The sequence below is a fragment of the Pseudophryne corroboree genome, chromosome 8 (genome assembly GCF_028390025.1).
Source record: "Pseudophryne corroboree isolate aPseCor3 chromosome 8, aPseCor3.hap2, whole genome shotgun sequence".
Taxonomy (NCBI): Eukaryota; Metazoa; Chordata; class Amphibia; order Anura; family Myobatrachidae; genus Pseudophryne; species Pseudophryne corroboree.
Genome location: NC_086451.1, coordinates 89,483,192 through 89,555,280, shown reverse-complemented (window position 1 = coordinate 89,555,280; position 72,089 = coordinate 89,483,192).

Genomic DNA, 72,089 nt, shown 5'->3' with positions numbered 1-72,089 from the left:
ACGAAATGCTACACACAGAATATAGGCATGCCACATATAATTTTAATCAGCAGAAGCTGCTTGTGCCCCTAGGCATACCAGATGCCCTAGGCAATTGCCTAGTTTGCCTATACCTAGGGCCGGCTCTGCTGCGGGGGAACATAAGGTAAGAAATTCGATTTACCGGCCGTAGCAGTAGAGACAAGGTCCGAGAGGCCTACTCCAAACAACTTCTCCCCCTTTTAAGGCATCGACTCCATATGCCGCTTTGAGTCGGCATCCCCTGTCCACTGTCGGGTCCACAAGAGTCGCCCAGCAGAAATAGACATAGCATTTATTCTGGAGCTTAGTAAACAAATGTCTCTTTGAGCATCCCGCATATATAAAGCAGCATCTTTGATATGCTCTAGGGTCATTAGAATGGTATCCTTATCTAGGGTGTCAATCTCCGTAGATAAGGAATCTGTCCATGCTGCGACAGCACTACACACCCAGGCTGATGCCATAGCCGGTCTAACGATAGTACCGGAATGTGTGTAAATGTACTTCATGGTAACCTCCTGCTTACGATCAGCAGGATCCTTGAGGGTAGCTGTATCCTGGGAAGGCAGTGCTACCTTCTTGGATAAGCATGTCAGCGCCTTGTCTACTTTAGGCGAAGATTCCCATCGTATCCTGTCCTTTTGTGGAAAGGGATACGCCATAAGAATCCTTTTGGGAACTTGTAGTCTCCTATCTGGAGATTCCCAAGCCTTTTCGCACAATTCGCTGAGCTCAAATCAGGACGAAAAAGCGACCTCAGGCCTTTTCCCTTTATACATGTGTACACTCGTGTCAGGGACAGGGGGTTCTTCAGTGATATGCAAAACCTCTTTAATGGCAATAATCATGTAACGAATACCTTTTGCCACCTTTGTCTGTAATTTTGCATCCTCATAGTCGACACTAGAATCTGAGTCCGTGTCGGTATCTGTGTCAGTAATCTGGGAGTGCGTTTTTGAGACCCAGAAGGTCCCGATGTCACTGGGGCAGGCATGGTCTGACTACCTGACTGCTCCCTAGCCTCAGCCTTGTCTAACCTCTTATGCAATAAATTTACATTTGCATTCAAGACATTCCACAAATCCACCCAGTCCAGTGTCAGCATTGCCGAAGGCGACCTGACAACCATGCGCTCCCCCTCATCCTTAGGTGAGCCTTCATCGTCAAACATGTCGACACACGCGTACTGACACACTCCACACACATAATCTCTTATCTGAAGACAGGTTCCCCCCTAGGCCCTTTGGAGAGACAGTGAGAGAGTATGCCAGCACACACCCCAGCGCTATATGACCCAGGAAAAAACACAGTATGTTTACCCAGTAGCGCTGCTGTAATGTATAATCGCCAAATATGTGCCCCCCCCCCCCCCCCTCTACTTTAAAACCCTGTTTCACCGTGTGTCAAGCAGGGGAGAGTCCGGGGAGCTTCCTCTCAGCAGTGCTGTGGAGAGAAAATGGCGCTGGTGAGTGCTGAGGGAGAATCCCCGACCCCTCGGTGGCGGGCTTCTGTCCTGCTCAAACTTAATAAAATATGGTGGGGGCTCTTTTATATACATGTACAGTGCCCACCTGTACATGTATATAGTCATTTGCCATAGGAGAGAGATTCTATTGCTACCCAGGGCGCCCCCCCTGCTCCCTGCACCCTTACAGTGACCGGAGTATGGGAGGTGTATGGGAGCAATGACGCACAGCTGCGGTGCTGTGCGTTACCTCAGTGAAGCACCCGAAGGCTTCTGCCGCCTCAGTAGTCTTCTTTCTTCGTTTCTTCCAGCACTGTGAGGAGAACGGCGGCGCTGCTCTGGTATGAACGCCCAGGACGAACCTGTGTTCCACTCCCTCTGGAGCTAATGGTGTCCAGTAGCCGAGAAGCAGAGCCTATCATTTAAGTAGGTCTGCTCCTCTCTCCTCAGTCCCTCGATGCAGGGAGTCTGTTGCCAGCAGAGCTCCCTGAAAATAAGAAAAAAACCTAACAAAATGCTTTCTTAGCAGGAAACTCATGAGAGCTCCCTGCAGTGCACCCATCTTCCTCTGGGCACAGTCTAAAACTGAGGTCTGGGGGAGGGGCATAGAGGGAGGAGCCAGTGCACACCCAGAGTTCAGTTCTTTTTTGGGGTGCCCATGTCTCCTGCGGAACCCGTCTATTCCCCATGGTCCTTACGGAGTCCCAGCATCCTCTAGGACGTTAGAGAAAATAAGAATTTACTTACCGATAATTCTATTTCTCGGAGTCCGTAGTGGATGCTGGGGTTCCGAAAGGACCATGGGGAATAGCGGCTCCGCAGGAGACAGGGCACAAAAAGTAAAGCTTTAGGATCAGGTGGTGTGTACTGGCTCCTCCCCCTATGACCCTCCTCCAAGCCTCAGTTAGGATACTGTGCCCGGACGAGCGTACACAATAAGGAAGGATTTTGAATCCCGGGTAAGACTCATACCAGCCACACCCATCACACCGTACAACTTGTGATCTGAACCCAGTTAACAGTATGATAACAGAGGAGCCTCTGAAAAGATGGCTCACTACAACAATAACCCGATGTAGTTAACAATAACTATGTACAAGTATTGCAGACAATCCGCACTTGGGATGGGCGCCCAGCATCCACTACGGACTCCGAGAAATAGAATTATCGGTAAGTAAATTCTTATTTTCTCTATCGTCCTAGTGGATGCTGGGGTTCCGAAAGGACCATGGGGATTATACCAAAGCTCCCAAACGGGCGGGAGAGTGCGGATGACTCTGCAGCACCGAATGAGAGAACTCCAGGTCCTCCTTAGCCAGGGTATCAAATTTGTAGAATTTTACGAACGTGTTCTCCCCTGACCACGTAGCCGCTCGGCAAAGTTGTAGTGCCGAGACTCCTCGGGCAGCCGCCCAAGATGAACCCACCTTCCTTGTGGAGTGGGCATTCACAGATTTTGGTTGTGGCAGGCCTGCCACAGAATTTGCAAGCTGAATTGTACTACAAATCCAACGAGCAATAGTCTGCTTAGACGCAGGAGCGCCCAACTTGTTGGGAGCATATAGTATAAACAGTGAGTCAGATTTTCTGACTCCAGCTGACCTTGAAATGTATATTTTTAGAGCTCTGACAACGTCCAACAACTTGGAGTCCTCCAAGTCGCTTGTAGCCGCAGGCACCACAATAGGCTGGTTCAGGTGAAACGCTGATACCACCTTAGGGAGAAAATGCGGACGAGTCCGCAGTTCTGCCCTGTCCGAATGGAAAATCAGATATGGGCTTTTGTAAGATAAAGCTGCCAGCTCTGACACTCTCCTGGCCGAAGCCAGGGCTAGTAGCATGGTCACTTTCCATGAGAGATATTTCAAATCCACATTTTTTAGTGGCTCAAACCAATGAGATTTGAGAAAATCCAATACTACATTTAGATCCCACGGTGCCACTGGAGGTACTCCCTTGACAAAGGTCTGGACTTCAGGAACTGAAGCCAATTCTTTCTGAAAGAAAATCGACAGGGCCGAAATTTGAACCTTAATAGATCCCAATTTGAGACCCATAGACAATCCTGTTTGCAGGAAATGTAGGAATCGACCCAGTTGAAATTCCTCCGTCAGGGCCCTCCGAGCCTCGCACCACGCAACATATTTTCTCCAAATACGGTGATAATGTTGTGCGGTCACTTCCTTCCTTGCTTTAATCAAGGTAGGAATGGCTTCTTCCGGAATGCCCTTTTCCTTTAGGATCCGGCGTTCAACCGCCATGCCGTCAAACGCAGCCGCGGTAAGTCTTGAAACAGACAGGGTCCTTGCTGAAGCAGGTCCCTTCTCAGAGGTAGAGGCCACGGATCCTCCGTGAGCATCTCTTGAAGTTCCGGGTACCAAGTCCTTCTTGGCCAATCCGGAGCCACGAGTATCGTTCTTACGCCTCTTTGCCGTATAATTCTCAATACTTTTGGTATGAGAGGCAGAGGAGGAAACACATACACTGACTGGTACACCCAAGGAGTTACCAGCGCGTCCACAGCTATTGCCTGCGGATCTCTTGACCTGGCGCAATACCTGTCCAGTTTTTTGTTGAGGCGAGACGCCATCATGTCCACCATTGGTCTTTCCCAACGGGTTACAAGCATGTGGAAAACTTCTGGATGAAGTGCCCACTCTCCCGGGTGAAGGTCGTGTCTGCTGAGGAAGTCTGCTTCCCAGTTGTCCACTCCCGGGATGAACACTGCTGACAGTGCTATCACATGATTTTCCGCCCAGCGAAGAATCCTTGTAGCTTCTGCCATCGCCCTCCTGCTTCTTGTGCCGCCCTGTCTGTTTACGTGGGCGACTGCCGTGATGTTGTCCGACTGGATCAGCACCGGTTGTCCTTGAAGCAGAGGTTCTGCCTGGCTTAGAGCATTGTAGATTGCTCTTAGTTCCAGAATGTTTATGTGAAGAGACGTCTCCAGAGTCGACCACACGCCCTGGAAGTTTCTTCCCTGTGTGACTGCTCCCCAGCCTCTCAGGCTGGCATCCGTGGTCACCAGGATCCAATCCTGTATGCCGAATCTGCGGCCCTCCAATAGATGAGCACTCTGCAACCACCATAGAAGGGATACCCTTGTCCGCGGAGACAGGGTTATCCTCTTGTGCATCTGAAGATGCGACCCGGACCATTTGTCCAGCAGATCCCACTGGAAAATTCTTGCGTGGAATCTGCCGAATGGAATTGCTTCGTAAGAAGCCACCATTTTTCCCAGGACTCTTGTGCATTGATGTACAGACACCTTTCCTGGTTTTAGGAGGTTCCTGACAAGTTCGGATAACTCCTTGGCTTTCTCCTCCGGGAGAAATACCTTTTTCTGAACCGTGTCCAGAATCATCCCTAGGAACAGCAGACGTGTTGTCGGGATTAACTGGGATTTTGGAATATTCAGAATCCACCCGTGCTACTTTAGCACTACTTGAGACAGTGCTACTCCCATCTCTAGCTGTTCTCTGGACCTTGCCCTTATTAGGAGATCGTCCAAGTATGGGATAATTAATACGCCTTTTCTTCGAAGAAGAATCATCATCTCGGCCATTACCTTGGTAAAGACCCGAGGTGCCGTGGACAATCCAAACGGCAGCGTCTGAAACTGATAGTGACAGTTCTGTACGACGAACCTGAGGTACCCCTGGTGTGAGGGGTAAATTGGAACGTGGAGATACGCATCCTTGATGTCCAAGGATACCATAAAGTCCCCCTCTTCCAGGTTCGCTATCACTGCTCTGAGTGACTCCATCTTGAACTTGAACTTTTTTATGTACAGGTTCAAGGACTTCAGATTTAGAATAGGTCTTACCGAGCCATCCGGCTTCGGTACCACAAATAGAGTGGAATAATACCCCTTTCCTTGTTGTAAAGGGGGTACCTTGACTATCACCTGCTGAGAGTACAGCTTGTGAATGGCTTCCAAGACCGTCACCCTGTCGGAGGGGGACGTTGGTAAAGCAGACTTCAGGAAACGGCGAGGTGGAGACGTCTCGAATTCCAACCTGTAACCCTGAGATATTATCTGCAGGATCCAGGGTTCCACTTGCGAGTGAGCCCACTGCGCGCTGAAATTCTTGAGACGACCCCCACCGCCCCCGAGTCCGCTTGAGAGACCCCAGCGTCATGCTGAGGCTTTTGCAGAAGCGGGGGAGGGCTTCTGTTCCTGGGAAGGAGCTGCCTGCTGCAGTCTCTTCCCCCTTCCTCTGCCTCGTGGCAGATATGAATAGCCCTTTGCTCTCTTGTTTTTAAAGGAACGAAAGGGCTGCGGCTGAAAAGCCGGTGTCTTTTTCTGTTGGGGAGTGACCTGAGGTAAAAAGGTGGATTTCCCGGCTGTAGCCGTGGCCACCAAATCCGATAGACCGACCCCAAATAACTCCTCCCCTTTATACGGCAAAACTTCCATATGCCGTTTTGAGTCCGCATCACCTGACCACTGTCGCGTCCATAAATTTCTTCTGGCCGAAATGGACATAGCACTTACCCGTGATGCCAGTGTGCAAATATCCCTCTGTGCATCACGCATATAAAGAAAAGCATCCTTTATCTGCTCTAAAGACAGTAAAACATTGTCCCTATCCAGGGTATCAATATTTTCAATCAGGGACTCTGACCAAGCTACCCCAGCACTGCACATCCAGGCTGTCGCTATAGCTGGTCGTAGTATAACACCTGTATGTGTGTATATACTTTTTTGAATATTTTCCAGCCTCCTATCTGCTGGATCTTTAAGTGCGGCCGTCTCAGGAGAGGGTAACGCCACTTGTTTTGATAAGCGTGTGAGCGCCTTGTCCACCCTAGGAGGTGTTTCCCAGCGCGCCCTAACCTCAGGCGGGAAAGGGTATAAAGCCAATAACTTTTTTGAAATTAGCAGTTTTTTATCGGGGGTAACCCACGCTTCATCACACACCTCATTTAATTCATCTGATTCGGGAAAAACTGTAGGTAGTTTTTTCGCACCCCACATAATACCCTGTTTTGCGGTACTTGTAGTATCAGAAATATGTAACGCCTCCTTCATTGCCAAAATCATATAACGTGTGGCCCTACTGGAAAATACGGTTGATTCGTCACCGTCGCCACTGGAGTCAGTGCCTGTGTCTGGGTCCGTGTCGACCGACTGAGGTAACGGGCGTTTTACAGCCCCTGACGGTGTTTGAGGCGCCTGGACAGGTGCTGATTGATTGTCCGGCCGTCTCATGTCATCAACCGACTGCTTCAGCGTGTTGACACTATCACGTAATTCCATAAATAAAGCCATCCATTCTGGTGTCGACTCCCTAGGGGGTGACATCCCCATATTTGGCAATTGCTCCGCCTCCACACCAATATCGTCCTCATCCATGTCGACACACACGTACCGACACACAGCAGACACACAGGGAATGCTCTTATAGAAGACAGGACCCCACTAGCCCTTTGGGGAGACAGAGGGAGAGTTTGCCAGCACACACCAAAAGCGCTATATATGACAAGGATAGCCTTATAATAAGTGCTCCCTTATAGCTGCTTTATATATATATATTTTTGCCACAATTTTGCCCCCCCTCTCTTGTTTTACCCTGTTTCTGTAGTGCAGTGCAGGGGAGAGCCTGGGAGCCTTCCTGACCAGCGGAGCTGTGTGAGGAAAATGGCGCTGTGTGCTGAGGAGATAGGCCCCGCCCCTTTTTCGGCGGGCTCGTCTCCCGCTCTTCAACGGATTCTGGCAGGGGTTAAATATCTCCATATAGCCCCCGGAGGCTATATGTGAGGTATTTTTTGCCAAATAAAAGGTTTTCATTGCTGCCCAGGGCGCGCCCCCCCCCCAGCGCCCTGCACCCTCCGTGACCGCAGTGTGAAGTGTGCTGAGAGCAATGGCGCACAGCTGCAGTGCTGTGCGCTACCTTAAGAAGACTGAGGAGTCTTCTGCCACCGATTTCTGGACCTCTTCTTCTTCGGCATCTGCAAGGGGGCCGGCGGCGCGGCTCCGGTGACCCATCCAGGCTGTACCTGTGATCGTCCCTCTGGAGCTAATGTCCAGTAGCCTAAGAAGCCAATCCATCCTGCACGCAGGTGAGTTCACTTCTTCTCCCCTAAGTCCCTCGATGCAGTGATCCTGTTGCCAGCAGGACTCACTGTAAAATAAAAAACCTAAACTAAACTTTTCTAAGCAGCTCTTTAGGAGAGCCACCTAGATTGCACCCTTCTCGGACGGGCACAAAAACCTAACTGAGGCTTGGAGGAGGGTCATAGGGGGAGGAGCCAGTACACACCACCTGATCCTAAAGCTTTACTTTTTGTGCCCTGTCTCCTGCGGAGCCGCTATTCCGCATGGTACTTTCGGAACCCCAGCATCCACTAGGACGATAGAGAAACTTGTGTTTTTGCTGCGTGTGAACAGAAATGACCCACGTCGAAGTCCCAGGTCCCCAACCAGTGGTTTTCCCGGGTGCCACCCAGCTCACCCTTGAACACATCCACCGTGTTCCTTTTATTCTCACTCTTTGGGCTATACTACCTTCATTTAAAATCTAAACTACTTAGCTAGATCATTGGTAGGTGACATTTGCAGGTTATTGCAGAATTTACACAATTACATTTTACAGAGATCACAAGACAGAGGAAATGAGCATGTCTTTAGAAGTAAACTGTGCATTAAATAGATGAGATTACATTTATTCATGCGCTTTATCGGAAGCCCCAGCAGTGATAGCAGAACACTAGGAGTAACCACAAATGCACCTCTGTCTCCTACAGACCCGGACCGCTCTGAGGAGGGGCGACGTGCTGCAAGCTAAGGAGTTCTCCCGTAAAGCGCGCTCCCTTATATTCTACAGTTTCGTCATCGGAGTCTTGGTGTACTACAGTTTATATGTTTACATAGTGGTGACCATCATCATCATGTGATGGAGACAGAAAACATTGAAATAAAATATACTTTTAAAAAAAAAGTCTTCACACTTTTTTTTCCAATTTATGTAAATATACAATAGCTTTCTGTCCTATCTGCAGAGATGGGCACACTATCCTAGTGAGACAGGCTGGCATTAATAAACACAGCTATTACTTAAATTGTGCCGCACAGAAAGAACGGACACAAATATCCTGCATCTATACAATCTGTTGTAGTAGCGCCACCTTCTGGTTCAGAAGGTATACAGCAATTCCTTATATTACAACACTGTACACCCGGCTCGGGTGGCACTGGATATACCGGCTGTCGGGATCACGACGCGCACCATACTGGTGCCGGAATTCCGACCACCAAGATACCGACAACTATTCTCCCTCTTGGGGTGTCCACGACCCCCCTGGAGGGAAAATAAATAGCGTGGCGTGCATAGCGCACAACTATGCCAGCAAGGGGCTCTTTTGCACTCGCCCCGCTCCCAGCATTCCTGCGTCCGGGATCCCACGCCAGTATGCTGGCCGTCAGGATCCCAAGCACCAGCGAAGCATACTACACCACTTGACTCATGTTATGTTCAGCCCAATTACAGTTGCTTGCTATTCTTATTATAAAGTGGATATAATAATAAACAGAAGACATGTGAAGCAATAAAGGGTTTCTCTATTCATGATATGTGTTACAATTTAGGGTGTGTAGCATACCCCTGCCCCTCAATGCCTAGTACAGGGGGTGTCCACTCCAATACATAGCTACCCCCAACAGGTCATGTTTTCCACACATATGTATACAAGTATTAAAAATCTCCAGTATATTACCCAGCAAGCCATGAAAAGGTAGTTCAGTTGGAGATTTTTAATACTCGTATACATATATGTAGAAACAGATTGGCATTGTATCACAGAGAGACTGATCTATTTACCCTCCAACTGATGTGAGGAATTTAAATTGCATATATATATATATATATATATATATATATATATGTGTATATATATATATAAAAACATCAGAACATATTGTTATAGTCCAATAGTATCACAATAACTGATATTTAATTGTTTTTATTCAATTTTGATTTAATAAATGTTTATATTCCAAACGCAGTCTGTCTCTCTCTCTCCCTCTCTCTCTCTCTCTCTCTCTATCTTTATATATAGATAATTCCATGTAAGAAATGGCACTCAGAGTCGGCATTAGTAAACAAGCAAACGAATCTGTATTGAAGTTGAGTACTTTCGGGGACAGCACCCCGTCCTCAGAACTATACAGCAGATAAGACAGATAATGAAATAACAAACGTACCCGCAATTTAAACCCCCTATCACCAATCACCTCCAATACAGTCTCCCGCGGTCAAGCCGGCGTCCACAGCTGTGCACTGACGAGCGTGACGTACACCCGGCGGAAGTAGTCACGTCGCCATGGTAACCACCTGCCTGCGCTCCAACAAGAGCGGAAGCCTGCGTTCCAAGACGCGTCACACTACCCAGGGCTGTCACTGCATGGCCGGTCACGTGACTGTGATACTGAGCCGATCGCAGGGGATCCGAACACAGGGCTGGGACCTGCACCCAAATCCATGTGTACAATATAGACCACAGTGCACATTAATATACATAAAAAAGTCCATACACAAAAATACAAAAACGTACAAAAAATGTTTTTTAATGTACCTTTTTGCACTTTTTTGTATTTTTGTGTATGGACTTTTTTATGTATATTAATGTGCACTGTGGTCTATATTGTACACATGGATTTGGGTGCAGGTCCCAGCCCTGTGTTCGGATCCCCTGCGATCGGCTCAGTATCACAGTCACGTGACCGGCCATGCAGTGACAGCCCTGGGTAGTGTGACGCGTCTTGGAACGCAGGCTTCCGCTCTTGTTGGAGCGCAGGCAGGTGGTTACCATGGCGACGTGACTACTTCCGCCGGGTGTACGTCACGCTCGTCAGTGCACAGCTGTGGACGCCGGCTTGACCGCGGGAGACTGTATTGGAGGTGATTGGTGATAGGGGGTTTAAATTGCGGGTAAGTTTGTTATTTCATTATCTGTCTTATCTGCTGTATAGTTCTGAGGACGGGGTGCTGTCCCCGAAAGTACTCAACTTCAATACAGATTCGTTTGCTTGTTTACTAATGCCGACTCTGAGTGCCATTTCTTACATGGAATTACGAATTGGATTTTGCTGCACCAGGGCATGCTGACTTACAAGTGAGTGCCGGCAATATATGGATTTATTTTATATATAGATATATATATTTCTATCCAGAAACCCCAAGCGCCGTTCTTCCGTTAATTTATTTGCTTGTCCATATAGGCGCTTCACACACTCCTTAACAGCTGCTAAATAGTTGCGCCATTCTCAGCCTATTTTCTCCACATTTTTCACAAATGTGTGAAGTCAAATGATCTTACATAAAAGGAGGCCCTGGTCTGGAAACACTTTAAGGTTCCCATAAGGCTGCCTGGTCCAAGGACAAAATACCCTTGTATGAGGAAAGTTGTAAACTGCATAAACTTTTAGCTAGAGAATGAGGTAGCGGATCCAGGACTGGGTGACCTGGTCATTTAGGCATGTAAGGCAGGGATCCATTTCTTGGAAAGTCTTAGGGGGGGAGGGGCCAGTTAAATTCTGGGCTACATGTGTGATTTGCTGTTGTGTTTAAACACCAGCAATGGCATCATTTGCGCGGCCCAATGCCAAGTCACTCCAGGGCTCCTATCCCCAAACCGCTGTCGCTGCTGTTAGTTGCGGAAGCCCAAACTGTGCCACACCTTGAGGACACTGCCCTAACGCAATGAATAAGGCAGCAGCATATAAAACAAACCCATATTTGGCAAAACCATAATTAAATCCCTGCCAGGGAAAGCTGGCTGATGGAGTAGGGTGCAGTGAGCCGGCCAGGTAATAAGACCTGCTGGAGAAGCAATACATGTCCCTAATGGGCTGTGTGCAATGAACAAACCATCATGTTTTCCTGATCAAGCTGGTGAGACAATGTAAGCGTGTGACATCACTATCCACAGACTAACCTGATGGTAGAAATCCACTGTCCCAGCTCCGTCACTGGGACCAGAGAGTGAAACAACTTCTCACCCAGAGGTCCTCATTGTGACCCACTTCTGTCTAAGGCAGAGGTAGGAAAATGTTTGGTTGCAGAGCGCACAGGTCACATGTATCGCCACAGATGAACCGTTTTCTTCCTGAAGCCAGGCAGGACTGCACAGAACTGCTTAAAACATTTATTTGACCTGTTGTGAGACACTGCTCCCATGGTATGTCACTTGCACAGATTCTGGATCTGGCATGTAATTTCTCCTCTATATACATTACACAATCAGTCTCTGTATACTTATCATGCAACAGCATAAAAGAAAAAAATAATATATATAATAATACATATAACATTACTTCTGCCTCCCTCCGAAACAGAATGTGGATATTTACAGGAGCTGTGCGCTGCCCTCTGCTGGGGGTGGAGGAGAAACAAAACCAAAGTAAAAAACAAACCTGTGGGTTATGGGGGGAAACAACAGCCCTAAACGATAACTTTAAGGATCTGGGCTTCAGCGAGAGATGGAGAGTGCAGTGTGAGAGCCACAGTATGCAGAGTACAGTGGAAGGAACCAGGAACGAAGGACCTTCAGGGGTACCCAAGAAGCAGGACGGGAGGTGTGAGTCTGCGGGATAAGACGAGCTGGGTGAGTGGTAGGAACCACGTTTGGCGGAAGGCCCCCAGTAACGTGTACATGAGATCCCGTTTAGATAGAGCCCCTAGCGAATGGGGGAGAACACACTGAAATGAATCTCAGTTTGCGGAAGCCGCACTACTGATTCCCAGAGACTGCGCTGGTATGTACTATACTGTAATGCTGCCATATCACTGTAAATGCTGTTATTGCCCGTGAAGCAAATGAAAGGATATGTAACTTGATGTAACCCATATGAATATTGCGCTGGAGAGGAGAACAAGGAGTTAAATGTTACTGTCGTGATAACCCTGTCTGAACTGTGAATAAACTGCTTTCTTATGTGATGAGACGGCCTGGTGTGCAATGCTTTTTAATATGACTGACGGATCTGCCGCTGCCCGGCTATCACATATGCCGCACATTATTAGCTCCCTTCTACACATAATGACACACACAGTGCCCCTTACATATATGTTACACATTATTAATGTCCTTATACACATAATGACGCATGTAGTTCCTGGCATGAGTCAACTGGCAGCTCTGCTAATGTCGGGTGCCTATTTTTTATAAAAATACATCTTATTTGCATTGCTATGTGGCTTGGATGCACAAGCAGCTTCTGCTGATTAAAATGATATGTGGCATGCCTATATTCTGTGTGCGACTGTGGCTGTATCTGCATACGAAATGCTACACACAGAATATAGGCATGCCACATATAATTTTAATCAGCAGAAGCTGCTTGTGCCCCTAGGCATACCAGATGCCCTAGGCAATTGCCTAGTTTGCCTATACCTAGGGCCGGCTCTGCTGCGGGGGAACATAAGGTAAGAAATTCGATTTACCGGCCGTAGCAGTAGAGACAAGGTCCGAGAGGCCTACTCCAAACAACTTCTCCCCCTTTTAAGGCATCGACTCCATATGCCACTTTGAGTCGGCATCCCCTGTCCACTGTCGGGTCCACAAGAGTCGCCCAGCAGAAATAGACATAGCATTTATTCTGGAGCTTAGTAAACAAATGTCTCTTTGAGCATCCCGCATATATAAAGCAGCATCTTTGATATGCTATAGGGTCATTAGAATGGTATCCTTATCTAGGGTGTCAATCTCCGTAGATAAGGAATCTGTCCATGCTGCGACAGCACTACACACCCAGGCCGATACCATAGCCGGTCTAACGATAGTACCGGAATGTGTGTAAATGTACTTCATGGTAACCTCCTGCTTACGATCAGCAGGATCCTTGAGGGTAGCTGTATCCTGGGAAGGCAGTGTTACCTTCTTGGATAAGCATGTCAGCGCCTTGTCTACTTTAGGCGAAGATTCCCATCGTATCCTGTCCTTTTGTGGAAAGGGATACGCCATAAGAATCCTTTTGGGAACTTGTAGTCTCCTATCTGGAGATTCCCAAGCCTTTTCGCACAATTCGCTGAGCTCAAATGGGGACGAAAAAGCGACCTCAGGCCTTTTCCCTTTATACATGTGTACACTGGTGTCAGGGACAGGGGGTTCTTCAGTGATATGCAAAACCTCTTTAATGGCAATAATCATGTAACGAATACCTTTTGCCACCTTTGTCTGTAATTTTGCATCCTCATAGTCGACACTAGAATCTGAGTCCGTGTCGGTATCTGTGTCAGTAATCTGGGAGTGCGTTTTTGAGACCCAGAAGGTCCCGATGTCACTGGGGCAGGCATGGTCTGACTACCTGACTGCTCCCTAGCCTCAGCCTTGTCTAACCTCTTATGCAATAAATTTACATTTGCATTCAAGACATTCCACAAATCCACCCAGTCCAGTGTCAGCATTGCCGACGGCGACCTGACAACCATGCGCTCCCCCTCATCCTTAGGTGAGCCTTCATCGTCAAACATGTCGACACACGCGTACTGACACACTCCACACACATAATCTCTTATCTGAAGACAGGTTCCCCCCTAGGCCCTTTGGAGAGACAGTGAGAGAGTATGCCAGCACACACCCCAGCGCTATATGACCCAGGAAAAAACACAGTATGTTTACCCAGTAGCGCTGCTGTAATGTATAATCGCCAAATATGTGCCCCCCCCCCCCTCTACTTTAAAACCCTGTTTCACCGTGTGTCAAGCAGGGGAGAGTCCGGGGAGCTTCCTCTCAGCAGTGCTGTGGAGAGAAAATGGCGCTGGTGAGTGCTGAGGGAGAATCCCCGACCCCTCGGTGGCGGGCTTCTGTCCTGCTCAAACTTAATAAAATATGGTGGGGGCTCTTTTATATACATGTACAGTGCCCACCTGTACATGTATATAGTCATTTGCCATAGGAGAGAGATTCTATTGCTACCCAGGGCGCCCCCCCTGCTCCCTGCACCCTTACAGTGACCGGAGTATGGGAGGTGTATGGGAGCAATGACGCACAGCTGCGGTGCTGTGCGTTACCTCAGTGAAGCACCCGAAGGCTTCTGCCGCCTCAGTAGTCTTCTTTCTTCGTTTCTTCCAGCACTGTGAGGAGAACGGCGGCGCTGCTCTGGTATGAACGCCCAGGACGAACCTGTGTTCCACTCCCTCTGGAGCTAATGGTGTCCAGTAGCCGAGAAGCAGAGCCTATCATTTAAGTAGGTCTGCTCCTCTCTCCTCAGTCCCTAGATGCAGGGAGTCTGTTGCCAGCAGAGCTCCCTGAAAATAAGAAAAAAACCTAACAAAATGCTTTCTTAGCAGGAAACTCATGAGAGCTCCCTGCAGTGCACCCATCTTCCTCTGGGCACAGTCTAAAACTGAGGTCTGGGGGAGGGGCATAGAGGGAGGAGCCAGTGCACACCCAGAGTTCAGTTCTTTTTTGGGGTGCCCATGTCTCCTGCGGAACCCGTCTATTCCCCATGGTCCTTACGGAGTCCCAGCATCCTCTAGGACGTTAGAGAAAATAAGAATTTACTTACCGATAATTCTATTTCTCGGAGTCCGTAGTGGATGCTGGGGTTCCGAAAGGACCATGGGGAATAGCGGCTCCGCAGGAGACAGGGCACAAAAAGTAAAGCTTTAGGATCAGGTGGTGTGTACTGGCTCCTCCCCCTATGACCCTCCTCCAAGCCTCAGTTAGGATACTGTGCCCGGACGAGCGTACACAATAAGGAAGGATTTTGAATCCCGGGTAAGACTCATACCAGCCACACCCATCACACCGTACAACTTGTGATCTGAACCCAGTTAACAGTATGATAACAGAGGAGCCTCTGAAAAGATGGCTCACTACAACAATAACCCGATGTAGTTAACAATAACTATGTACAAGTATTGCAGACAATCCGCACTTGGGATGGGCGCCCAGCATCCACTACGGACTCCGAGAAATAGAATTATCGGTAAGTAAATTCTTATTTTCTCTATCGTCCTAGTGGATGCTGGGGTTCCGAAAGGACCATGGGGATTATACCAAAGCTCCCAAACGGGCGGGAGAGTGCGGATGACTCTGCAGCACCGAATGAGAGAACTCCAGGTCCTCCTTAGCCAGGGTATCAAATTTGTAGAATTTTACGAACGTGTTCTCCCCTGACCACGTAGCCGCTCGGCAAAGTTGTAGTGCCGAGACTCCTCGGGCAGCCGCCCAAGATGAACCCACCTTCCTTGTGGAGTGGGCATTCACAGATTTTGGTTGTGGCAGGCCTGCCACAGAATTTGCAAGCTGAATTGTACTACAAATCCAACGAGCAATAGTCTGCTTAGACGCAGGAGCGCCCAACTTGTTGGGAGCATATAGTATAAACAGTGAGTCAGATTTTCTGACGCCAGCTGTCCTTGAAATGTATATTTTTAGAGCTCTGACAACGTCCAACAACTTGGAGTCCTCCAAGTCGCTTGTAGCCGCAGGCACCACAATAGGCTGGTTCAGGTGAAACGCTGATACCACCTTAGGGAGAAAATGCGGACGAGTCCGCAGTTCTGCCCTGTCCGAATGGAAAATCAGATATGGGCTTTTGTAAGATAAAGCTGCCAGCTCTGACACTCTCCTGGCCGAAGCCAGGGCTAGTAGCATGGTCACTTTCCATGTGAGATATTTCAAATCCACATTTTTTAGTGGCTCAAACCAATGAGATTTGAGAAAATCCAATACTACATTTAGATCCCACGGTGCCACTGGAGGCACCACCGGGGGCTGTATATGCAGTACTCCCTTGACAAAGGTCTGGACTTCAGGAACTGAAGCCAATTCTTTCTGAAAGAAAATCGACAGGGCCGAAATTTGAACCTTAATAGATCCCAATTTGAGACCCATAGACAATCCTGTTTGCAGGAAATGTAGGAATCGACCCAGTTGAAATTCCTCCGTCAGGGCCCTCCGAGCCTCGCACCACGCAACATATTTTCTCCAAATACGGTGATAATGTTGTGCGGTCACTTCCTTCCTTGCTTTAATCAAGGTAGGAATGGCTTCTTCCGGAATGCCCTTTTCCTTTAGGATCCGGCGTTCAACCGCCATGCCGTCAAACGCAGCCGCGGTAAGTCTTGAAACAGACAGGGTCCTTGCTGAAGCAGGTCCCTTCTCAGAGGTAGAGGCCACGGATCCTCCGTGAGCATCTCTTGAAGTTCCGGGTACCAAGTCCTTCTTGGCCAATCCGGAGCCACGAGTATCGTTCTTACGCCTCTTTGCCGTATAATTCTCAATACTTTTGGTATGAGAGGCAGAGGAGGAAACACATACACTGACTGGTACACCCAAGGAGTTACCAGCGCGTCCACAGCTATTGCCTGCGGATCTCTTGACCTGGCGCAATACCTGTCCAGTTTTTTGTTGAGGCGAGACGCCATCATGTCCACCATTGGTCTTTCCCAACGGGTTACAAGCATGTGGAAAACTTCTGGATGAAGTGCCCACTCTCCCGGGTGAAGGTCGTGTCTGCTGAGGAAGTCTGCTTCCCAGTTGTCCACTCCCGGGATGAACACTGCTGACAGTGCTATCACATGATTTTCCGCCCAGCGAAGAATCCTTGTAGCTTCTGCCATCGCCCTCCTGCTTCTTGTGCCGCCCTGTCTGTTTACGTGGGCGACTGCCGTGATGTTGTCCGACTGGATCAGCACCGGTTGTCCTTGAAGCAGAGGTTCTGCCTGGCTTAGAGCATTGTAGATTGCTCTTAGTTCCAGAATGTTTATGTGAAGAGACGTCTCCAGAGTCGACCACACGCCCTGGAAGTTTCTTCCCTGTGTGACTGCTCCCCAGCCTCTCAGGCTGGCATCCGTGGTCACCAGGATCCAATCCTGTATGCCGAATCTGCGGCCCTCCAATAGATGAGCACTCTGCAACCACCATAGAAGGGATACCCTTGTCCGCGGAGACAGGGTTATCCTCTTGTGCATCTGAAGATGCGACCCGGACCATTTGTCCAGCAGATCCCACTGGAAAATTCTTGCGTGGAATCTGCCGAATGGAATTGCTTCGTAAGAAGCCACCATTTTTCCCAGGACTCTTGTGCATTGATGTACAGACACCTTTCCTGGTTTTAGGAGGTTCCTGACAAGTTCGGATAACTCCTTGGCTTTCTCCTCCGGGAGAAATACCTTTTTCTGAACCGTGTCCAGAATCATCCCTAGGAACAGCAGACGTGTTGTCGGGATTAACTGGGATTTTGGAATATTCAGAATCCACCCGTGCTACTTTAGCACTACTTGAGACAGTGCTACTCCCATCTCTAGCTGTTCTCTGGACCTTGCCCTTATTAGGAGATCGTCCAAGTATGGGATAATTAATACGCCTTTTCTTCGAAGAAGAATCATCATCTCGGCCATTACCTTGGTAAAGACCCGAGGTGCCGTGGACAATCCAAACGGCAGCGTCTGAAACTGATAGTGACAGTTCTGTACGACGAACCTGAGGTACTCCTGGTGTGAGGGGTAAATTGGAACGTGGAGATACGCATCCTTGATGTCCAAGGATACCATAAAGTCCCCCTCTTCCAGGTTCGCTATCACTGCTCTGAGTGACTCCATCTTGAACTTGAACTTTTTTATGTACAGGTTCAAGGACTTCAGATTTAGAATAGGTCTTACCGAGCCATCCGGCTTCGGTACCACAAATAGAGTGGAATAATACCCCTTTCCTTGTTGTAAAGGGGGTACCTTGACTATCACCTGCTGAGAGTACAGCTTGTGAATGGCTTCCAAGACCGTCACCCTGTCGGAGGGGGACGTTGGTAAAGCAGACTTCAGGAAACGGCGAGGTGGAGACGTCTCGAATTCCAACCTGTAACCCTGAGATATTATCTGCAGGATCCAGGGTTCCACTTGCGAGTGAGCCCACTGCGCGCTGAAATTCTTGAGACGACCCCCCACCGCCCCCGAGTCCGCTTGAGAGACCCCAGCGTCATGCTGAGGCTTTTGCAGAAGCGGGGGAGGGCTTCTGTTCCTGGGAAGGAGCTGCCTGCTGCAGTCTCTTCCCCCTTCCACTGCCTCGTGGCAGATATGAATAGCCCTTTGCTCTCTTGTTTTTAAAGGAACGAAAGGGCTGCGGCTGAAAAGCCGGTGTCTTTTTCTGTTGGGGAGTGACCTGAGGTAAAAAGGTGGATTTCCCGGCTGTAGCCGTGGCCACCAAATCCGATAGACCGACCCCAAATAACTCCTCCCCTTTATACGGCAAAACTTCCATATGCCGTTTTGAGTCCGCATCACCTGACCACTGTCGCGTCCATAAATTTCTTCTGGCCGAAATGGACATAGCACTTACCCGTGATGCCAGTGTGCAAATATCCCTCTGTGCATCACGCATATAAAGAAAAGCATCCTTTATCTGCTCTAAAGACAGTAAAACATTGTCCCTATCCAGGGTATCAATATTTTCAATCAGGGACTCTGACCAAGCTACCCCAGCACTGCACATCCAGGCTGTCGCTATAGCTGGTCGTAGTATAACACCTGTATGTGTGTATATACTTTTTTGAATATTTTCCAGCCTCCTATCTGCTGGATCTTTAAGTGCGGCCGTCTCAGGAGAGGGTAACGCCACTTGTTTTGATAAGCGTGTGAGCGCCTTGTCCACCCTAGGAGGTGTTTCCCAGCGCGCCCTAACCTCAGGCGGGAAAGGGTATAAAGCCAATAACTTTTTTGAAATTAGCAGTTTTTTATCGGGGGTAACCCACGCTTCATCACACACCTCATTTAATTCATCTGAATCGGGAAAAACTGTAGGTAGTTTTTTCGCACCCCACATAATACCCTGTTTTGCGGTACTTGTAGTATCAGAAATATGTAACGCCTCCTTCATTGCCAAAATCATATAACGTGTGGCCCTACTGGAAAATACGGTTGATTCGTCACCGTCGCCACTGGAGTCAGTGCCTGTGTCTGGGTCCGTGTCGACCGACTGAGGTAACGGGCGTTTTACAGCCCCTGACGGTGTTTGAGGCGCCTGGACAGGTGCTGATTGATTGTCCGGCCGTCTCATGTCATCAACCGACTGCTTCAGCGTGTTGACACTATCACGTAATTCCATAAATAAAGCCATCCATTCTGGTGTCGACTCCCTAGGGGGTGACATCCCCATATTTGGCAATTGCTCCGCCTCCACACCAATATCGTCCTCATCCATGTCGACACACACGTACCGACACACAGCAGACACACAGGGAATGCTCTTATAGAAGACAGGACCCCACTAGCCCTTTGGGGAGACAGAGGGAGAGTTTGCCAGCACACACCAAAAGCGCTATATATGACAAGGATAGCCTTATAATAAGTGCTCCCTTATAGCTGCTTTATATATATATATTTTTGCCACAATTTTGCCCCCCCTCTCTTGTTTTACCCTGTTTCTGTAGTGCAGTGCAGGGGAGAGCCTGGGAGCCTTCCTGACCAGCGGAGCTGTGTGAGGAAAATGGCGCTGTGTGCTGAGGAGATAGGCCCCGCCCCTTTTTCGGCGGGCTCGTCTCCCGCTCTTCAACGGATTCTGGCAGGGGTTAAATATCTCCATATAGCCCCCGGAGGCTATATGTGAGGTATTTTTTGCCAAATAAAAGGTTTTCATTGCTGCCCAGGGCGCCCCCCCCCGCCCCCCCCCCCCCCCCAGCGCCCTGCACCCTCCGTGACCGCAGTGTGAAGTGTGCTGAGAGCAATGGCGCACAGCTGCAGTGCTGTGCGCTACCTTAAGAAGACTGAGGAGTCTTCTGCCACCGATTTCTGGACCTCTTCTTCTTCGGCATCTGCAAGGGGGCCGGCGGCGCGGCTCCGGTGACCCATCCAGGCTGTACCTGTGATCGTCCCTCTGGAGCTAATGTCCAGTAGCCTAAGAAGCCAATCCATCCTGCACGCAGGTGAGTTCACTTCTTCTCCCCTAAGTCCCTCGATGCAGTGATCCTGTTGCCAGCAGGACTCACTGTAAAATAAAAAACCTAAACTAAACTTTTCTAAGCAGCTCTTTAGGAGAGCCACCTAGATTGCACCCTTCTCGGACGGGCACAAAAACCTAACTGAGGCTTGGAGGAGGGTCATAGGGGGAGGAGCCAGTACACACCACCTGATCCTAAAGCTTTACTTTTTGTGCCCTGTCTCCTGCGGAGCCGCTATTCCCCATGGTCCTTTCGGAACCCCAGCATCCACTAGGACGATAGAGAAACTTGTGTTTTTGCTGCGTGTGAACAGAAATGACCCACGTCGAAGTCCCAGGTCCCCAACCAGTGGTTTTCCCGGGTGCCACCCAGCTCACCCTTGAACACATCCACCGTGTTCCTTTTATTCTCACTCTTTGGGCTATACTACCTTCATTTAAAATCTAAACTACTTAGCTAGATCAGTGGTAGGTGACATTTGCAGGTTATTGCAGAATTTACACAATTACATTTTACAGAGATCACAAGACAGAGGAAATGAGCATGTCTTTAGAAGTAGACTGTGCATTAAATAGATGAGATTACATTTATTCATGCGCTTTATCGGAAGCCCCAGCAGTGATAGCAGAACACTAGGAGTAACCACAAATGCACCTCTGTCTCCTACAGACCCGGACCGCTCTGAGGAGGGGCGACGTGCTGCAAGCTAAGGAGTTCTCCCGTAAAGCGCGCTCCCTTATATTCTACAGTTTCGTCATCGGAGTCTTGGTGTACTACAGTTTATATGTTTACATAGTGGTGACCATCATCATCATGTGATGGAGACAGAAAACATTGAAATAAAATATACTTTTAAAAAAAAAGTCTTCACACTTTTTTTTCCAATTTATGTAAATATACAATAGCTTTCTGTCCTATCTGCAGAGATGGGCACACTATCCTAGTGAGACAGGCTGGCATTAATAAACACAGCTATTACTTAAATTGTGCCGCACAGAAAGAACGGACACAAATATCCTGCATCTATACAATCTGTTGTAGTAGCGCCACCTTCTGGTTCAGAAGGTATACAGCAATTCCTTATATTACAACACTGTACACCCGGCTCGGGTGGCACTGGATATACCGGCTGTCGGGATCACGACGCGCACCATACTGGTGCCGGAATTCCGACCACCAAGATACCGACAACTATTCTCCCTCTTGGGGTGTCCACGACCCCCCTGGAGGGAAAATAAATAGCGTGGCGTGCATAGCGCACAACTATGCCAGCAAGGGGCTCTTTTGCACTCGCCCCGCTCCCAGCATTCCTGCGTCCGGGATCCCACGCCAGTATGCTGGCCGTCAGGATCCCAAGCACCAGCGAAGCATACTACACCACTTGACTCATGTTATGTTCAGCCCAATTACAGTTGCTTGCTATTCTTATTATAAAGTGGATATAATAATAAACAGAAGACATGTGAAGCAATAAAGGGTTTCTCTATTCATGATATGTGTTACAATTTAGGGTGTGTAGCATACCCCTGCCCCTCAATGCCTAGTACAGGGGGTGTCCACTCCAATACATAGCTACCCCCAACAGGTCATGTTTTCCACACATATGTATACAAGTATTAAAAATCTCCAGTATATTACCCAGCAAGCCATGAAAAGGTAGTTCAGTTGGAGATTTTTAATACTCGTATACATATATGTAGAAACAGATTGGCATTGTATCACAGAGAGACTGATCTATTTACCCTCCAACTGATGTGAGGAATTTAAATTGCATATATATATATATATATGGAATAGGAAAAAGATCTTGTGGGAGCCAATCAGCCTTCAAGATAACATTATTAAAAAATAATTTTTTATTTATACACAAACAAAAGGTCTTTATAACCTAAAAGTTTGTCCTAGGTACAAATATCTAAAAGTTCAATAAAACAATTAAACAATCTTATACATAGTTGTGAGGAATTTACAGTCAGGTGATCAGTCAGAACTTGTAGGAGACGTGCATCCAATCAGGTGCTTGTATTATAGCTTTGTTAGCTCAATAGTGTAAACCCAACGCGTTTCGTCCGTTAGGACTTCATCAGGGGTTGATAATCAGCTTTCATGATAAAATGATTTACCACTGATTAAGACAGATTTAAATTCTTAATGTTACATCCAATCGCAAGATCTTTTCAAATGATTTGGTATCTAATCAAGGAGAGTGGAATCCTACAATCCAACTCTGCTCCAAAAAATCACCACAATAGGAGTCTTTAGAATTTCCAATCCTGAACCGCACTGATCCTTTTTCACTGGAACTGGCATAACCTCACAGGATCACAACTACAATGGTAGTTGTGATCCTGTGAGGTTATGCCAGTTCCAGTGAAAAAGGATCAGTGCGGTTCAGGATTGGAAATTCTAAAGACTCCTATTGTGGTGATTTTTTGGAGCAGAGTTGGATTGTAGGATTCCACTCTCCTTGATTAGATACCAAATCATTTGAAAAGATCTTGCGATTGGATGTAACATTAAGAATTTAAATCTGTCTTAATCAGTGGTAAATCATTTTATCATGAAAGCTGATTATCAACCCCTGATGAAGTCCTAACGGACGAAACGCGTTGGGTTTACACTATTGAGCTAACAAAGCTATAATACAAGCACCTGATTGGATGCACGTCTCCTACAAGTTCTGACTGATCACCTGACTGTAAATTCCTCACAACTATGTATAAGATTGTTTAATTGTTTTATTGAACTTTTAGATATTTGTACCTAGGACAAACTTTTAGGTTATAAAGACCTTTTGTTTGTGTATAAATAAAAAATTATTTTTTAATAATGTTATCTTGAAGGCTGATTGGCTCCCACAAGATCTTTTTCCTATTCCATACCTATTCTAGATACCTTAACTGACAGAGGGTATTTCTTGTTGGTTAGAGACAAGTGGTACAGCGCAAAAAGAAGGGTTACCTTTTTGTTTTATATATATATATATATATATATATATATATGTGTATATATATATATAAAAACATCAGAACATATTGTTATAGTCCAATAGTATCACAATAACTGATATTTAATTGTTTTTATTCAATTTTGATTTAATAAATGTTTATATTCCAAACGCAGTCTGTCTCTCTCTCTCCCTCTCTCTCTCTCTCTCTCTCTCTATCTTTATATATAGATAATTCCATGTAAGAAATGGCACTCAGAGTCGGCATTAGTAAACAAGCAAACGAATCTGTATTGAAGTTGAGTACTTTCGGGGACAGCACCCCGTCCTCAGAACTATACAGCAGATAAGACAGATAATGAAATAACAAACTTACCCGCAATTTAAACCCCCTATCACCAATCACCTCCAATACAGTCTCCCGCGGTCAAGCCGGCGTCCACAGCTGTGCACTGACGAGCGTGACGTACACCCGGCGGAAGTAGTCACGTCGCCATGGTAACCACCTGCCTGCGCTCCAACAAGAGCGGAAGCCTGCGTTCCAAGACGCGTCACACTACCCAGGGCTGTCACTGCATGGCCGGTCACGTGACTGTGATACTGAGCCGATCGCAGGGGATCCGAACACAGGGCTGGGACCTGCACCCAAATCCATGTGTACAATATAGACCACAGTGCACATTAATATACATAAAAAAGTCCATACACAAAAATACAAAAAAGTGCAAAAAGGTACATTAAAAAACATATGTTAAAAAAACATATATACTAGCAACAATGTTGTGGAGACTATCTCCAACCGAGCAGTATGCTCCCTCGATATACAGAGAGAACAAGTGCACAGAAGGAGACAGGATAAGACTAAAAAGTACATATCCACTATAGAGCAAAAAGAGAGGGTGATCTATACGCCCACCATAGGATAACTGTTAGGGTCTCCTGCCCTGTGCTGCCACGTCGTCATGGCAACCGGGAGACAAGTGCTAGCGGAGTAACCTGAGCGCAGCTGATACTCCGGTTCGGGTCTTTTGCTGTGCAGTGGTTATAGGCTCTGTGCATGGCAGGGGATCCGGTGCTGGTTTTTGTGCTCACAGTCTGTGAGGTCTGAGTGGGGCGTGGACAGCACCTGCTTTATAAGGCCTCTTTTCAGGGTAAGCAGATGCTGCTGAATCTTTGTTGGTTAGTCAGTTTCTGAAAGTTAGCCAGTACTGTGTAGCTTTGTATTTGTTTGTTGCTTACTGCAAATAGGCCTGGGGATTTGGTATTACACTCTGCCAATCCAGACCTAGCAGTAAGACTGGAGTCAGTCGTTTAGCTTGCTGGGGTTCTGTTACTACTCTGTGAACTTAGCAAGTTTGCGGCTGTATTCTAAGACTTGCCTGTCTAATCCTGTCTCACTGTGCTAGGTGTCAGGGGTCAGTTTAGTGGCAGTAAACCGAACCTGTGCACTGCAAGTGAGAATTAGGATTGTGGAGAATCTCCTTGTGTCTATCATTCCATCTCTGACCAAGGAGTTTACTGCCACACCCGTTGGTAACCCTTTAGGGTTTTGCTGTTGCCCTTAGCAACAGCATTTCGGGTTTTCTATGTATTAAAACACAACATCTTGCTTTTCACATCTGAGCAGTTCTAATACAAGGGAGATACCCAGTTCCTTAGCCTCTGGGCTTCTCTGTTCACGTTGTGTGTATTTTGTTACCCTACCACCTTCTGTGTACGTTATGTCATATTCCCTAGTCTGTCTGTGAGTCCATTTGTTTTGCATAACAGTTCAAACACCAGTACATTCCTGCAGGCACTGGAGTGCATAACAGCCCTGACACCAGTACTTTCCTGCAGGCACTGGTGTGCATAACATATTCAGCAGCCCAATACTCCTGTTGAAATTTTGTGGGAATATGGAGCATACCCCTCAAAATACGTTGCAACAGGTGGTTGATCAGGTGCAGGTCCTGACTCAAAAATGTAATGATTTGTCCATTAAAATGCACACCTCCCAGGCTGCTGGCGGAGCTCCCGCAGCAGCAGCACCTGCAGGGGTTAAGGAGCCGAAAGTAAATCTCCCGGATCGTTTTTCTGGAGATCGCTCGCAGTTCTTTTGTTTCAAGGAGAGCTGCAAGCTATACTTCCGGCTTAGGCCTCAGTCTTCTGGGTCGGAGATTCAGCGGGTGGGCATAGTGATTTCCTTGCTACAAGGAGACCCACAGGTCTGGGCATATGGGTTGCAGCCTGACTGTCCGTCGCTTAAAAGTGTTGATGCTTTTTTTACGGCACTGGGCATGTTGTATGATGACCCTGACAAGACGGCCTCAGCCGAGGCTCAGATTTCGATCCTTAAGCAAGGGCGAAGGCCAGTTGAGGTTTACTGTACGGAGTTTCGGAGGTTGGCCCATGATACCCAGTGGAATGACCCAGCCCTGAGACACCAGTACCGAAGAGGTCTTTCTAACCAGATAAAGGACCAACTGGTACAACATCCCTTGCCTGATAGCTTGGATCAGCTCATGCAGTTATCCATCCGGGTGGATAGACGGCTGAGAGAGCGTAGGCTTGAAAGGGAGACTGAGATTTCCTTCCTTCCCAAGGGAACCTCAGACTCTGAGGAATTTTCCGAGGAGCCTATGCAGATTGGGGCTACCCGCCTCTCCTCGCGTGAGAAGATGCGGAGGAGACAGCAGGGGTTGTGTTTGTACTGTGGGAATAAAGGTCATGTGGTAGTATCATGCCCAGAAAAGCCGGAAAACTTCAGGGCCTGAGGGTGATGGGAAATATCCTGTCAGGCCAGAAGTCAGAATTTCCCAAGAAGACTTTTATCATTCCGGTGACTTTGAAGATCCTCGGTCAAACTGTCAAGACTGAGGCCTTTGTGGACAGTGGGGCCGACGGGGTTTTTATGGACCGCCAATTCGCCCTGAAACACTCTGTTCCCTTAGTACCCTTGGCATCGGAAATTGAGATTTGTGGGTTAAACGGGGAACCATTATCCCAAGGTAAAATTACCTCTTGCACTAGCCAGATTTCTTTGTTTATTGGAGCCACACACTCTGAAAAATTGTCCTTTTATGTGACTGTCTGTACTTTTGCCCCATTGGTGTTGGGGTTACCCTGGTTAAGGGCCCACAATCCTCAATTTGACTGGGTCTCTGGGGAGATTCTTAGTTGGAGTACTGATTGTTTCAGGAGTTGCTTGAGCCTTCCAGTCAGGTTCTCGCAGCTAAGTTTGCCAGGATTGCCAGGGTGTTATGCAGATTTTGCGGACGTGTTCTCCAAAAAAGTTGCAGAGGTACTACCTCCCCATCGCTCCTATGACTGTGCCATTGATTTGTTGCCAAATGCTAAGCTTCCCAAGAGCAGGTTGTACTCCCTGTCACGTCCTGAGACTCAGGCTATGGCAGAGTACATTCAGGAGAACTTGGCTAAGGGATTTATCAGACCTTCACAGTCTCCAGTTGGGTCGGGGTTCTTCTTCGTGGGTAAAAAGGACGGTTCGTTGCGACCCTGCATCGACTTCAGGGAATTGAACCGTATCACGATTAAAAACTCATACCCACTGCCTCTCATTTCGGTCTTGTTTGACCAGCTTCGTACTGCCACCATTTTTTCTAAGATTGACCTACGCGGTGCGTACAATCTAATCCGAATAAGAGAGGGGGATGAATGGAAGACTGCCTTTAATACCCACTCGGGGCATTATGAATATTTGGTGATGCCTTTTGGGCTCTGTAATGCCCCGGCAGTCTTCCAGGATTTCATGAATGATGTGCTCAGGGAATATTTGGATAGATTCTTAGTTGTATACTTAGATGACATCCTAATCTTCTCCCATTCCCTGGAGGAACATCGGAAGCATGTACGCTTAGTCCTCCAGAAACTCAGAGACCACCGGCTTGGGGCGAGGCTGGAGAAGTGCGAATTTGAAGTTCAGCAAATCGCATTTCTAGGATATATTATCTCCCCAGAAGGTTTCCAAATGGAGGGTTCCAAGGTACAGGCAGTCCTGGATTGGGTGCAGCCCACTAGTTTGAAGGCGCTTCAGCGTTTCCTGGGCTTTGCGAATTTTTATAGACGATTTATCGCTGGATTTTCGTCTATAGTGGCGCCCTTGGTGGCACTCACTAAGAAAGGGGCGGATGTTGCTCACTGGTCTTGTGAGGCTAAAGCGGCTTTTGCCCGTCTCAAAAGGGCATTTGTTTCGGCCAAGGTGCTGCGACACCCAGATCCAGAGCGTCCTTTTGTGGTGGAGGTGGATGCCTCTGAGATGGGTATTGGGGCAGTGCTTTCTCAGATGGGAGTGTCAGATAATCGCCTTCATCCCTGTGCTTACTTTTCCCGTAAATTTTCGCCTGCCGAGATGAATTATGACGTGGGTAACCGGGAATTGTTGGCTATTAAGGATGCACTCGAGGAGTGGAGACACTGGCTTGAGGGGGCTAAGTTTGTGGTCTCAATTCTCACTGACCATAAGAATCTGGCATATTTAGAGTCAGCGAAGCGTCTCAATGCCAGGCAGGCACGATGGGCTTTGTTTTTTGCTCGCTTTAATTTTTTGATAACATATCGCCCTGGGTCAAAAAACATCAAGGCTGATGCGCTCTCGCGGAGTTTTGCTCCAATCCAGGAGACCACCGAGGAGCCGTTGCCCATTGTTTCCCCATCATGTATTAAAGTGGGCATTACCCAGGACCTCTTATCATTAGTCCTTAGAGCACAGGAGCAGGCTCCTCCAGACCTTCCGGTAGGTCTTTTGTTTGTGCCTCCTAGGTTAAGACAGCGAGTGTTCCTGGAATTCCATGCCAAGAAGTCTGCAGGTCACCCGGGTATTGCCAGAACTCGGGAGTTGCTATCTAGGGCGGTGTGGTGGCCCTCGGTGGCTAAGGATGTGGATCAGTGGGTTCGGGCATGTGACATCTGTGCCCGAAATAAGACTCCTAGAGGGGTTCCTGTTGGCCCACTACATCCACTCTCTATCCCATCTAAGCCATGGACCCACATTTCAATGGATTTTGTGGTGGACTTGCCCAAATCCTCGGGGATGACAGCCATCTGGGTTGTCGTTGACAGGTTTTCGAAGATGGCGCACTTCGTTCCACTGGTTGGGCTGCCATCGGCCAGACGCCTGTCTGAATTATTTATGCTGCATGTTGTGCGTCTCCACGGGTTGCCACTTGATGTGGTCTCTGACCGCGGATCCCAGTTTGTGGCCAAATTCTGGAGGGCATTTTGTTCCGATCTCCAGATTTCTGTCAGCTTGTCGTCGGGCTACCATCCGCAGTCTAATGGGCAGACTGAAAGGGTGAACCAGTCCTTGGAGCAGTTCCTCAGGTGTTATGTCTCCAAGTGTCAGACTGACTGGGTTGCTCATCTGTCCATGGCGGAGTTTGCCTATAACAACGCGGCTCACTCTGCTACAGGGATCTCTCCCTTCCTTTGTGTGTATGGGCATCATCCTAAGGCCAATTCTTTTGACCCCCTGGACTCCACGCCTGGTGGTTCCTCTGTGGTTTCGGTCCTTAGAAGTATTTGGCGGAAAGTGAAGAAAGCCCTTGTGTCTGTGTCATTAGTGACCAAAAGGGTTTTTGATAAGCGGAAAAGACCCTGCAGCTTCAAATTAGGAGACTTCGTCTGGTTGTCTACCAAGAATTTGAAGTTGAGACAGCCATCTCATAAGTTAGGCCCCCGGTTCATCGGCCCTTATAAGATCACCAGGGTTATCAATCCGGTGGCATTTCAGTTAGATCTGCCCCGTTCTTTGGGTATCAATAAAACATTTCATTGTTCCCTTTTAAAACGGGCGATTAGTAATCCTTCTTCCAGTGGAAGACCTTCCCCTCTTCTGATACGTGGCCAGAGGGAGTTTGTTGTTGAAAGGATTCTTGACTCCAAGGTGGTTCGGGGTCGGCTGTCATTTTTGGTGCACTGGAAGGGGTATGGCCCGGAGGAGCGGTCGTGGGTGCGCAGTTGTGATCTTCATGCCCCCAGACTGATACGCTCTTTCTTCTCGCAGTTCCCCGATAAACCCGGTGGTAGGGGTTCTTTGACCCCTCGTCAGAGGGGGGGTACTGTTAGGGTCTCCTGCCCTGTGCTGCCACGTCGTCATGGCAACCGGGAGACAAGTGCTAGCGGAGTAACCTGAGCGCAGCTGATACTCCGGTTCGGGTCTTTTGCTGTGCAGTGGTTATAGGCTCTGTGCATGGCAGGGGATCCGGTGCTGGTTTTTGTGCTCACAGTCTGTGAGGTCTGAGTGGGGCGTGGACAGCACCTGCTTTATAAGGCCTCTTTTCAGGGTAAGCAGATGCTGCTGAATCTTTGTTGGTTAGTCAGTTTCTGAAAGTTAGCCAGTACTGTGTAGCTTTGTATTTGTTTGTTGCTTACTGCAAATAGGCCTGGGGATTTGGTATTACACTCTGCCAATCCAGACCTAGCAGTAAGACTGGAGTCAGTCGTTTAGCTTGCTGGGGTTCTGTTACTACTCTGTGAACTTAGCAAGTTTGCGGCTGTATTCTAAGACTTGCCTGTCTAATCCTGTCTCACTGTGCTAGGTGTCAGGGGTCAGTTTAGTGGCAGTAAACCGAACCTGTGCACTGCAAGTGAGAATTAGGATTGTGGAGAATCTCCTTGTGTCTATCATTCCATCTCTGACCAAGGAGTTTACTGCCACACCCGTTGGTAACCCTTTAGGGTTTTGCTGTTGCCCTTAGCAACAGCATTTCGGGTTTTCTATGTATTAAAACACAACATCTTGCTTTTCACATCTGAGCAGTTCTAATACAAGGGAGATACCCAGTTCCTTAGCCTCTGGGCTTCTCTGTTCACGTTGTGTGTATTTTGTTACCCTACCACCTTCTGTGTACGTTATGTCATATTCCCTAGTCTGTCTGTGAGTCCATTTGTTTTGCATAACAGTTCAAACACCAGTACATTCCTGCAGGCACTGGAGTGCATAACAGCCCTGACACCAGTACTTTCCTGCAGGCACTGGTGTGCATAACAATAACACAAACAACCAATAAACCATTATACCCATAATGCTCATAAACAGGAAATCACCAATATATAAGGGGGCCAATCGTACAATAAGAGGCAGGAACCCAGACAGGACTAGTTTAAACTGTTCCAATTTATCTTGTCATTGAGACCGCCTGGCTTAATGGTACCAAGCCTCACTATCCATCGAGATTCTTTAAATAAAAGAACCTTAGCTCTATCACCCCCCCGAGGTGATTCTGGGACATGATCGATCAAAAAATATCTGATGTCCTCTAATTTATGATTAAGCAGCTTAAAATGACGGGGAACAGGTTGGTTGATATCTTTACCCGCTAATGATAAACGTATCGCTGACCTATGTGCGTTCATACGTTCCTTGAATTTACGTGTGGTCTGCCCCACGTAGAATAACCCACACGGACAGACCACCACGTATACCACAAAGGACATATTGCAGGTTAGGACAAATCTCATATAATACATTTTGTCGACATGTGGATGTTTAAATTTAGTACATTGAATCATAAAACGACAAGTAGTACAGTCGTGACATGAATAACATCCAAAGGGTTTCCTATATACATTCGGGGTCTGTGGGATATTACGACCTGTAATATCGGTATGTACCAACAGATCTTTAAGGTTACTCCCACGCCTAAAAGCAGCCACTGGTCTTTTACCCCTGAACATATATGTTTTTTAACATATGTTTTTTAATGTACCTTTTTGCACTTTTTTGTATTTTTGTGTATGGACTTTTTTATGTATATTAATGTGCACTGTGGTCTATATTGTACACATGGATTTGGGTGCAGGTCCCAGCCCTGTGTTCGGATCCCCTGCGATCGGCTCAGTATCACAGTCACGTGACCGGCCATGCAGTGACAGCCCTGGGTAGTGTGACGCGTCTTGGAACGCAGGCTTCCGCTCTTGTTGGAGCGCAGGCAGGTGGTTACCATGGCGACGTGACTACTTCCGCCGGGTGTACGTCACGCTCGTCAGTGCACAGCTGTGGACGCCGGCTTGACCGCGGGAGACTGTATTGGAGGTGATTGGTGATAGGGGGTTTAAATTGCGGGTAAGTTTGTTATTTCATTATCTGTCTTATCTGCTGTATAGTTCTGAGGACGGGGTGCTGTCCCCGAAAGTACTCAACTTCAATACAGATTCGTTTGCTTGTTTACTAATGCCGACTCTGAGTGCCATTTCTTACATGGAATTACGAATTGGATTTTGCTGCACCAGGGCATGCTGACTTACAAGTGAGTGCCGGCAATATATGGATTTATTTTATATATAGATATATATATTTCTATCCAGAAACCCCAAGCGCCGTTCTTCCGTTAATTTATTTGCTTGTCCATATAGGCGCTTCACACACTCCTTAACAGCTGCTAAATAGCTGCGCCATTCTCAGCCTATTTTCTCCACATTTTTCACAAATGTGTGAAGTCAAATGATCTTACATAAAAGGAGGCCCTGGTCTGGAAACACTTTAAGGTTCCCATAAGGCTGCCTGGTCCAAGGACAAAATACCCTTGTATGAGGAAAGTTGTAAACTGCATAAACTTCTAGCTAGAGAATGAGGTAGCGGATCCAGGACTGGGTGACCTGGTCATTTAGGCATGTAAGGCAGGGATCCATTTCTTGGAAAGTCTTAGGGGGGGAGGGGCCAGTTAAATTCTGGGCTACATGTGTGATTTGCTGTTGTGTTTAAACACCAGCAATGGCATCATTTGCGCGGCCCAATGCCAAGTCACTCCAGGGCTCCTATCCCCAAACCGCTGTCGCTGCTGTTAGTTGCGGAAGCCCAAACTGTGCCACACCTTGAGGACACTGCCCTAACGCAATGAATAAGGCAGCAGCATATAAAACAAACCCATATTTGGCAAAACCATAATTAAATCCCTGCCAGGGAAAGCTGGCTGATGGAGTAGGGTGCAGTGAGCCGGCCAGGTAATAAGACCTGCTGGAGAAGCAATACATGTCCCTAATGGGCTGTGTGCAATGAACAAACCATCATGTTTTCCTGATCAAGCTGGTGAGACAATGTAAGCGTGTGACATCACTATCCACAGACTAACCTGATGGTAGAAATCCACTGTCCCAGCTCCGTCACTGGGACCAGAGAGTGAAACAACTTCTCACCCAGAGGTCCTCATTGTGACCCACTTCTGTCTAAGGCAGAGGTAGGAAAATGTTTGGTTGCAGAGCGCACAGGTCACATGTATCGCCACAGATGAACCGTTTTCTTCCTGAAGCCAGGCAGGACTGCACAGAACTGCTTAAAACATTTATTTGACCTGTTGTGAGACACTGCTCCCATGGTATGTCACTTGCACAGATTCTGGATCTGGCATGTCATTTCTCCTCTATATACATTACACAATCAGTCTCTGTATACTTATCATGCAACAGCATAAAAGAAAAAAAATAATATATATAATAATACATATAACATTACTTCTGCCTCCCTCCGAAACAGAATGTGGATATTTACAGGAGCTGTGCGCTGCCCTCTGCTGGGGGTGGAGGAGAAACAAAACCAAAGTAAAAAACAAACCTGTGGGTTATGGGGGGAAACAACAGCCCTAAACGATAACTTTAAGGATCTGGGCTTCAGCGAGAGATGGAGAGTGCAGTGTGAGAGCCACAGTATGCAGAGTACAGTGGAAGGAACCAGGAACGAAGGACCTTCAGGGGTACCCAAGAAGCAGGACGGGAGGTGTGAGTCTGCGGGATAAGACGAGCTGGGTGAGTGGTAGGAACCACGTTTGGCGGAAGGCCCCCAGTAACGTGTACATGAGATCCCGTTTAGATAGAGCCCCTAGCGAATGGGGGAGAACACACTGAAATGAATCTCAGTTTGCGGAAGCCGCACTACTGATTCCCAGAGACTGCGCTGGTATGTACTATACTGTAATGCTGCCATATCACTGTAAATGCTGTTATTGCCCGTGAAGCAAATGAAAGGAGATGTAACTTGATGTAACCCATATGAATATTGCGCTGGAGAGGAGAACAAGGAGTTAAATGTTACTGTCGTGATAACCCTGTCTGAACTGTGAATAAACTGCTTTCTTATGTGATGAGACGGCCTGGTGTGCAATGCTTTTTAATATGACTGACGGATCTGCCGCTGCCCGGCTATCACATATGCCGCACATTATTAGCTCCCTTCTACACATAATGACACACACAGTGCCCCTTACATATATGTTACACATTATTAATGTCCTTATACACATAATGACGCATGTAGTTCCTGGCATGAGTCAACTGGCAGCTCTGCTAATGTCGGGTGCCTATTTTTTATAAAAATACATCTTATTTGCATTGCTATGTGGCTTGGATGCACAAGCAGCTTCTGCTGATTAAAATGATATGTGGCATGCCTATATTCTGTGTGCGACTGTGGCTGTATCTGCATACGAAATGCTACACACAGAATATAGGCATGCCACATATAATTTTAATCAGCAGAAGCTGCTTGTGCCCCTAGGCATACCAGATGCCCTAGGCAATTGCCTAGTTTGCCTATACCTAGGGCCGGCTCTGCTGCGGGGGAACATAAGGTAAGAAATTCGATTTACCGGCCGTAGCAGTAGAGACGAGGTCCGAGAGGCCTACTACAAACAACTTCTCCCCCTTTTAAGGCATCGACTCCATATGCCGCTTTGAGTCGGCATCCCCTGTCCACTGTCGGGTCCACAAGAGTCGCCCAGCAGAAATAGACATAGCATTTATTCTGGAGCTTAGTAAACAAATGTCTCTTTGAGCATCCCGCATATATAAAGCAGCATCTTTGATATGCTCTAGGGCAGTGGTTTCCAAACTTTTTTAAATCACGGCGCCCTAGAGTATCAGAATTTTTTTCACGGCACCCCTAGGCCAAAAATTTCTTATTGAGAAGTTTAGAAATAAATATTTATTTAGGTAAATTGTATTTTTATGTCATCCTTAGGCTCAATTGTGTGGTGAGGGACAAGATTTGCTTCTGTTTGTCCCCATATTTTATGACTGATAGCCACCAGCACTAGTTTTGCCTATTATATTGACCATAGATAATTTGAATTGGTCCTTGAGCACCAATCCAAGGCACCCCTGCAAGTGTCCCGAGGCACCCCAGGGAGCCACGGCACACAGTTTGGGAACCACTGCTCTAGGGTCATTAGAATGGTATCCTTATCTAGGGTGTCAATCTCCGTAGATAAGGAATCTGTCCATGCTGCGACAGCACTACACACCCAGGCCGATGCCATAGCCGGTCTAACGATAGTACCGGAATGTGTGTAAATGTACTTCATGGTAACCTCCTGCTTACGATCAGCAGGATCCTTGAGGGTAGCTGTATCCTGGGAAGGCAGTGTTACCTTCTTGGATAAGCATGTCAGCGCCTTGTCTACTTTAGCCGAAGATTCCCATCGTATCCTGTCCTTTTGTGGAAAGGGATACGCCATAAGAATCCTTTTGGGAACTTGTAGTCTCCTATCTGGAGATTCCCAAGCCTTTTCGCACAATTCGCTGAGCTCAAATGAGGATGAAAAAGCGACCTCAGGCCTTTTCCCTTTATACATGTGTACACTCGTGTCAGGGACAGGGGGTTCTTCAGTGATATGCAAAACCTCTTTAATGGCAATAATCATGTAACGAATACCTTTTGCCACCTTTGTCTGTAATTTTGCATCCTCATAGTTGACACTAGAATCTGAGTCCGTGTCGGTATCTGTGTCAGTAATCTGGGAGTGCGTTTTTGAGACCCAGAAGGTCCCGATGTCACTGGGGCAGGCATGGTCTGACTACCTGACTGCTCCCTAGCCTCAGCCTTGTCTAACCTCTTATGCAATAAATTTACATTTGCATTCAAGACATTCCACAAATCCACCCAGTCCAGTGTCAGCATTGCCGACGGCGACCTGACAACCATGCGCTCCCCCTCATCCTTAGGTGAGCCTTCATCGTCAAACATGTCGACACACGCGTACTGACACACTCCACACACATAATCTCTTATCTAAAGACAGGTTCCCCCCTAGGCCCTTTGGAGAGACAGTGAGAGAGTATGCCAGCACACACCCCAGCGCTATATGACCCAGGAAAAAACACAGTATGTTTACCCAGTAGCGCTGCTGTAATGTATAATCGCCAAATATGTGCCCCCCCCCCCTCTACTTTAAAACCCTGTTTCACCATGTGTCAAGCAGGGGAGAGTCCGGGGAGCTTCCTCTCAGCGGTGCTGTGGAGAGAAAATGGCGCTGGTGAGTGCTGAGGGAGAATCCCCGACCCCTCGGTGGCGGGCTTCTGTCCTGCTCAAACTTAATAAAATATGGTGGGAGCTCTTTTATATACATGTACAGTGCCCACCTGTACATGTATATAGTCATTTGCCATAGGAGAGAGATTCTATTGCTACCCAGGGCGCCCCCCCTGCTCCCTGCACCCTTACAGTGACCGGAGTATGGGAGGTGTATGGGAGCAATGACGCACAGCTGCGGTGCTGTGCGTTACCTCAGTGAAGCACCCGAAGGCTTCTGCCGCCTCAGTAGTCTTCTTTCTTCGTTTCTTCCAGCACTGTGAGGAGAACGGCGGCGCTGCTCTGGTATGAACGCCCAGGACGAACCTGTGTTCCACTCCCTCTGGAGCTAATGGTGTCCAGTAGCCGAGAAGCAGAGCCTATCATTTAAGTAGGTCTGCTCCTCTCTCCTCAGTCCCTCGATGCAGGGAGTCTGTTGCCAGCAGAGCTCCCTGAAAATAAGAAAAAAACCTAACAAAATGCTTTCTTAGCAGGAAACTCATGAGAGCTCCCTGCAGTGCACCCATCTTCCTCTGGGCACAGTCTAAAACTGAGGTCTGGGGGAGGGGCATAGAGGGAGGAGCCAGTGCACACCCAGAGTTCAGTTCTTTCTTGGGGTGCCCATGTCTCCTGCGGAACCCGTCTATTCCCCATGGTCCTTACGGAGTCCCAGCATCCTCTAGGACGTTAGAGAAACTTGTGTTTTTGCTGCGTGTGAACAGAAATGACCCACGTCGAAGTCCCAGGTCCCCAACCAGTGGTTTTCCCGGGTGCCACCCAGCTCACCCTTGAACACATCCACCGTGTTCCTTTTATTCTCACTCTTTGGGCTATACTACCTTCATTTAAAATCTAAACTACTTAGCTAGATCAGTGGTAGGTGACATTTGCAGGTTATTGCAGAATTTACACAATTACATTTTACAGAGATCACAAGACAGAAGGAAATGAGCATGTCTTTAGAAGTAGACTGTGCATTAAATAGATGAGATTACATTTATTCATGCGCTTTATCGGAAGCCCCAGCAGTGATAGCAGAACACTAGGAGTAACCACAAATGCACCTCTGTCTCCTACAGACCCGGACCGCTCTGAGGAGGGGCGACGTGCTGCAAGCTAAGGAGTTCTCCCGTAAAGCGCGCTCCCTTATATTCTACAGTTTCGTCATCGGAGTCTTGGTGTACTACAGTTTATATGTTTACATAGTGGTGACCATCATCATCATGTGATGGAGAAAGAAAACATTGAAATAAAATATACTTTTAAAAAAAAAGTCTTCACACTTTTTTTTCCAATTTATGTAAATATACAATAGCTTTCTGTCCTATCTGCAGAGATGGGCACACTATCCTAGTGAGACAGGCTGGCATTAATAAACACAGCTATTACTTAAATTGTGCCGCACAGAAAGAACGGACACAAATATCCTGCATCTATACAATCTGTTGTAGTAGCGCCACCTTCTGGTTCAGAAGGTATACAGCAATTCCTTATATTACAACACTGTACACCCGGCTCGGGTGGCACTGGATATACCGGGATCACGACGCGCACCATACTGGTGCCGGAATTCCGACCACCAAGATACCGACAACTATTCTCCCTCTTGGGGTGTCCACGACCCCCCTGGAGGGAAAATAAATAGCGTGGCGTGCATAGCGCACAACTATGCCAGCAAGGGGCTCTTTTGCACTCGCCCCGCTCCCAGCATTCCTGCGTCCGGGATCCCACGCCAGTATGCTGGCCGTCAGGATCCCAAGCACCAGCGAAGCATACTACACCACTTGGCTCATGTTATGTTCAGCCCAATTACAGTTGCTTGCTATTCTTATTATAAAGTGGATATAATAATAAACAGAAGACATGTGAAGCAATAAAGGGTTTCTCTATTCATGATATGTGTTACAATTTAGGGTGTGTAGCATACCCCTGCCCCTCAATGCCTAGTACAGGGGGTGTCCACTCCAATACATAGCTACCCCCAACAGGTCATGTTTTCCACACATATGTATACAAGTATGTATACAAGTATTAAAAATCTCCAGTATATTACCCAGCAAGCCATGAAAAGGTAGTTCAGTTGGAGATTTTTAATACTCGTATACATATATGTAGAAACAGATTGGCATTGTATCACAGAGAGACTGATCTATTTACCCTCCAACTGATGTGAGGAATTTAAATTGCATATATATATATATATATATATATATATATATATATATATGTGTATATATATATAAAAACATCAGAACATATTGTTATAGTCAAATAGTATCATAATAACTGATATTTAATTGTTTTTATTCAATTTTGATTTAATAAATGTTTATATTCCAAACGCAGTCTGTCTCTCTCCCTCTCTCTCTCTCTGGGGCAGATTTATTAAGCCTGGTGAAGTGATAAAGTGGAAGGTGATAAATGACCAGCCAATCAGCTTCTAACTTCCATGTCACAGGCTGGGTTTGAAAAATGACAGTTAGGAGCTGACTGGCTGGTGTTTTATCACCTTCTACTTTATCACTTCACCAGGCTTAATAAATCTGCCCCTCTGTCTCAACACAGTGACTCGAATCATCAGGAAGTGTGAATGATTCGAGTCACTCACTGTTTAATGAGTCGAGACAGCAGCAGCAACAGCTTCTCTAAGCCAGAGGGAGGAAACTGTCCTGTGTCCTTCAGTCAGTGTGTTCTGCTGTCTTTAGCTGTGATTGGCCAGAGGCTATACCAGGTGACACCCAGTGGGAGGGGGGAGGGAGCAGTCACGACTCACCAGTCAGTGAGTGCTGTGCTGCTGTGCCTGATCCATGTCATGAATCATTCATGATTCATCCTGAGTCTGCCAGTGAGTTGAGACAGTTGTACACTGTGTAGACTCAGTGAATGAATCTGATTCATGCAGCAGGAGGTGGAGCCCCTGTGGTACAGGGCTCTCGGCTCAGTGCTCACTGATCCTGCTCAGTGTGATTGTGGGTGGCAAACTCCCTGGAGGCTAGATAGTGGATAATATAATAAATACAAGCCCACCTAAAATCATCCAATTAGCAAAGTATGCAAAAAAAAAAATAAAAAAAAATGTTTTTATTTGATTTAGTTACAGACTGAATGATGTGTTTCATGGCTGTTAAGCTTTCTCTCCTCAGCCAAAAGTAATGTGCATATTCTATAACCAGTATGCAATTAGTGGTTATTAATAATATATCAACATAACAGTGAATCTATGTTAATATATTATTAACAATCAGTGCCTAAGCAGCTGCCTCCCCCAGATACACTGCACAATCACTGCAGCTGAATAACTCCCTCCATGAGTCCAGCACTGATCCTCCAGCACTGGCAACTCACTGATTCATGTGCAGTCTCTGCAACACATTCCACTACAGATGAGTCATGACTCATGTGCCGAGACACTGACTCGAGACACTTCACTGAACTGAGTCATGTGTCTCAGCTCAGTTCAGTGAATCACTTTGCCCATGACTACCTCAGACATGTCGACACACACGTACCGACACACCACACACACAGGGGATGCTCTATTTGAAGACCGTTCCCCCACAAGGCCCTTTGGAGAGACAGAGAGAGAGAGTATGCCAGCACACACCCCAGCGCTATATGACCCAGGAATCACACAGTAACTTAGTGTTAACCCAGTAGCTGCTGTATATATTATTTTTACGCCAAATTTATGTGCCCCCCCTCTCTTTTACACCCTCTCTATCATGCAGGGGAGAGCCTGGGGAGCTTCCTCTCAGCTGATCTGTGGAGAGAAAATGGCGCTGGTGAGTGCTGAGGAAGAAGGCCCCGCCCCCTCAGCGGCGGGCTTCTCCCGCGATTTTGTGTAAAAATAAGAATTTACTCACCGGTAATTCTATTTCTCGTAGTCCGTAGTGGATGCTGGGAACTCCGAAAGGACCATGGGGAATAGCGGGCTCCGAAGGAGGCTGGGCACTCTAGAAAGATTTATGACTACCTGGTGTGCACTGGCTCCTCCCACTATGACCCTCCTCCAAGCCTCAGTTAGGACACTGTGCCCGGACGAGCGTACACAATAAGGAAGGATTTTGAATCCCGGGTAAGACTCATACCAGCCACACCAATCACACCGTACAACTTGTGATACTATATTCAGTTTGACAGTATGAAAACAACTGAGCCTCTCAACAGATGGCTCAACAATAACCCGATTTAGTTAACACTAACTATGTACAAGTATTGCAGATAAACCGCACTTGGGATGGGCGCCCAGCATCCACTACGGACTACGAGAAAAATAAGAATTTACTTACCGATAATTCTATTTCTCGTAGTCCGTAGTGGATGCTGGGGACTCCGTCAGGACCATGGGGAATAGCGGGCTCCGCAGGAGACAGGGCACATCTAAAAAGCTTTTTAGGTCACATGGTGTGTACTGGCTCCTCCCCCTATGACCCTCCTCCAAGCCTCAGTTAGGTACTGTGCCCGGACGAGCGTACACAATAAGGAAGGATCTTGAATCCCGGGTAAGACTCATACCAGCCACACCAATCACACCGTACAACTTGTGATCTGAACCCAGTTAACAGTATGATAACAAAACGAAGTAGCCTCTGAAAAGATGGCTCACAACAATAGTAATAACCCGATTTTTGTAACAATAACTATGTACAAGCATTGCAGACAATCCGCACTTGGGATGGGCGCCCAGCATCCACTACGGACTACGAGAAATAGAATTATCGGTAAGTAAATTCTTATTTTCTCTAACGTCCTAGTGGATGCTGGGGACTCCGTCAGGACCATGGGGATTATACCAAAGCTCCCAAACGGGCGGGAGAGTGCGGATGACTCTGCAGCACCGAATGAGAGAACTCCAGGTCCTCTTTAGCCAGAGTATCAAATTTGTAAAATTTTACAAACGTGTTCTCCCCTGACCACGTAGCTGCTCGGCAAAGTTATAATGCCGAGACTCCTCGGGCAGCCGCCCAGGATGAAGCCACCTTCCTTGTGGAATGGGCATCTACATATTTCGGCTGTGACAGGCCTGCCACAGAATGTGCAAGCTGAATTGTACTACAAATCTAGCGTGCAATAGACTGCTTAGAAGCAGGAGCACCCAGCTTGTTGGGTGCATACAATATAAACAGCAAGTCAGACTTTCTGACTCCAGCCGTCCTAACTATATATATATATATATATATATATATATATCTTTAGGGCCCTGACAACGTCTAGTAACTTGGAGTCCTCCAAGTTCCCAGTAGCCGCAGGCACCACCATAGGTTGTTTCAGGTGAAAACGCTGACACCCCTTTAGGAAGACACTGGAGACGAGTCCCAGTTCTGCCCTGTTCAAATGGAAAATTTTAATATGGGCTTTTGTAAAACAAAGCCGCCCATTCTGACAATCGCCTGGCCGAGGCCAGGGCTAACAACATGGTCACTTTCCATGTGAGATATTGGTCAACAGCATGGTCACTTTCCATGTGAGATATTTCAAATCCACAGATTTGAGCGGTTCAAACCAATATGATTTTAAGGAATCCCAACACTATGTTGAGATCTCACGGTGCCCCTAGAGGCACAAAAGAACTGTATATGCAATACACCCTTTACAATCTGTACTTCAGGAACTGAAGTCAATTTTTTTTTTTTTTTTTTTTTCTGGAAGAAAATCTACAGGGCCGAAATTTAAATCTTAATGAAACCCAATTTGAGGCTCAAAACACTCCTGTTTTCAGGAAGTGCAGAATCGACCTAGTTGAATTTCCTTCGTGGAGCCTTTCTGGCCTTACCCACGCAACATATTTTCACCACATGTGGTGATGACGTTGTGCGGTCACCTCCTTCCTGGCTTTGACCAAGGTAGGTATGACCTCTTATGGAATGCCTTTTTCCCTTCAGGATCCGGTATTCAACCGCCATGCCGTCAAACGCAGCCGCGGTAATTCTTGGAAAAGACATGGTACTTGCTGAAGCAAGTCCCTTCTTAGATCCCCAGGCCCTTAGTCCTCTGTGAGCATCTCTTGAAGCTCCGGGTACCAAGTCCCTCTTGGCCCATCCGGAGCCACTAGTATAGTTCATACTCCTCTATGTCTTATAATTCTCAATACCTTGGTTATGAGAAACAGAGGAGGGAACACATACACTGACTGGTACACCCACGGTGTTACCAGAACATCCACAGCTATCGCCTGAAGGTCTCATGACCTGGCGGAATACCTGTCCCGTTTTTCGGGCGGGACGCCATCATGTCCACCTTTGGTCTTTGCCAACGGTCCACAATCATGCTGAAAAACTTCCCTATGAAGTTTCCACTCTCCCGGGTGGAGGTCATGCCTGCTGAGGAAGTCTGCTTCCCAGTCGTCCACTCCCGGAAAGAACACTGCTGACAGTGCTATCACATGATTTTCCGCCTAGCGAAAAATCCTTGCAGTTTTGTCACTGCCCTCTTGCTTCTTGTGCCGCCCTTTCTGTTTACGTGGGCGACTGCCGTGATGTTATCCCACTGGATCAATACCGGCTGACCTTGAAGCAGAGGTCTTGCTAAGTTTAGAGCCTTATAAATTTGCTCTAAGTTTATTTATGCAGAGAGAATTCTCCAGACTTAATCACACTTCCCTGGAAATTTTTTCCCTGTGTGACTGTTCTCCAGCCTCTCAGGCTGGCCTCCGTGGTCACCGGCATCCAATCCTGAATGCCAAATCTGCGGCCCTCTAGAAGATGAGCACTCTGTAATCACCACAGGAGAGACACCCTTGTCCTTGGATATAGGGTTATCCGCTGATGCATCTGAGGATGCGATCCGGACCATTTGTCCAGCAGATCCCACCGACGAGTTCTTGCGGGAAATCTGCCGAATGGAATTGCTTCGTAATAAGCCACCATTTTTACCAGGACCCTTGTGCAATGATGCACTGACACTTTTCCTGGTTTTAGGAGGATCCCGATTAGCTCGGATAACTCCCTGGCTTTCTCCACTGGGAGAAACACGTTTTTCTGGACTGTGTCCAGAATCATCCCTATGAACAGTAGACGTGTCATCGGAAAAAGCTGCGATTTTGGAATATTTAGAATCCACTCGTGCTGTCGTAGAACTACTTAAGATAGTGCTACTCCGACCTCCAACTGTTCTCTGGACCTTGCCCTTATCAGGAAAGCGTCCATGTTTCCTTTTAAGAAAAATCATCATTCCGGCCATTACCTTGGTAAAGACCCGGGGCGCCGTGGACAACCCAAACGGCAGCGTCTGAACTGATAGTGACAGTTCTGTACCAGGAACCTGAAGTACCCTTGGTGAGAAGGGCAAATTTGGACCTGTAGGTAAGCGTCCCTGATATCCAGTGACACCATATCGTCCCCTTCTTCCTGGTTTGCTATCACTGCTCTGAGTGACTCCATCTTGATTTGAACGCTTGTATGTAAGTGTTCAAATATTTCAGATCTCACCGAGCCGTCTGGCTTCGGTACCACAATATAGTGTGGAATACTACCCCCTTCCATGTTGTAAGAGGGGTACTTTGATTCTCACCTGCTGGGAATACAGCCTGTGAATTGTGTGAGGGGAAGATGTCTCGAATTTCCAATGTACACCTGGGATACTACATGTAGGATCCCGGAGCTCCCTTGCGAGTGAGCCCCCTGCGTACTGAAACTCTTGAGATGACCCCCTACCGCACCTGAGTCCGCTTGTACGGCCCCAGCGTTATGCTGCGGACTTGGCAGAAGCTGTGAGGGGCTTCTGTTCCTGGGAATGGGCTGCTTGCTGCAGTCTTCTTCCCTTTCCTCTACCCCTGGGCAGATATGACTGGCCTTTGCCCGCCTGCCCGTATGGGGACGAAAGGACTGAGACTGAAAAGACTGTGTCCTTTTTTGCCGATATGTGATTCGGGGTAACAAAAGGTGGATTTTTCAGCTGTTGCCATGGCCACCAGGTCCGATGGACCGCCCCTTTATACGGCAATACTTCCACATGCCGTCTGGAATCTGCCTCACCTGACCACTGTCGTGTCTTCGTCTGGCAGATATGTACATCACATTTACTCTTGATGCCAGAATGTAAATATCCCTCTGCGCATCACGCATATATAGAAATGCATCCTTAAAATGCTCTATAGTCAATAAAATCTTGTCCCTGTCAAGGGTATCAAAATTTTCAGTCAGGAAATCCGACCAAGCCCCCTCAGCGCTGCACCTCCAGGCTGAGGCGATTGCTGGTCGTAGTATAACACCAGTATGTGTGTATATACTGTCATGATATTTTTCAGCTTCCTATCAGCTGGCTTCTTGAGGGCGGCCGTATCTAGAGACGGTAACGCCCTGTTTTTATAAGCGTGTGAGCGCCTTATCCACCCTAAGGTGTGTTTCCCAACTCGCCCTTACTTCTGGCGGGAAAGGGTATACCGCCCATAACTTTCTATCGGAGGAACCCCACGTATCATCACACACTTCATTTAATTTATCTGATTCAGGCAAAACTACAAGTAGTTTATTCACACCCTACAAAATACCCTTATTTGTGGTACTTGTAGTATCAGAAATATGTAACAGCTCCTTCATTGCCCTTAACATGTAACTCGTGGCCCTAAAGGAAAATTACGTATGTTTTTTCACCGTCGACACTGGGGTCAGTGTCCATGTCTGTGTCTGTCGACCGACTGAGGTAAATGGGCGTTTTTACAAGCCCCTGACGGTGTCTGAGACGCCTGGACCGGTACTAATTTGTCCGCCGGCCATCTCATGTCGTCAACCGTCTTGCAGCGTGTTGACATTATCACGTAATTCCATAAGTAGACCATCCATTCCGGTGTCGACTCCCTAGAGAGTGACATCAACATTACAGGCAATTTGCTCCGCCTCCTCACCAACATTTTCCTCATACATGTCGACACACACGTACCGACATACAGCACACACACAGGGAATGCTCTGATAGAGGACAGGACCCACTAGCCCTTTGGGGAGACAGAGGGAGAGTTTGCCAGCACACACCAAAAGCGCTATAATGTATATAACAACCCTAGAAGGTGTTGTTTCTATATATGCGCTCTTAATATATAATTATATCGCCAATTTATGCCCCCCTTCTCTTTTAACCCTGTTTCTGTAGTGCAGTGCAGGGGAGAGTGGGAGCCTTCCTCACCAGCGGAGCTGATCAGGAAAATGGCGCCGTGTGCTGAGGAGAATAAGCTCCGCCCCCTTTTCGGCGGGCTTTTCCTCCCGGTTTTTTAATAACTGGCCTGGGTTAAAATACATACATATAGCCTTAATGGCTATATGTGATGTATTTATTTGCCAAATAGGTATTTATATTGCTGCCCAGGGCGCCCCCAGCAGCGCCCTGCACCCTCCGTGACCATGTCAGTGAGCCGTGTGACAACAATGGCGCACAGCTGCAGTGCTGTGCGCTACCTCTCTGAAGACTGTGAAGTCTTCTGCCGCCTGTTTCCGGACCTCCGTTCCGCCGTCTTTCTTCAGCGTCTGTAAGGGGGATCGGCGGCGCGGCTCCGGGACGAACCCCAGGCTGACCTGTGTTCCGACTCCCTCTGGAGCTCAGTGTCCAGTAGCCTAAAACTTCAATCCTCCTGCACGCAGGTGAGTTGCAAGTCTCTCCCCTAAGTCCCTCGTTGCAGTGATCCTGTCGCCAGCAGGAATCACTGATTAGAAACCTAAAAAAAAACTTTACTAAACAGCTCCTTAAGAGAGCCATCCAGTTTGCACCCTTCTCGGACGGGCACAAAAACCTAACTGAGGCTTGGAGGAGGGTCATAGGGGGAGGAGCCAGTACACACCATGTGACCTAAAAAGCTTTTTAGATGTGCCCTGTCTCCTGCGGAGCCCGCTATTCCCCATGGTCCTGACGGAGTCCCCAGCATCCACTAGGACGTTAGAGAAATAAGAATTTACTCACCGGTAATTCTATTTCTCGTAGTCCGTAGTGGATGCTGGGGACTCCGTAAGGACCATGGGGAATAGACGGGCTCCGCAGGAGACTGGGCACTCTTAAAGAAAGATTAGGTACTATATCTGGTGTGCACTGGCTCCTCCCTCTATGCCCCTCCTCCAGACCTCAGTTAAGGAAACTGTGCCCGGAAGAGCTAACATTACAAGGAAAGGATTTAAACCCCAGGGTAAGACTCATACCAGCCACACCAATCACACCGTACAACTTGTGATAAACTTACCCAGTTAACAGTATGAACATAACTGAGCCTCACACAACGGATGGCTCATAACAAAAAACCCTGTATTTAGCAATAACTATATACTAGCATTGCAGAAACAGTCCGCACTTGGGACGTGCGCCCAGCATCCACTACGGACTACGAGAAATAGAATTACCGGTGAGTAAATTCTTATTTTCTCTAACGTCCTAGTGGATGCTGGGGACTCCGTAAGGACCATGGGGATTATACCAAAGCTCCCAAACGGGCGGGAGAGTGCGGATGACTCTGCAGCACCGAGTGAGCCAACTCAAGGTCCTCCTTAGCCAGGGTATCGAACTTGTAGAACTTTTCCAAAGTGTTTGACCCTGACCAAGTAACTGCTCGGCAATGCTGTAATGCCGAGACCCCTTGGGCAGCCGCCCAAAAAGAGCCCACTTTCCTTGTGGAAAGGGCCTTTACTGATTTTGGCTGCGGCAATCCTGCCGCAGAATGAGCCTGCTGAATCGTGTTACAGATCCAGCGAGCAATAGTTTGTTTTGAAGCAGGAGCACCCAGCTTGTTGGGTGCATACAGTATAAACAGCGAGTCAGTTTTCCTGACTCCAGCCGTTCTACTCACATAGGTCCTCAAAACCCGGACTACGTCCAGCAACTTGGAGTCATCCAAGTCACGAGTAGCCGCAGGCACCACAATAGGTTGGTTTAGGTGGAAAAATGACACCACCCTAGGCAAAAATTTAGGACAAGTCCGCAACTCTGCCCTGTCCATATGGAAAATCAAATAGGGACTTTGACATGACAAAGCTGCCAATTCTGACCCACGCCTAGCCGAAGCTAAGGCCAACAGCATGACCACTTTCCAAGTGAGATATTTCAGCTCCACTGTTTTAAGTGGTTCGAACCAGTGAGATTTTAGGAAATTCAACCCCACGTTGAGACCCCAAGGTGCCACTGGTGGCACAAAAGGAGGCTGAATATGCAGCACTCCCTTAACAAACGTCTGAACCTCCGGTAAAGACGCCAGTTTTTTTTTAAATAAAATGTATAGGGCCTAAGCTTGGACCTTTATGGACCCCAATTCTAGGCCCATAGTCACACCCGACTGTAAAAGTGTAGGAATCATCCCAGCTGGAATTCCTCTGTAGGGGCCTTACTGGCCTCACAGCAAACAACATATTTTCGCCATATACGGTGAGAATATTCTGCTGTCACGTCCTTCCTAGCCATTATCAGCGTAGGAATGACCTCATCTGGAATGCCTTTTTCTGCTAGGATCTGGCGCTCAACCGCCATGCCGTCAAACGCAGCCGCGTTATTTTAGTCTTGGAACAGACAGGACCCGTTGCAACAAGTCCTGTCTTAGAGGCAGAGGCCATGGGTCCTCTGTGAGCATCTCTTACAGATCTGGATACCAATCCTTCTTGGCCACTCCGGAACAAAGAGTATTGTTCTCACTTTTCCTTATAATTCTCAACACTTTGGGTATGAGAGGAAAAGGAGAAAATCCATAGACTGACGGGAACACCCACAGTGTCACTAGCGCGACCACAGCTATCGCTGGAGGGTCTCATGACCTGTTGAGGCGGGATGCCATCATGTCCACCTGTGGTAGCTCCCACCAACTTGCAATCTGCATGAAAACTTCTTTATGAAGTCCCCACTCTCCCGGGTGGAGGTCGTGCCTGCTGAAGGAAGTCTGCTTCTCAGCTGTCTACTCCTGTACTGAACACTGCTGACAGTGCGCGTACTTGATTCTCCGCCCAGCGAAGAAATTCTGGTGGCTTCTACCATCGCCACCCTGCTCCTTGTGCCGCCTTGGCGGTTTACATGAGTCACTGCGGTGATATTGTCTGACTGAATCAGAACCGGTTGGTAGCGAAGCAGGAATTCCGCTTGACGTAGGGCGTTGTATATGGCCCTTAGATCCAGGATATTGATGTGAAGACAAGTCTCCAGACTTGACCACAGCCCTTGGAATTATCTTCCCTGTGACTGCCCCCCCACCCTCGGAGGCTTGCATCCGTGGTCACCAAGACCCAGTCTTCAATGCCGAATCTGCGACCTTTGAGAAGGTGAGCATTCTACAGCCACCACAGGAGAGATACCCTGGCCCTGGGGGATAGGGTGATTAACCGATGCATCTGATGTGTGATCTGGACCACTTGTCCAGTAAGTCCTACTAGAAGGTCCTCGCAGGGAACCTGCCGAAGGGAATGGCCTCTTATGATGCCACCATCCTTCCCAGGACTCGAGTGCAGTGATGCACTAACACCTGTGTTTTGGTTTTAATAGATTCCTGACCAGTGTCACGAGCTCCTGAGCTCTTTCTATCGGGAGATAAACCCTTTTCTGATCTGTGTCTAGGATCATGCCTAGGAGAGGCAGATGAGCTGTAGGAACCAACTGCGACTTTGGAATATATAGAATTCAGCCGCGTTGCCGTTACACGTCCAGAGAAAGTGATACGCTGTTCAGCAACTGCTCTCTTGATCTCGCTTTTATGAGATCGTCCAAATACGTGATAATAGTGACGTCTTGCTTCCGCAGGAGCACCATAATTTTCGCCATTACCTTGGTGAATATTCTCCAGGCCGTGGAGAGACCAAACGACAACGCCTGAAATTGGCAATGGCAATCCCGTACCGCAATTTTGAGGTACGCCTGAAGAGGTGGATATATGGGGACCTGAAGGTATGATCCTATATGTCCCGAGTCACCCTTCAAGCTTACAACTACCGCTCTTAGCGATTCCATCTTGAACTTGCACCTTTCCAGGTATATGCTCAGGGATTTTAATTCAATATAGGTCTGACCGAACCATCTGGTTTCGGGCCTACCACATGGTCCTTTATAATAATAAAAATAATAATAATAATAATAACCCCCTCCTTGTTGAAGGAGGTGAACCTTGACCACCACCTGTTGAAGATACAATTTTTGAATTGCAGTTAACACGGTTTCCCTCTCGTGGGGGGAAGACGGCAGGGCCGTCGGTGAGGAGGCATCTTCTCAAAGTCCAGCTTGTATCCCTGAGACACAATATCTATTGCCCAGGGATCTAACAGGGAGTGAACCCACTTGTGGCTGAACTTCCGAAGGCGTGCCCCCTACGGGACTAGCTCCGCCTCGACATGCAGTCTATTTTGTAGGAGGAGGACTTCTGTTTTTTCTGCCCCCGGTTCTGACAAGAAAGGATGTATCTCGGACTTTCTTGTTTCTTTATTCGAAAAGCTGCATTTAATAATGTCGTGCTTTCCTAGGCCGTGCAGGGATATAAGGCAAAATATCAGAATTTCCCAGATATAGCCGTGGAGACCAAACCCTTCTCCACACAATCCTCAGCGTTACATATGCCTCTTAAGGCGGCATCATATGTCCATTGCATATTGTACAGGACACGACAAGCAGAGATCGAAATAGCTTTGACACTAGGACCCAGTATACTCATGTCTCTATGGCATGTTTTATACATATCTCTCAAGACAGCATCTTAAATATATATATATATATATATATATACCCATACACATATCTATATTTCTATATACATACTAGGGTCTCCATCTCTGCTGATAAGGTACCTGTCTGTACCAGCATGTGTACGCTATCTACAGGATCCCTGAGAATAGCTGTAATCTCAGGGCTGCCTTTTGTGACACCCTAGGGGAAGATTTCCATCTTATCCTGGCCCTAGTGGGGAAAGGATACTTTCTGAGAAATCTTTGTGTGAGGCTGCAGACTGTTGCCTGGAGATTCCCGCTCTTTTTCCTCATGAGAGGAGGGAAAGTTACCTCAGCTTTCTTCCCCTTACATCTGTGTACCCTTGTGTCAGGGACAGATGAGTCATCAGTAACATGCAAATCATCTTTTTACAATAAACATATATTGAATACTTTACTGCCAATCTGGCTGTAACTTTGCATTATCATAGTCGACACTGGAGGCAGACTCCGTGTCGACATCTGTGTCAATTAACTGGGATAGTGGACGCTTATGAGACCCCGACGGCCTCTGAGCTGTGGGATCAGGCACTGGGTGAGACCCTGACTGTCCCAAGGCTTCAGCTTTTATCCAACCCTTTATGCAAGGAGTTTACATTATTATTTAACACCTTCCACATATCCATCCAGTCAGGCGTCGGAGCCCTCGGCGGCGACACCTCATTCATATGCACTTGCTCCGCCTCCATGTACCCTTCCTCATCAAACATGTCGACACTAACGTACCGACACACCGCACACACACAGGAAATGCTCTGACTGAGGACAGGACCCCACGAAGGCTTTTGGGGAGACAGAGAGAGAGTATGCCAGCACACACCACAGCGCTATTATAACCCAGGGATAACACTATCAGATGTGTTCACCTAGTAGCTGCTGATATAAACACAATAATGTTCCTTTTTGCGCCTAAATTTATGTGCACCCCGCTCTCTTTTGCCCTTGTTGTATCTGGATACTGCAGGGGAGAGCCTGGGGAGCGACTTCCAGCGGAGCTGTGAAGATAAAATGGCGCTGGTTAGTGCTGAGGAAGAAGCTCCACCCCCTCATCGGCGGGCTTCTGTCCCGTTATTCTGTGAGAAAAAATGGCGGGGTTTTACACATATACAGTCTGGGACTGTATTTATGTGTATATTTTGCCAAAAGGTACTAATATTGCTGCCCAGGGCGCTCCCCCCCAGTGCCCTGCACCCTACAGTGACCGGGGTGTGTGGTGTGCAGAGGGAGCAATGGCGCACAGCTGCGGTGCTGTGCGCTACCTTATGTGAAGACCGGAGTCTTCATGCCGCCGATTTCGACGTCTTCTGTCTTCTCCGGACTTCAGTGCTTCTGGCTCTGCGAGGGGGACGGCGGCGCGGCTCCGGGAACGGACGACCGAGGACAGGTGCCTGTGTTCGATCCCTCTGGAGCTAATGGTGTCCAGTAGCCTAAGAAGCACAACCTAGCTGCAAGCAGGTACGTTGGCTTCTCTCCCCTCAGTCCCTCGTAGCAGTGAGTCTGTTGCCAGCAGAGCTCACTGAAAATAAAAAACCTAACAAATACTTTCTTTTCTAGCAGGCTCAGGAGAGCCCACTAGGTGCCTCTGCTCTGGCCGGGCACAGATTCTAACTGAGGTCTGGAGGAGGGGCATAGAGGGAAGAGCCAGTGCACACCAGATATAGTACCTAATCTTTCTTTAAGAGTGCCCAGTCTCCTGCGGAGCCCATCTATTCCCCATGGTCCTTACGGAGTCCCCAGCATCCACTAGGACGTTAGAGAAATAGAATTACCGGTGAGTAAATTCTTATTTTCTCTGACGTCCTAGTGGATGCTGGGAACTCCGAAAGGACCATGGGGATTATACCAAAGCTCCCAAACGGGCGGGAGAGTGTGGATGACTCTGCAGCACCGAATGAGAGAACTCAAGGTCCTCCTCAGCCAGGGTATCAAATTTGTAGAATTTAGCAAACGTGTTTGCCCCTGACCAAGTAGCTGCTCGGCAAAGTTGTAAAGCCGAGACCCCTCGGGCAGCCGCCCAAGATGAGCCCACCTTCCTTGTGGAATGGGCATTTACAGATTTTGGCTGTGGCAGGCCTGCCACAGATGACTTTGGACTGTTTAGATTCCAACCCTGCTGTTGTAGCACTTTCCAAAATAGTGCTACCCCGACTAGCAACTGCTCCTTGGACCTTGCCCTTATAAGGAGATTGTCCAAGTACGGGATAATTAAAACTCCCTTTTTTCGAAGGAGTATCATCATTTCGGCCATTACCTTGGTAAACACCCTCGGTGCCTTGTACAGTCCCAACGGCAGTGTCTGGACTTGGTAATGGTAATCCTGTACCACACATCTGAGGTACTCCTGGCGAGTATGGAAAATGGAGACATGCAGGTAAGCATCCTTGATGTCCCGGGATACCATGTAATCCCCCTCGTCCAGGCTTGCAATAACCGCCCTGAGCGATTCCCTCTTGAACTTGAATTTTTTTATGTATGTGTTCAAGGATTTTAAATATAAAATGGGTCACACCGAACCATGCGGTTTCGGTACCCCAACCCGTGTGGAATAGTAACCCCGTCCTTGTTGAAGTAGGGGCACCTTGAGTATTACCTGCTGGGAATACAGCTTATTAATTGCCTCTAGTACAGCCTCCCTGCCTGAGGGAGTTGTCGGCAAGGCATATTCTAGGAAACGGCTGGAGGGAGACATCTCGAATTCCAGCTTGTACCCCTGAACTACTACTTGAAAGAAACAGGGATCCACCTGTGAGCGAGCCCACTGATCGCTGAAATTTTTGAGACGGCCCCCCACCGTACCTGGCTACACCTGTGGAGCCCCCGCGTCATGCTGTGGACTCAGAGGAAGCAAGAGAAGAATTTTGATTCTGGGAACCGGCTGACTGGTGCAGCTTTTTCCCTCTTCCCTTGTCTCTGTACAGAAAGGAAGCGCCTTTGACCCGCTTGCTTTTCTGAAGCCGAAAGGACTGTACCTGATAATACAGTGCTTTCTTAGTCTGTGAGGAAACCTGAGGTAAAAATATTTCTTCCCAGCTGTGGCTGTGGATACGAGGTCCCAGAGACCATCCCCAAATAATTCCTCACCCTTATAAGGCAGAATCTCTATGCGCCTTTTAAAGTCAGCATCACCTGTCCAATGACAGGTCTCTAATATCCTCCTGACAGAATGGACATTACATTCATTTTGGATGCCAGCCGGCAAAATATCCCTCTGTGCATCCCTCATATATAAGACGACGTCTTTAATATGTTCTCATGTTTGACGGTCACCGACCACGCTGCAGCAGCACTATCTGCAGGTCTCAGTCTAGTACCTGAGTGTGTAAATACAGACTTCAGGATAGTGTCCTGCTTTATATCAACAGGTACCTTCAAAGTGGCCGTTCCTAAAACGTCAGTGCCACCTTTTTTGACGACCGTGTGAGCGCCTTATCCACCCTAGGGGATATCTCCCAGCGTAACTTATCCTCTGGCGGGAAAGGGTACGCCATCAGTAACTTTTTAGAAATTACCAGTTTCTTATCGGGGGAACCCACGCTTTTCACACACTTCATTCATTCATCTGAAGGGGGAACAAAACACTGCCTGCTTTTTCTCCCCAACATAAAACCCATTTTTAGAGGTACTTGGGTTAATGTCAGAAATGTGTAACACATTTTTTATTGCCGGGATCAAGTCACGGATGTTCCTAGTGGATTGTGTATATGTCTTAACTTTGTCGACACTGGATTCAGACCCCGTGTCGACATCTGTGTCTGCCATCTGAGTGAGCGGGCGTTTTTGAGCCCCTGATGGCCTTTGAGACGCCTGGGCAGGCGCGGGCTGAGAAGCTGGCTGTCCCACAGCTGTTACGTCATCCACCCTTTTATGTAAGGAGTTGACACTGTCGGTTAATACCTTTTACCTAACCATCCACTCTGGTGTCGGCCCCACAGGGGGCGACATCACATTTATCGGCATCTGCTCCGTCACCATATAAGTCTCCTCATCAAACATGTCGACACAGCCGTACCGACACACCGCACACACACAGGGAATGCTCTGACTGAGGACAGGACCCCACAAAGCCCTTTGGGGAGACAGAGAGAGAGTATGCCAGCACACACCAGAGCGCTATATAATGTGGGAATTAACACTATAACTGAGTGAATTTTCCCCAATAGCTGCTTGTATATACAATATTGCGCCTAAATTTAGTGCCCCCCCTCTCTTTTTAACCCTTTGAGCCTGGAAACTACAGGGGAGAGCCTGGGGAGCTTTCTTCCAGCTGCACTGTGAAGACAAAATGGCGCCAGTGTGCTGAGGGAGATAGCTCCGCCCCTTTTTCGCTGACTTTTCTCCCGCTTTTTTATGGATTCTGGCAGGGGTATTTATCACATATATAGCCTCTGGGGCTATATATTGTGATTGTTTTGCCAGCCAAGGTGTTTTTATTGCTTCTCAGGGCGCCCCCCCCCAGCGCCCTGCACCCTCCGGAGTGTGAAGTGTGTATGAGGAGCAATGGCGCACAGCTGCAGTGCTGTGCGCTACCTTGGTGAAGACAGAAGTCTTCATGCCGCCGATTTTCCGGACCTCTTCTTGCTTCTGGCTCTGTAAGGGGGACGGCGGCGCGGCTCCGGGACCGAACATCAAGGCTGGGCCTGCGGTCGATCCCTCTGGAGCTAATGGTGTCCAGTAGCCTAAGAAGCCCAATCAGGCTGCAAGCAGGCGAGTTCGCTTCTTCTCCCCTTAGTCCCTCGCTGCAGTGAGCCTGTTGCCAGCAGGTCTCACTGAAAATAAAAAACCTAAGTCTATACTTTCTTTCTAAAGGCTCAGGAGAGCCCCTAGTGTGCATCCAACCTCGGCCGGGCACAAGATCTAACTAACTGAGGCTTGGAGGAGGGTCATAGTGGGAGGAGCCAGTGCACACCAGGTAGTCATGAATCTTTCTAGAGTGCCCAGCCTCCTTCGGAGCCCGCTATTCCCCATGGTCCTTTCGGAGTTCCCAGCATCCACTAGGACGTCAGAGAAATTAATGGCGGGGGCTCATGCATATAACAGTGTCCAACTGTATATATGCTGCTTTTGCCAGGAGGTACTTAATTGCTGCCCAGGGCGCCCCCCCCCCCCCTGCGCCCTGCACCCTACAGTGACCGGAGTGTGTGGGTGTAATGTGGGAGCAATGGCGCACAGCTGCAGTGCTGTGCGCTACCTCATGTGAAGACAGGAGTCTTCTGCCGCCGATTTCGATGTCTTCTTGCTTCTGCCGGCTTCTGTCTTCTGGCTCTGCGAGGGGGACGGCGGCGCGGCTCCGGGAACGGACGACAAGGTCAGGTTCTGTGTTCGATCCCTCTGGAGCTAATGGTGTCCAGTAGCCTAAGAAGCGCAACCTAGCCGCAGTTAGTAGGTTTGCTTCTCTCTTCCCCTCAGTCCCTCGTAGCAGAGAGTCTGTTGCCAGCAGAAGCTCTCTGAAAATAAAAAACCTAACTAAAATACTTTCTTATTAGCAAGCTCAGGAGAGCCCACTAAAAGCACCCAGCTCTGGCCGGGCACAGATTCTAACTGAGGTCTGGCGGAGGGTCATAGAGGGAGGAGCCAGTGCACACCAGGTAGTACTAAATCTTTCTTTAGAGTGCCCAGTCTCCTGCGGAGCCCATCTATTCCCCATGGTCCTTACGGAGTCCCCAGCATCCACTAGGACGTTAGAGAAATATATATTAACATAAGAAACTCACATACACATACATTGCAAACATTAACACACACATACCAAGAAATAGGCAATTTCCACACTCCTCTGGGCAGAGGCTGAGCTATTCCGACGAGAGCTCCCTGCAGCAGTAGTAGGAGCTTCTGTGATCGCGGTCGCGGTAGCGGTCGCGGTTTGTATAGAGATGGAGACACAGCTGTCTCCGTCCCTGAAAAAATAGGATATTACTTACCGGTAAATCTATTTCTCGTAGTCCGTAGTGGATGCTGGGGACTCCGTAAGGACCATGGGGAATAGACAGGGCACTCTAAGAAAGAATTAGGACTACTGGTGTGCATTGGCTCCTCCCTCTATGTCCCTCCTCCAGACCTCAGTTAAGGAAACTGTGCCCGGAAGAGCTGACAATACAAGGAAAGGATTTTGGAATCCAGGGTAAGACTCATACCAGCCACACCAATCACACCGTATAACTCGTGATAACCATACCCAGTTAACAGTATGAACAACAACAGAGCATCAGACAAACCTGATGCAACCATAAAAGAACCCTTATATAAGCAATAACTATATACAAGTGTTGCAGAAGAAGTCCCCACTTGGGACGGGCGCCCAGCATCCACTACGGACTACGAGAAATAGATTTACCGGTAAGTAAAATCCTATTTTCTCTAACGTCCTAGTGGATGCTGGGGACTCCGTAAGGACCATAGGGATTATACCAAAGCACCCAAACGGGCGGGAGAGTGCGGATGACTCTGCAGCCCCGAATGAGCAAACTCAAGGTCCTCCTCAGCCAGGGTATCAAACTTGTAGAACTTTGCAAATGTGTTTGAACCCGACCAAGTAGCTGCTCGGCAAAGCTGTAATGCCGAGACCCCTTGGGCAGCCGCCCAAGAAGAGCCCACCTATCTTGTGGAATGAGCCTTTACTGATTTTGGATGCGGCAATCCAGCCGCAGAATGAGCCTGCTGAATCGTGTTACAGATCCAGCGAGCAATGGTTTGCTTTGAAGCAGGAGCACCCAGCTTGTTGGATGCATACAGGATAAACAGCGACTCAGTTTTCCTGACTCTAGCTGTTCTGGCTACATAAACCTTCAAAGCCCTGACTACATCTAGTAACTCGGAATCCTCCAAGTCACGAGTAGCCACAGGCACCACAATAGGTTGGTTCATATGAAAAGATGACAGCACCTTTGGCAGAAATTGTGGACGAGTCCTCAATTCCGCTCTGTCCATATGAAAAACCAGATATGGCTTTTATGTGACAAAGCCGATAATTCTGACACACGCCTCGCCGAGGCCAAGGCTAATAGCATGACCACCTTCCACGTGACATATTTTAACTCCACGGTTTTAAGTGGTTCAAACCAATGTGACTTCAGGAAACTTAACACCACGTTAAGATCCCAAGGTGCCACTGGGGGCACAAAAGGTGGCTGAATATGCAGCACTCCCTTTACAAATGTCTGAACTTCAGGCAGCGAAGCCAGTTCTTTTTTAAAGAAAATAGACAGGGACGAAATCTGGACCTTAATGGAACCCAATTTCAGGCCCAACGACACCCCCGTCTGTAGGAAGTGAAGGAAACGGCCCAGCTGGAATTCCTCCGTGGGGGCCTTCCTAGCCTCACACCAATATGGATCTGACCGAACCGTATGGTTTCGGGACTACATCATGGTCAAATAATAACCCCCTCCTTGTTGAAGGAGGGGAACCTTGACCACCACCTGTTGAAGATACAATTTGTGAATTGCAGTTAACACTGTTTCCCTCTCGTGGGGGGAAGCCGGCAGGGCCGTCGGTGAGGAGGCATCTTCTCAAAGTCCAGCTTGTATCCCTGAGACACAATATCTATTGCCCAGGGATCTAACAGGGAGTGAACCCACTTGTGGCTGAACTTCCGAAGGCGTGCCCCCACCGGGCCTAGCTCCGCCTGTGGAGCCCCAGTGACATGCAGTGGATTTTTGTAGAGGCCGGGGTTTTTAGCACTTCTGTTCCTGGGAACTAGCTGTGTTGTGCAGCTTCTTTTCTCTGCCCCCGCCTCTGGCAAGAAAGGACGCACCTCGGACTTTCTTGTGTTTTTTTTTTTTATTCGAAAGGCTGCATTTGATAATGTTGTGCTTTCCTAGGCTGTGCAGGGTTAAAGGGCAAAATATCAGAATTACCAGCCATAGCTGTGGAGACCAGGTCCGAGAACCCTTCTCCACACAATCCTCAGCCTTCCATATGCCTCTTAAGTCGGCATCATCTGTCCATTGCATATTGTACAGGACACGTCAAGCAGAAATCGACATAGCTTTGACTGTAGGACCCAGTATACTCATGTCTCTATGGGCATGCTTTATATATACATATCTCTTAAGACAGCATCTTTTATATATATATATATATATATCTATCTATATACTAGGGTCTCAATCTCTGCTGATAAGGTACCTGTCCACGCTGCCACAGCGCTATAAACCCATGCCGACACAATCGCCGGTCTGAGTAGTGTACCAGAATGTGCAGTTGTGCACGCTATCTGCAGGATCCCTGAGAATAGCTGTAACATCAGGGCTGCCTTTTGTGACACCCTAGGGGAAGATTCCCATCATATCCTGGCCCTAGTGGGGAAAGGATACTGCCTGAGAATTCTTTATGGGAAACTGCAGTCTCTTGTCTGGAGTTTCCCGCTCTTTTTTATCATGAGAGGAGGGAAATTTACCTCAGCTTTCTTCACCTTAAACATGTGTACCCTTGTGACAGGGACAGATGAGTCATCAGTGATATGCAAATCATCTTTTATTACAATAAACATATATTGAATACTTTTCTGCCATCTTGGCTGTAACTTTGCATTATCGTAGTCGACACTGGAGTCAACTCTGTGTCGATATCAGTGTCTATTATTTTGGATAGTGATCATTGAGAGACTCTGAAGGTCTCTGCGACATAGGGACAGACATGGGTAGATTTCCTGTCTGTTCTCTAATCTTTTGTGCAATAAATTCACCTTAGCACTTAATTACACATATCCAAACAGGTGTCTGCGTTGTCGACGGAGACACCCTCTCACACACATATTTGCTCCATCTCCGCCTTTTACCTCAGACATGTCGACACACACGTACCGACACACCACACACTCAGGGAATGCTCATTTGAAGACTATTCCCCCATAAGGTCCTTTGGAGAGATAGAGAGAGAGTATGCCAGCACACACCCCAGCGCTATTAACCCAGGAATAACACAGTAACTTAATGTTAACCCAGTAGTTGCTGTTTATATTGATTTTTGCGCCTAATTATGTGCCCCCCCTCTCTTTTTACCCTCTGCTACTGTGTAACTGCAGGGGAGAGACTGGGGAGCTTCCTCTCAGCGGTGCTGTGGAGAAAAAACATGGCGCTGGTTAGTGCTGAGGAAGAAGCCCCGCCCCCTCAGCGACGGGCTTCTGTCCCGCGATCTAACAGGGAGTGAACCCACTTGTGGCTGAACTTACGAAGGCGTGCCCCCACCGAGCCTAGCTCCGCCTGTGGAGCCCCAGCGACATGCGGTGGATTTTTGTAGAGGCCGGGGAGGACTTCTGTTCCTGGGAACTAGCTGTGTTGTGCAGCTTCTTTCCTCTGCCCCCGCCTCTGGCAAGAAAGGACGCACCTCGGACTTTCTTGTTTCTTTATTCGGAGGACTGCATTTGATAATGTCGTGCTTTCCTAGGCTGTGCAGGAATATAAGGCAAAATATCAGAATTACCAGCTATAGCTGTGGAGACCAGGTCCGAGAACCCTTCTCCACACAATCCTCAGCCTTCCACATGCCTCTTAAGTCGGCATCATCTGTCCATTGCATCTTCTACAGGACACGTCAAGCAGAAATCGACATAGCTTTGACTCTAGGACCCAGTATACTCATGTCTCTTTGGGCATGTTTAATATATATATATATATATATATATATACATACCTATCACTTAAGACAGCATCTTTAATATATATATATATATATATATATCTATATGCATCCTAGGGTCTCAGTCTCTGCTGATAAGGTACCTGTCCACGCTGCCACAGCGCTATAAACCCATGCCGACACAATCGCCGGTCTGAGTAGTATACTAGAATGTGCACGCTATCTGCAGGATTCCTGAGAATAGCTAGTGCTACCTTCTGGGCAAACGGGACACCCTAGGGCAGGCTTTTTCAACCAGTGTGCCGTGGCACACTAGTGTGCCGCAACCAGTTGCAAGGTGTGCCGCGGAGCCAGAGCAGCTTCCTGCACCTTCAGAGTGAACTGTTGGCACAGGCTCTTCTGAGAGGATCAGTCGTGCTGCGGCCATGACTTATGCCTTGAAAACGGTTTGATATCATAGCTCAGTATTCGCAGAACTCCACTATGAACAAGCCCCGCCACTGAGGGACAAGGAGGAGGACAGCTGATAATATTTGTTATTTTATTTCTCCTGTGTGGAACAAAAGGTTTTCAATTGGATTTATGTGGGGAGAATAAGAATTTATGGATTTATGGGGGGAAAAATGTGAATAATTCATGTGGGGAGCAATAGGATTTATGTGGGGAGAGAAATGTGATTGATTTATGTGTGGAGCAATAGGATTTATGTAGGGAGCAACATGATTTATGTGGGGAGCAATGTGATTGTTTTTTCTGTGTAGGTCAATGTATGTGTGGATTTTTTTTTTTTTACTGTGAGGGCCAATGTGTGTGTGTGTGTTTTTTTCTGTGGGGAACGGATGGTGTGCCTTGGCAATTTTAAAATATTGTTCGGTGTGCCGCGAGTAAAAAAAGGTTGAAAATAACTGCCCTAGGGGAAGATTCCCATCACATCCTGGCCCTAGTGGGGAAAGGATACTGCTTGAGATTTTTTTGTGGGAAGCTGCAGTCTCTTGTCTGGAGTTTCCCGCTCTTTTTCCTCATGAGAGGAGGGAAATTTACCTCAGCTTTCTTCCCCTTAACATGTGTACCATTGTGTCAGGGACAGATGAGTCATCAGTGATATGCAAATCATCTTTTATTACAATAATCATATATTGAATACCTTTCAGCCAACTTGGCTGTAACTTTGCATTATCGTAGTCGACACTGGAGTCAAACTCCGTGTCGATATCAGTGTTTATAATTTTGGATAGTGAGCATTGAGAGACTCTGAAGGTCTCTGTGACATAGGGACAGACAAGGGTAGATTTCCTGTCTGTTCTCTAATCTTTTGTGCAATAAATTCACCTCAGCTCTTACACATATCCAAACAGGTGTCGGCGTTGTCGACGGAGACACCCTCTCACACACATATTTGCTCTATCTCCTCCTTAGGGGAGCCTTTTACCTCAGACATGTCGACACACACGTACCGACACACCACACACACAGAGGATGCTCTATTTGAAGACAGTTCCCCCACAAGGCCCTTTGGAGAGACAGAGAGAGAGAGTATGCCAGCACACACCCCAGCGCTATATGACCCAGGAATCACACAGTAACTTAGTGTTAACCCAGTAGCTGCTGTATATATTATTTTTACGCAGAATTTATGTGCCCCCCCTCTCTTTTACACCCTCTCTATCATGCAGGGGAGAGCCTGGGGAGCTTCCTCTCAGCTGATCTGTGGAGAGAAAATTGCGCTGGTGAGTGCTGAGGAAGAAGGCCCCGCCCCCTCAGCGGCGGGCTTCTCCCGCGATTTTGTGTAAAATTAATGGCGGGGGCTCATGCATATAACAGTGTCCAACTGTATATATGCTGCTTTTGCCAGGAGGTACTTAATTGCTTCCCAGGGCGCCCCCCCCCCCTGCGCCCTGCACCCTACAGTGACCGGAGTGTGTGGGTGTAATGTGGGAGCAATGGCGCACAGCTGCAGTGCTGTGCGCTACCTCATGTGAAGACAGGAGTCTTCTGCCGCCGATTTCGATGTCTTCTTGCTTCTGCCGGCTTCTGTCTTCTGGCTCTGCAAGGGGGGCGGCGGCGCGGCTCCGGGAACGGACGACAAGGTCAGGTTCTGTGTTCGATCCCTCTGGAGCTAATGGTGTCCAGTAGCCTAAGAAGCGCAACCTAGCCGCAGTTAGTAGGTTTGCTTCTCTCCCCTCAGTCCCTCGTAGCAGAGTGTCTGTTGCCAGCAGAAGCTCTCTAAAAATAAAAAACCTAACTAAAATACTTTCTTATTAGCAAGCTCAGGAGAGCCCACTAAAAGCACCCAGCTCTGGCCGGGCACAGATTCTAACTGAGGTCTGGCGGAGGGGCATTGAGGGAGGAGCCAGTGCACACCAGGTAGTACTAAATCTTTCTTTAGAGTGCCCAGTCTCCTGCGGAGCCCGTCTATTCCCCATGGTCCTTACGGAGTCCCCAGCATCCACTAGGACGTTAGAGAAATATATATTAACATAAGAAACTCACATACACATACATTGCAAACATTAACACACACATACCAAGAAATAGGCAATTTCCACACTCCTCTGGGCAGAGGCTGAGCTATTCCGACGAGAGCTCCCTGCAGTAGTAGTAGGAGCTTCTGTGATCGCGGTAGCGGTCGCGGTTTGTATAGAGATGGAGACACAGCTGTCTCCGTCCCTGAAAAAATAGGATATTACTTACCGGTAAATCTATTTCTCGTAGTCCGTAGTGGATGCTGGGGACTCCGTAAGGACCATGGGGAATAGACAGGGCACTCTAAGAAAGAATTAGGACTACTGGTGTGCACTGGCTCCTCCCTCTATGTCCCTCCTCCAGACCTCAGTTAAGGAAACTGTGCCCGGAAGAGCTGACAATACAAGGAAAGGATTTTGGAATCCAGGGTAAGACTCATACCAGCCACACCAATCACACCGTATAACTCGTGATAACCATACCCAGTTAACAGTATGAACAACAACAGAGCATCAGACAAACCTGATGCAACCATAAAAGAACCCTTATATAAGCAATAACTATATACAAGTGTTGCAGAAGAAGTCCCCACTTGGGACGGGCGCCCAGCATCCACTACGGACTACGAGAAATAGATTTACCGGTAAGTAAAATCCTATTTTCTCTAACGTCCTAGTGGATGCTGGGGACTCCGTAAGGACCATGGGGATTATACCAAAGCACCCAAACGGGCGGGAAAGTGCGGATGACTCTGCAGCCCCGAATGAGCAAACTCAAGGTCCTCCTCAGCCAGGGTATCAAACTTGTAGAACTTTGCAAATGTGTTTGAACCCGACCAAGTAGCTGCTCGGCAAACCTGTAATGCCGAGACCCCTCGGGCAGCCGCCCAAGAAGAGCCCACCTATCTTGTGGAATGAGCCTTTACTGATTTTGGATGCGGCAATCCAGCCGCAGAATGAGCCTGCTGAATCGTGTTACAGATCCAGCGAGCAATGGTTTGCTTTGAAGCAGGAGCACCCAGCTTGTTGGATGCATACAGGATAAACAGCGACTCAGTTTTCCTAACTCTAGCCGTTCTGGCTACATAAACCTTCAAAGCCCTGACTACATCTAGTAACTCGGAATCCTCCAAGTCACGAGTAGCCACAGGCACCACAATAGGTTGGTTCATATGAAAAGATGACAGCACCTTTGGCAGAAATTGTGGACGAGTCCTCAATTCCGCTCTGTCCATATGAAAAACCAGATATGGCTTTTATGTGACAAAGCCGATAATTCTGACACACGCCTCGCCGAGGCCAAGGCTAATAGCAAGACCACCTTCCACGTGACATATTTTAACTCCACGGTTTTAAGTGGTTCAAACCAATGTGACTTCAGGAAACTTAACACCACGTTAAGATCCCAAGGTGCCACTGGGGGCACAAAAGGTGGCTGAATATGCAGCACTCCCTTTACAAATGTCTGAACTTCAGGCAGCGAAGCCAGTTCTTTTTTAAAGAAAATAGACAGGGACGAAATCTGGACCTTAATGGAACCCAATTTCAGGCCCAACGACACCCCCGTCTGTAGGAAGTGAAGGAAACGGCCCAGCTGGAATTCCTCCGTGGGGGCCTTCCTAGCCTCACACCAATATGGATCTGACCGAACCGTATGGTTTCGGGACTACATCATGGTCAAATAATAACCCCCTCCTTGTTGAAGGAGGGGAACCTTGACCACCACCTGTTGAAGATACAATTTGTGAATTGCAGTTAACACTGTTTCCCTCTCGTGGGGGGAAGCCGGCAGGGCCGTCGGTGAGGAGGCATCTTCTCAAAGTCCAGCTTGTATCCCTGAGACACAATATCTATTGCCCAGGGATCTAACAGGGAGTGAACCCACTTGTGGCTGAACTTCCGAAGGCGTGCCCCCACCGGGCCTAGCTCCGCCTGTGGAGCCCCAGTGACATGCGGTGGATTTTTGTAGAGGCCGGGGTTTTTAGCACTTCTGTTCCTGGGATCTAGCTGTGTTGTGCAGCTTCTTTTCTCTGCCCCCGCCTCTGGCAAGAAAGGACGCACCTCGGACTTTCTTGTGTTTTTTTTATTTTTTATTCGAAAGGCTGCATTTGATAATGTTGTGCTTTCCTAGGCTGTGCAGGGTTAAAGGGCAAAATATCAGAATTACCAGCCATAGCTGTGGAGACCAGGTCCGAGAACCCTTCTCCACACAATCCTCAGCCTTCCATATGCCTCTTAAGTCGGCATCATCTATCCATTGCATATTGTACAGGACACGTCAAGCAGAAATCGACATAGCTTTGACTGTAGGACCCAGTATACTCATGTCTCTATGGGCATGCTTTATATATACATATCTCTTAAGACAGCATCTTTTTTATATATATATATCTCTATATATACATATATATATCTATATACTAGGGTCTCAATCTCTGCTGATAAGGTACCTGTCCACGCTGCCACAGCGCTATAAACCCATGCCGACACAATCGCCGGTCTGAGTAGTGTACCAGAATGTGCAGTTGTGCACGCTATCTGCAGGATCCCTGAGAATAGCTGTAACATCAGGGCTGCCTTTTGTGACACCCTAGGGGAAGATTCCCATCATATCCTGGCCCTAGTGGGGAAAGGATACTGCCTGAGAATTCTTTATGGGAAACTGCAGTCTCTTGTCTGGAGTTTCCCGCTCTTTTTTTATCATGAGAGGAGGGAAATTTACCTCAGCTTTCTTCACCTTAAACATGTGTACCCTTGTGACAGGGACAGATGAGTCATCAGTGATATGCAAATCATCTTTTATTACAATAAACATATATTGAATACTTTTCTGCCATCTTGGCTGTAACTTTGCATTATCGTAGTCAACACTGGAGTCAACTCCGTGTCGATATCAGTGTCTATTATTTTGGATAGTGATCATTGAGAGACTCTGAAGGTCTCTGCGACATAGGGACAGACATGGGTAGATTTCCTGTCTGTTCTCTAATCTTTTGTGCAATAAATTCACCTTAGCACTTAATTACACATATCCAAACAGGCGTCTGCGTTGTCGACGGAGACACCCTCTCACACACATATTTGCTCCATCTCCTCCTTATGAGAGCCTTTTACCTCAGACATGTCGACACACACGTACCGACACACCACACACTCAGGGAATGCTCATTCGAAGACAATTCCCCCATAAGGCCCTTTGGAGAGATAGAGAGAGAGTATGCCTGCACACACCCCAGCGCTATTAACCCAGGAATAACACAGTAACTTAATGTTAACCCAGTAGTTGCTGTTTATATTGATTTTTGCGCCTAATTATGTGCCCCCCCTCTCTTTTTACCCTCTTCTACCGTGTAACTGCAGGGGAGAGACTGGGGAGCTTCCTCTCAGCGGTGCTGTGGAGAAAAAACATGGCGCTGGTTAGTGCTGAGGAAGAAGCCCCGCCCCCTCAGCGACGGGCTTCTGTCCCGCGATCTAACAGGGAGTGAACCCACTTGTGGCTGAACTTACGAAGGCGTGCCCCCACCAGGCCTAGCTCCGTCTGTGGAGCCCCAGCGACATGCGGTGGATTTTTGTAGAGGCCGGGGAGGACTTCTGTTCCTGGGAACTAGCTGTGTTGTGCAGCTTCTTTCCTCTGCCCCCGCCTCTGGCAAGAAAGGACGCACCTCGGACTTTCTTGTTTCTTTATTCGGAGGGCTGCATTTGATAATGTCGTGCTTTCCTAGGCTGTGCAGGAATATAAGGCACAATATCAGAATTACCAGCTATAGCTGTGGAGACCAGGTCCGAGAACCCTTCTCCACACAATCCTCAGCCTTCCACATGCCTCTTACGTCGGCATCATCTGTCCATTGCATCTTCTACAGGACACGTCAAGCAGAAATCGACATAGCTTTGACTCTAGGACCCAGTATACTCATGTCTCTTTGGGCATGTTTAATATATATATATATATATATATATATATATATATATAAAAATATATATATATACATACCTATCACTTAAGACAGCATCTTTAATATATATATATTTCTAAATATACCGTATATACTCGAGTATAAGCCGACTTTTTCAGCACTTTTTTTTGTGCTGAAAAAGCCACCTCGGCTTATACTCGAGTCAGTGACAGGCAGAGGCAGAGCAGTGTGAAGGAGGGACACGAAGCGCACAGCGCGCGGCTCTCCTGTGTCCCTCCTGCATCTCCGGCGGCAGCAGCGGCGGTTCTATTACAGGAAGTACCCGTTCGTGACCTCTGATCACGAACCGGCACTTCCTTTAATAGACCTGCCGCGGCCGCCGAAGATGCAGGAGGGACACAGGAGAGGCGCGTGCTGTGCGCTTCGTGTCCCTCCAGAAGACAGCGCGGGATCGACGGAGGGGTAAGTAACAACACTGTGGGGCATACCTGGCACTTGGGGAGGGAGCATATCTGGCAGCATGAGGGGGTATATGTGGCAGCATGAGGGGACGTATCTGGCAGCATGAGGGGACATATCTGGCAGCATGAGGGGACATATCTGGCAGCATGAGGGGACATATCTGGCAGCATGAGGGGACATATCTGGCAGCATGAGGGACATATGTGGCAGCATGAGGGACATATGTGGCAGCATGAGGGCATATCTGGCACATCAGGCACTGTGGGGCATATCTGGCACTGTGGGGGCATATCTGGCACTGTGGGGGCATATCTGGCACTGTGGGGGCATATCTGGCAGTATGAGGGCATATCTGGCAGTATGAGGGCATATCTGGCAGTATGAGGGCATATCTGGCACTGAGGGCTGTGTACGGCTAGAGCTGCATTTCCCACCCTAGGCTTATACTCGAGTCAATAAGTTTTCCCAGGTTTTTGTGGTAGAATTAGGTGCCTCGGCTTATATTCGGGTCGACTTATACTCGAGTATATGTATACATATATATATATATATCTATATATATATATCTATATGCATCCTAGGGTCTCAGTCTCTGCTGATAAGGTACCTGTCCACGCTGCCACAGCGCTATAAACCCATGCCGACACAATCGCCGGTCTGAGTAGTATACTAGAATGTGCACGCTATCTGCAGGATTCCTGAGAATAGCTAGTGCTACCTTCTGGGCAAACGGGACACCCTAGGGGAAGATTCCCATCACATCCTGGCCCTAGTGGGGAAAGGATACTGCTTGAGATTTTTTTGTGGGAAGCTGCAGTCTCTTGTCTGGAGTTTCCCGCTCTTTTTCCTCATGAGAGGAGGGAAATTTACCTCAGCTTTCTTCCCCTTAACATGTGTACCCTTGTGTCAGGGACAGATGAGTCATCAGTGATATGCAAATCCTCTTTTATTACAATAATCATATATTGAATACCTTTCAGCCAACTTGGCTGTAACTTTGCATTATCGTAGTCGACACTGGAGTCAAACTCCGTGTCGATATCAGTGTTTATAATTTTGGATAGTGAGCATTGAGAGACTCTGAAGGTCTCTGTGACATAGGGACAGACAAGGGTAGATTTCCTGTCTGTTCTCTAATCTTTTGTGCAATAAATTCACCTCAGCTCTTACACATATCCAAACAGATGTCGGCGTTGTCGACGGAGACACCCTCTCACACACATATTTGCTCTATCTCCTCCTTAGGGGAGCCTTTTACCTCAGACATGTTGACACACACGTACCGACACACCACACACACAGGGGATGCTCTATTTGAAGACAGTTCCCCCACAAGGCCCTTTGGAGAGACAGAGAGAGAGAGTATGCCAGCACACACCCCAGCGCTATATGACCCAGGAATCACACAGTAACTTAGTGTTAACCCAGTAGCTGCTGTATATATTATTTTTACGCCAAATTTATGTGCCCCCCCTCTCTTTTACACCCTCTCTATCATGCAGGGGAGAGCCTGGGGAGCTTCCTCTCAGCTGATCTGTGGAGAGAAAATGGTGCTGGTGAGTGCTGAGGAAGAAGGCCCCGCCCCCTCAGCGGCGGGCTTCTCCCGCGATTTTGTGTAAAATTAATGGCGGGGGCTCATGCATATAACAGTGTCCAACTGTATATATGCTGCTTTTGCCAGGAGGTACTTAATTGCTGCCCAGGGCGCCCCCCCCCTGCGCCCTGCACCCTACAGTGACCGGAGTGTGTGGGTGTAATGTGGGAGCAATGGCGCACAGCTGCAGTGCTGTGCGCTACCTCATGTGAAGACAGGAGTCTTCTGCCGCCGATTTCGATGTCTTCTTGCTTCTGCCGGCTTCTGTCTTCTGGCTCTGCGAGGGGGACGGCGGCGCGGCTCCGGGAACGGACGACAAGGTCAGGTTCTGTGTTCGATCCCTCTGGAGCTAATGGTGTCCAGTAGCCTAAGAAGCGCAACCTAGCCGCAGTTAGTAGGTTTGCTTCTCTCCCCTCAGTCCCTCGTAGCAGAGAGTCTGTTGCCAGCAGAAGCTCTCTGAAAATAAAAAACCTAACTAAAATACTTTCTTATTAGCAAGCTCAGGAGAGCCCACTAAAAGCACCCAGCTCTGGCCGGGCACAGATTCTAACTGAGGTCTGGCGGAGGGGCATAGAGGGAGGAGCCAGTGCACACCAGGTAGTACTAAATCTTTCTTTAGAGTGCCCAGTCTCCTGCGGAGCCCGTCTATTCCCCATGGTCCTTACGGAGTCCCCAGCATCCACTAGGACGTTAGAGAAATATATATTAACATAATAAACTCACATACACATACATTGCAAACATTAACACACACATATACCAAGAAATACGCAATTTCCACACTCCTCTGGGCAGAAGCTGAGCTATTCCGACGAGAGCTCCCTGCAGCAGTAGTAGGAGCTTCTGTGATCGCGGACGCAGTAGCGGTCGCGGTTTGTATAGAGATGGAGACACAGCTGTCTCCGTCCCTGAAAAAATAGGATATTACTTACCGGTAAATCTATTTCTCGTAGTCCGTAGTGGATGCTGGGGACTCCGTAAGGACCATGGGGAATAGACAGGGCACTCTAAGAAAGAATTAGGACTACTGGTGTGCACTGGCTCCTCCCTCTATGTCCCTCCTCCAGACCACAGTTAAGGAAACTGTGCCCGGAAGAGCTGACAATACAAGGAAAGGATTTTGGAATCCAGGGTAAGACTCATACCAGCCACACCAATCACACCGTATAACTCGTGATAACCATACCCAGTTAACAGTATGAACAACAACAGAGCATCAGACAAACCTGATGCAACCATAAAAGAACCCTTATATAAGCAATAACTATATACAAGTGTTGCGGAAGAAGTCCCCACTTGGGACGGGCGCCCAGCATCCACTACGGACTACGAGAAATAGATTTACCGGTAAGTAAAATCCTATTTTCTCTAACGTCCTAGTGGATGCTGGGGACTCCGTAAGGACCATGGGGATTATACCAAAGCACCCAAACGGGCGGGAGAGTGCGGATGACTCTGCAGCACCGAATGAGCAAACTCAAGGTCCTCCTCAGCCCGGGTATCAAACTTGTAGAACTTTGCAAATGTGTTTGAACCCGACCAAGTAGCTGCTCGGCAAAGCTGTAATGCCGAGACCCTTCGGGCAGCCGCCCAAGAAGAGCCCACCTATCTTGTGGAATGAGCCTTTACTGATTTTGGATGCGGCAATCCAGCCGCAGGATGAGCCTGCTGAATCGTGTTACAGATCCAGCGAGCAATGGTTTGCTTTGAAGCAGGAGCACCCAGCTTGTTGGATGCATACAGGATAAACAGCGACTCAGTTTTCCTGACTCTAGCCGTTCTGGCTACATAAACCTTCAAAGCCCTGACTACATCTAGTAACTCGGAATCCTCCAAGTCACGAGTAGCCACAGGCACCACAATAGGTTGGTTCATATGAAAAGATGACAGCACCTTTGGCAGAAATTGTGGACGAGTCCTCAATTCCGCTCTGTCCATATGAAAAACCAGATATGGCTTTTATGTGACAAAGCCGATAATTCTGACACACGCCTCGCCGAGGCCAAGGCTAATAGCAAGACCACCTTCCACGTGACATATTTTAACTCCACGGTTTTAAGTGGTTCAAACCAATGTGACTTCAGGAAACTTAACACCACGTTAAGATCCCAAGGTGCCACTGGGGGCACAAAAGGTGGCTGAATATGCAGCACTCCCTTTACAAATGTCTGAACTTCAGGCAGCGAAGCCAGTTCTTTTTTAAAGAAAATAGACAGGGACGAAATCTGGACCTTAATGGAACCCAATTTCAGGCCCAACGACACCCCCGTCTGTAGGAAGTGAAGGAAACGGCCCAGCTGGAATTCCTCCGTGGGGGCCTTCCTAGCCTCACACCAATATGGATCTGACCGAACCGTATGGTTTCGGGACTACATCATGGTCAAATAATAACCCCCTCCTTGTTGAAGGAGGGGAACCTTGACCACCACCTGTTGAAGATACAATTTGTGAATTGCAGTTAACACTGTTTCCCTCTCGTGGGGGGAAGCCGGCAGGGCCGTCGGTGAGGAGGCATCTTCTCAAAGTCCAGCTTGTATCCCTGAGACACAATATCTATTGCCCAGGGATCTAACAGGGAGTGAACCCACTTGTGGCTGAACTTCCGAAGGCGTGCCCCCACCGGGCCTAGCTCCGCCTGTGGAGCCCCAGTGACATGCGGTGGATTTTTGTAGAGGCCGGGGTTTTTAGCACTTCTGTTCCTGGGATCTAGCTGTGTTGTGCAGCTTCTTTTCTCTGCCCCCGCCTCTGGCAAGAAAGGACGCACCTCGGACTTTCTTGTGTTTTTTTTTTTTTTTTATTCGAAAGGCTGCATTTGATAATGTTGTGCTTTCCTAGGCTGTGCAGGGTTAAAGGGCAAAATATCAGAATTACCAGCCATAGCTGTGGAGACCAGGTCCGAGAACCCTTCTCCACACAATCCTCAGCCTTCCATATGCCTCTTAAGTCGGCATCATCTATCCATTGCATATTGTACAGGACACGTCAAGCAGAAATCGACATAGCTTTGACTGTAGGACCCAGTATACTCATGTCTCTATGGGCATGCTTTATATATACATATCTCTTAAGACAGCATCTTTTTTATATATATATATCTCTATATATACATATATATATCTATATACTAGGGTCTCAATCTCTGCTGATAAGGTACCTGTCCACGCTGCCACAGCGCTATAAACCCATGCCGACACAATCGCCGGTCTGAGTAGTGTACCAGAATGTGCAGTTGTGCACGCTATCTGCAGGATCCCTGAGAATAGCTGTAACATCAGGGCTGCCTTTTGTGACACCCTAGGGGAAGATTCCCATCATATCCTGGCCCTAGTGGGGAAAGGATACTGCCTGAGAATTCTTTATGGGAAACTGCAGTCTCTTGTCTGGAGTTTCCCGCTCTTTTTTTATCATGAGAGGAGGGAAATTTACCTCAGCTTTCTTCACCTTAAACATGTGTACCCTTGTGACAGGGACAGATGAGTCATCAGTGATATGCAAATCATCTTTTATTACAATAAACATATATTGAATACTTTTCTGCCATCTTGGCTGTAACTTTGCATTATCGTAGTCAACACTGGAGTCAACTCCGTGTCGATATCAGTGTCTATTATTTTGGATAGTGATCATTGAGAGACTCTGAAGGTCTCTGCGACATAGGGACAGACATGGGTAGATTTCCTGTCTGTTCTCTAATCTTTTGTGCAATAAATTCACCTTAGCACTTAATTACACATATCCAAACAGGTGTCTGCGTTGTCGACGGAGACACCCTCTCACACACATATTTGCTCCATCTCCTCCTTATGGGAGCCTTTTACCTCAGACATGTCGACACACACGTACCGACACACCACACACTCAGGGAATGCTCATTCGAAGACAATTCCCCCATAAGGCCCTTTGGAGAGATAGAGAGAGAGTATGCCTGCACACACCCCAGCGCTATTAACCCAGGAATAACACAGTAACTTAATGTTAACCCAGTAGTTGCTGTTTATATTGATTTTTGCGCCTAATTATGTGCCCCCCCTCTCTTTTTACCCTCTTCTACCGTGTAACTGCAGGGGAGAGACTGGGGAGCTTCCTCTCAGCGGTGCTGTGGAGAAAAAACATGGCGCTGGTTAGTGCTGAGGAAGAAGCCCCGCCCCCTCAGCGACGGGCTTCTGTCCCGCGATCTAACAGGGAGTGAACCCACTTGTGGCTGAACTTACGAAGGCGTGCCCCCACCAGGCCTAGCTCCGTCTGTGGAGCCCCAGCAACATGCGGTGGATTTTTGTAGAGGCCGGGGAGGACTTCTGTTCCTGGGAACTAGCTGTGTTGTGCAGCTTCTTTCCTCTGCCCCCGCCTCTGGCAAGAAAGGACGCACCTCGGACTTTCTTGTTTCTTTATTCGGAGGGCTGCATTTGATAATGTCGTGCTTTCCTAGGCTGTGCAGGAATATAAGGCACAATATCAGAATTACCAGCTATAGCTGTGGAGACCAGGTCCGAGAACCCTTCTCCTCACAATCCTCAGCCTTCCACATGCCTCTTACGTCGGCATCATCTGTCCATTGCATCTTCTACAGGACACGTCAAGCAGAAATCGACATAGCTTTGACTCTAGGACCCAGTATACTCATGTCTCTTTGGGCATGTTTAATATATATATATATATATATATATATATAAAAATATATATATATACATACCTATCACTTAAGACAGCATCTTTAATATATATATATTTCTAAATATACCGTATATACTCGAGTATAAGCCGACTTTTTCAGCACTTTTTTTTGTGCTGAAAAAGCCACCTCGGCTTATACTCGAGTCAGTGACAGGCAGAGGCAGA